Source organism: Rhinopithecus roxellana, chromosome 11 (assembly GCF_007565055.1).
Source record: "Rhinopithecus roxellana isolate Shanxi Qingling chromosome 11, ASM756505v1, whole genome shotgun sequence".
NCBI lineage: Eukaryota > Metazoa > Chordata > Mammalia > Primates > Cercopithecidae > Rhinopithecus > Rhinopithecus roxellana.
The window spans coordinates 33,132,785-33,204,873 of NC_044559.1; the positions used below are offsets into that span (position 1 = coordinate 33,132,785).

General features: G+C 41.0%; 1 protein-coding gene across 4 annotated transcripts; it reads right to left on the reverse strand.

Moving 5' to 3' along the window:
• Nucleotides 1-17,084: 17,084 nt before the first annotated feature.
• GPAM (glycerol-3-phosphate acyltransferase, mitochondrial) lies at nt 17,085-50,829 on the reverse strand. Of its 4 annotated transcripts, none has more exons than XM_010365916.1 (22): nt 50,743-50,829; nt 49,852-49,949; nt 48,732-48,862; nt 47,532-47,654; nt 45,096-45,169; nt 42,741-42,854; nt 40,829-40,975; nt 40,104-40,200; nt 39,320-39,456; nt 35,990-36,089; nt 35,451-35,663; nt 33,530-33,643; nt 31,657-31,742; nt 30,857-30,972; nt 28,849-28,919; nt 27,790-28,054; nt 27,091-27,233; nt 25,529-25,606; nt 24,451-24,591; nt 23,056-23,245; nt 21,827-21,885; nt 17,085-20,875 (listed from the first exon to the last, which is right to left on the reverse strand). In XM_010365916.1, exons 3-22 carry the CDS (start codon nt 48,831-48,833, stop codon nt 20,759-20,761), a joined length of 2,487 nt encoding a protein of 828 aa, XP_010364218.1. In that variant the 5' UTR covers nt 48,834-48,862; nt 49,852-49,949; nt 50,743-50,829; the 3' UTR covers nt 17,085-20,758. The 4 variants fall into 4 exon arrangements, with proteins under 4 accessions (XP_010364218.1, XP_030796754.1, XP_010364219.1 ...); XM_030940894.1 differs by having other exon boundaries at nt 50,667-50,796; XM_010365917.2 differs by having other exon boundaries at nt 50,680-50,771.
• Nucleotides 50,830-72,089: the final 21,260 nt, after the last annotated feature.

Sequence of the window (72,089 nt, forward strand, 5' to 3'; positions counted from 1 at the left end):
TCCTGTCCCTCCTGCAGAACAGTGAGCCAATTAAACCTCTTTTCTCTATCAATTCCTCAGTTTCAGGTGTTCCTTTACAGTCATGCAACAGGACTAATGCAGCACTCCAATCTCTGCCTGTCATTGTGTGTCGTTTCCTCATCTTATAAGAACATTCATCATTGGATTTAAAGCCCACCCTCATTCAGGATAACTTCAACTTACTTACAACTACAAGGACTCTTATTTCCAAATAAGGTCCCATTCTGATGTTCTGGGAAGACACGAACTTGTGGGGGCGGGGAATCGCTATTCAACCTACTATAAGATTTTAGGTCTCTACTAAAAAAAAATACAAAAAACTAGCCGGGCGAGGTGGAGGGCGCCTGTAGTCCCAGCTACTCGGGAGGCTGAGACAGGAGAATGGTGTAAACCCGGGAGGCGGAGCTTGCAGTGAGCTGAGATCCGGCCACTGCACCCCAGCCTGGGCGACGACAGAGTGAGATTCTGTCTCAAAAAAGAAAAAAAAAAAAGATTTTAGGCAGGGTGGGTATAATGAGATTAATATTTCAAAAACAGAGTTCTGGTTGGACAGTGAGGAATGGATTCGAGTGAGGAAGAGAGGAAGCAGGATGAGCCAGGACACTTGGGGGATGATGAGGGCCAGGCTGGGCTGGGGGAGGTGGAGAGAAGGGATAGACTTGAAATCTGTTTTGGAGGTCGAGGGGACATGATAGGCCCCAGATGGATGTGAAGGGTAAAGGAGAGGGGTAAAGATCGCCACCCAGTTGCCTGGACACCATACATACTTTGAGAGCATGAGACAAGCCCCTTCTTCCCCCAGCACAGACAAGGTGCTCACTAAGCACCTGCACAGTGATGGATGGCTCAGGGCAAACATCTCCGGTGCCAAAGCAGGTATCTGAGTAGTTGGGCACACGGCCTCTTTCTCCACTTTGCAGCCAACACCTCCAGGCTCAGTCTCTGACTTGGACAGGAGCTTCCACCCAGCCAGAGAGGCAGAAGCTGACCTGTCCTCCCAGGTCCTCCCCCAGATCTCCTTCCTCTGTTTTCAGAGCACCCCTAGGAATCTCTGGCTGGCAGGTGGGTGAACTGTGGTTGTTGCCATTTCCGTGGCAGCCTGCCCCCCAAGACCACAGGACCTTCGAGGTAGAAGCCCAAGTTTATGTCTAACTTCACTGGAGCAGAGCTGATATGTACTAAGTTATTCATAAACGGGCTGAACAACAGAAGGGAGAGGGAGGAGAATGCTGAATCCTCAGACCTGTTAAGGATCCTGACAGGAAAGGCCCCACAGTCAAAATATGGGCAACAAAAGGAGGCAGCAGCAGGAAATTGAAGTGTAGACATTAAAAGAAAATCTGTCCATGCTGAAGTCTTCTTTGAAGCTTTGACAAGGAGAAACACTTGCTCTTTGCTCCTTGCCTGCTCTTTGACAAGTAGCCTTGAAGCAGTTTTGTAACCTTAAGAGGAGCCTGTGACCACCAGAGAGTGGAAAGCAGTGGTTTCTGAGAAGTGGCCCAGGGAGAAGAGAAAAGCCTAAAGGCACATACACATGTGTGCACACACACAGGCACACTGGCGCGCGCACACACACACACACACACACACACACACACACAGAGCTCAGCAGGCTGCCTGTGATCTGTGCTTCAAGACACTGGCACTACAAAAACTCAAACCTGAATCTGCTTAAGCCTCCTGATTCAAGTTCTAGGTTATAGGAAATACGGGGGACAGAGGAACATGCTAAACAGGGCCCTGGGGATACAAACAGCAAATGTGAGGTATAGAAACCATAGAAGAGATGACCAGATTGTGTAAACAATTACATTGTAAGGAAAGAAAGAGGGAGAGAAACTACAGCTCAAATGAAACTGCATGCAATGTGTGGATTTTATTTGGATCCTGAGTTGAACAAACCATCTGGTAAAAAAAAAAAAAAAAATTGAGGCAATTGATGATTGAACACTGACTGGAATTACTGTTGATGTGTTTAGGTGTGATAATGGGATTGTGATTGTGTTTTTTTTTTTAAGGCGTCATTATCCTTTAGAGCTGCCTGCTGAAATACTTATGGATGAAATGAGATGATGTCAGAGATTTACTATGAAATAATCCAGTGGTGGGGTAGTGGAGAGGGTATGGACAGAATGAAATTGGCCCTAAGTTGAAGATGGATGTTGGGATCATGGTACTTTGTTGTTCTCTTCACTTGTATACGTGTTTGGAATTTTCCGTGATGAACAGAAATTAAAAACAAAACAAAACAAAACAAAAAAACAAAAACAAAACTCTACCCAACAGACTCCCAGCTCCACTACTGAGCGGCTGGGGCCCTCCCAACAATTCCTGGCTTCCCTGAGCCTCAGTGTCCCCAGGGGTAGGGGCTCCTGCCTTGCAGGGAGTAGTGTCTAGCAAGAACTCCATCCCTGTTCATTATTTCTGCTATTTGTTGATTAGTGTTTACTCTCGTTTCTCTTGGGACAGTCTCAAAGGAGCATCAAATTAATGGATTATCTGCCAACAGGGCGCAGGTATTTTTTGCTATCTCCAAGAAGCCTGCTTGATACTTGACTCGGCTGAAGTGGGCATCTCCCCGGGATCATCCTGACACTCTGCAGGGGCATCCCCCATTAGACTGAGTTGTCCTTGGCACCTAGCATGCCGTAAGCACTCAGTAAGTTCTAGTTGACCAACCAAATGAATAAACTTTGCATCTCTGGCTTTTCAGGGTCCCACTTTGCTGAAGGAACTCCCAAAGATACGATGCAGAAATCTGCCTTCTCAGCATTACTCTGCCTCTGCTTCGCTGTGTGGCCCTGAGCAAGAATCTCAACCTCTCTGAGCCTCTCAAGTCACACTTCCTGACGGTCATGCTGTGATAGGGAATGGATGGAAATCTGACCGTTGCCCATTGCCTCCCAGTTTCAGGTGAACCTGTCTTTGTAACACAACATTGCTTAGGGTGTGGCCTGTACTGAAGCGAACTGCCCAAATGCCCAGCCCAAAGCAGCTCCCATGGCCTCGATTTGAAAGGTGATGCCACATCCAACCCACCCACCTCCCCTCTCTGCTAGATTCCCTTGTGGTCCACAAAGACTTTGCACGAAGTCCCTGGGCTCTCAACAACTTTCATCAATGAGGCTCTCAGTGTGATAAAAATCATCCACCGATGACATTTAAGAACAAATAGGTGAACATTTTAGATAAGCCCATGACAAACGAACCCAATGAGGGATCCTTTTCAGACAGGGGAATTGGCTGCTGGAAACCACCAAGTAAGCAACGTCCTCTGGCTGCCAGAATTGCAGCTTTACCGGCTGGGAGAAGAAAACACAGCCTGGCAATGTGATTTTACCAATAGTCCAGCATGTCTATAACCCATGTCAGTAGGGCTGAAAACCCACAAAAGAACTTTGGGCAGCTCCATACCCAGGTGGGCAATATTCAGAGATGCTGGCGGGGACAATCACACGAACTGCAACCTATGCAGAATATGAGACCTGCACCTGCGGCTGCACACAGGCCCCAGCAGCTCTGGGTCCTCGGCCCAGGGCGCAGAAGAAAGGCCCAGCCAGAGGCTGTGGCTGAACAGTGTCTGGACAGAAGGGCACAGATGTTGGGGGGATTTGATGGCCGGTCCCTCTGGATCCTCCAGAGAGCTTGGCAGGCGATACCACAGCTAAAGGCCAGAGTGGAATAAGGAAAACATTTCCCCTCCCTTCCCTGGCCCAGAACAGCCTAGAGGAAAGGGCTTTGGGGGCCAGGAACAGAGCCAGCTTCCTGGGTTGGTTTCCTAGTTCTAGAACACTGGCAGCCCAGGTGGCTGCCAGCCCTTGTTTAATGTGGCTCTTCTGTGCCTGTCTGAATCCTTCCCCAAGCTTCCAGGACCAGCTCACTACCCTCTCCTTCCTCTTCCTCTCCTTCCTCCACACCCAGCATCTCCAGCCTCCCAGCCCTGCTCTGATCCCATTTTGCACACCAGCTGAGCCTTCTCACCCACTCACTGTTCCCGGGGCTCTACTCCCACTCTGCGTAGCAGCTGCCAGGCCCAATGCCCAGCACGCACACAGGTGCAGTGGATTTGGGGAGTACCGACTCAGTGCACGGTCCAGTGAGGCCCTAAGGAAATAGGGAATAAATGAAATATGCAAAGACAAGCTCTCTTTCCCCAGCAAACTCTCCCTCCAGGGAGGAGGCCATAGGAACCGGAGGGTCCTGAGCAAGCAGACCCAGCTGCACATACCAGCTCAGGGGTCCCTCTGGTGCTCATCACAGCTGCCTGAAGTTCCCAGGTCTAGCTGGAGGTCCCACAACCCAGGACTCATGCTGGCAAACCTGGGGCCAGAGTTGGGTTGGGAGATACCAAAGGAAATGCAGCCCCATTGGAACAGAAGAGGGGAGCAGAGAGCTCAGGGGATGCGAGGCAGGAGATTCCAGGTACACGGTGCTTGAGGTCCTGAGATGCCCCAAACCTCTTCCATTCTCAGCAGTCTTTCCAGCCAGGTCTCAAAACTCCAGGCTGGATTGCAGGGTGCTGGTGCCCTCTACTGGATGAAATGGCAGGTGGCCTCACCTTGCTCCACCTGGAGCCCCCGGCTCCTCTACTGAGGAAGGATTCAAGTTCCCAGGCAGGCGCCAGCCCAGGAGAAGACTGCGCAGAGCAGGACACTTCCTTCCAGCCCCAGCGTCCCTCCCCTCATCCCTTCTCAACATTCCCCCTCTTCCCACAGATCTCAGACATGAAGCCACACATTCTCCCTCCCACTCTCCCCCAGTTTGCTTTGCCAATCTGTCTACCAACGTGTGAAATTTACACTGTAAATGAATAATAAGGGATAATATGGTGGTCTTTTTAGGTGCAGCTGGCACAGTCTCTGTTAGGAATGAAGTTCCAATATGGTGATTTGGGCATGAAAGAGGTGTTTCTAGGCAGAATGGGAGGCACCGCTTTCCCCTTCTGAGAGGAAGTCGGCCTCTATACTACATGACTTGAAATCAGGAGCATTCCACTTTTCAAAGGCCATAGTGTAACCAGTGGACTCTAAAGGGGAGTGAGGGGGATCCTGAGCTCACTGCCTAAGCAACATCCAGGAGGACCAAGTGGGCTTGGAGTCCCCTAGGCATAGCAATGGAGAACGGAGGAGAAAAGCAATGACCGGCCCTCACCCTCACTCTGCAGCCACTGGAGGCATCCCTAGGTGCTTCCAAGTATGCGGCAAGAGAAGCCCAGCCAGACCCAATGGCATCCATTTCTCCAACAGTATCAAATCCCTATGCTTGTCAGAGAGGTCACTTCCCCATATCCCAGGAAATGCTTTTTTAGAGACACAACAGTGAATCAAGCACAGTTCCTGCCGTCGAGGAGTTGGGAGGCCATTCATCGAATGTCAGATCCAACTGCCCATCTCACACTGCCCCTCCGGTGCTGTGCTGCCTGACAGCTGTCAAACACATCACACTTTACCTCCCAGACAGCACACGGCCTCAGAACCCCTCCCTCACTGTGCTCTGGAGGCAGCCATCCTCCACCAACCCCACCCCCAGCCACTGGAGTTTACCTCGACAGTGCACCCTATCCCTGTATGGTGGAGAAGGCCTGCTCAACTGGTCTCCAGAATGCCCAAATTCACCCACTTCTCTGCATCCCCACCCAAGCTACCAGCAGCTCTTTCTGAACTATGGTTTCCTTTCCTCTCCTTACGCTCAGGACACTACATACAGATCAGTGAAGGAAAAAAAAATGCTCTTTAAAAAGCTTGAGTCGTCATTACTTCCCTTCAATAGCTTCCCTACCTGGCCCTCTGGCACCCCTCTCAGCTCAGATGCTGCCTTCAGCCTTGATATGGTTTGGCTGTGTCCCCACCCAAATCTCATCGTGAATTACAGCTCCCATAATTCCCACCTGTTGTGGGAGGGACCCAGTAGAAAATAACTGAATCATGGGGGCGGTTCCCCCATACTGTTCTCATGGTAGTGAATAAGTCGCACGAAATCTGATGGTTTTATAAGGAGTTTCCTCTATCGCTTGGCTCTCTCTCATCTGTCGCCATTTAAGATGTGCCTTTTGCCTTGATTGTGAGGCCTTCCCAGCCACGTGGAACTGTGAGTTCATGAAACCTCTTTTTCTTTAGAAGTTACCCAGTCTCAGGTGTGTCTTGATCAGAGGCATGAAAACGGACTAATACAAGCCTTCTCTGAGCTTCTCCACCAGCCCAGTCTCTTCCCACCTTAGGGTCCTATGCATGCCATCCCCTCTGCCAGGGCAGCCCACTCCCACCCCAGTAGCTCCTTGCCAACCTGGCTCTTTCTCAGTCTTGAGGCTTGGCTGAAACACCACCTTGCTCAGATAAGCCTCCCCAGCTGGCACCCCACAACACACTACCACAGCACCCATGGGTTCCCTAAACTGCCCTCGTGGCAGACTGTGATTGTTTTCCTTATACTGTTTACTTTTAGGCCCATCTCGCCAGATCAAGGAGAGCTGAGATGTTGACTTCATTCACCATCATATCCCTGACATCTTGCCGCACATAGTAGGTGTTCAGCAAACATTAGAATGAAGGAATAAATGAAAGGGCGCAGCACCATAGAAGCGATGCAATGAGGGCTCAGAGGAGGAAGCAATCACTCCGGGGTTGGGGTGGAGAATAAGATTTGAACATGCAGAAGTGAGGAATAAGAAACTGCAGAAGCAAAGGTACGGGATGGGGTGTGCCTGAGGAAGCACGAAGTGCAGTGAACAGGGAGGGCCAAGGAAAAGCAGGTGGTCTTGGAGGACTCTGACAGTGATGGATGGAGGAACAGAAAGGCTCAGGGAAGATAGGCTGCAAGGCAGAGGTGGGCAGAGAAACTGGAGAGAAGGAAATAAAATCAGCAGAGACAATTTGACAGAGAGTGACCAGAGCCTGGACCAGCACAGGGGACGGGCGGATGTGAAACCCAGGCAGAGGTGACAGGGCCTGTCTCTTGGCAGGGGATGGGCTGCCTCGGGTCCCCATCAATCCACATCCCTGTGCCTCTAGGCTGCAGACAGGAAACAGAGGCTAGATGGAGACCTTGGGCTCCCTGAGCCATGCCCATTGCTGCCATTTTTACCCCACTTCCCACCCCATCTGCATTTCTCTCTCTCCTTTCCTTTCCTCCACTTGAAGGATCCATCCTGAGGTCTCATTTCTCGCAGTCAGTGATAAGCTGCAGTTGCTAAGAAGCACCCCAGGAGGCGTCCACCTGGTCCCAGGGTCTGGGCGGAGGCCACACCTTTTTTCCAGTCCTGGGCCTGGTACCCCTTGATGAAATCCGACCGCCATCTAGTGGACAGAGTTGGAATGCGCAGTGTGGCCACACCCTGCGTCCTGGTCCAGGTGGGGCCTGATGCAAGCAAATTAGCATCGGAAAATTCACGACCAACAGGAAGGTTGAGGAGGCTGGTGAACCCCAAACCACTAGTCCTGCACACGGATGCCCCTGTTTAAGTCCAGGTGAGGCTTAAAGCAAGCAAATTAGCATCTGAAAATTCATGACCATTAGAAAGGCTCACAAGGGTGGTGAACCCCAAAGCACTACCCCTGCACACGGAGGCCCCTGTTTACGCGGTGGTTTCAATACGCTGGCCAAAGGAGCCAGTGGGCAAGTAGGGGTAGAAAAGCAGTGGCTTCTGTAGAAAGTGTGCAGACTCGTCTCGAAAAGGGTAGGCCTCTTAGCAGAGCTAATGTGTATAAAGCGTTTACCGTGTGCCATGCTGGTGCTAAATGCTTCATGTATGTTCATTACTTCATTTGATCTCCTATCAGCGGAAGTGACTAAGCAAAATGCAGGCACAAGGTTCAAGTGGCTCGTAAGTGCAGAGCAGGGATTTGAACCCAGGCACCCTTAGCCAGATTCTGAATCATAAAGCTACGAGCCCCTGGACAGCAGTAACATGCGAAGGCAGTTAAGCCAGAAGGCATTTAGGTAGGAAGCTGCCCCTAGACCATGCACCAGACTCTAGCTGCTCGAAACTCTCGTCTGTTGGTAGTTCAGAGCTCTGTACTGGAAGAAGGCTGTGAAAATGGACTTGCCCATGACCTTCCGGGTTGTGACTTTCTATTATCCTGAGGCCCCTGACATGAGATTGGCCCACCCATCACATTCAACAGCAGTGTGTGCCTCCCTACTTCAAATAGTTATAGCCCCTTTATGCTGGAACGGGTGGGTTTAATTCCTAAGGCAGATACATGGGTCCTGGGAAGTGGGCTTTACTTTTTTCTGGTAAAGTCCCACATTCTAGTGCATTACCTTCCTTCTCCTTCCCCTCATCTCGAAACCCATAACCAAATGTATTGGTGGGGGCGGGAGGGATACTTAGTACACCCATATCATGAAATCCAGACATCCAGGAAGGAAATCAAGGTCAAGGAAACTTGAGATTCAGTGGAAAAAGCTGGAGTCTGAGTGCCCACTGACCAAGCTTCCCCTAAGAGCCTGAGGAGTTTCCCAAGACCCATTCTGCTTCTTTATCTGTAAAATGGGAAGTGGCTAGTCTTGCCTGTAAAGCTATTAGCCCAATGACTGGCAATTCGTTCTTGCTCAATATGTATTACTTTACCTTTACCTTGAAAAAAAACAAATTGTCCATCTGCTTTCTTTTTTTCCATTTTAAATAAAGATAGGCATTTGGAGACACTGCTTTCTATTTTGTAAAAGAAAACAGTGTACGTCCAATAATTAACAACCCCTGACCTTTGGCCTGAGAACCAGGGGACAATTCAGTAGGGGGAGTGTGGCACATGAAAAGACACATGCCCCATCCAAATGCTCTCTGTTCACTAGCAACCCCTTACTCCACACCAGGGCACAGACACAGGGCTGCTAGGTCTTCTTACAGATTTAACAACAGCTAGAATTTTACAGAAAACTTTTCTGACATCTGAAGCATTGACCTCATTTCTTTGAAAATTTAAAGTTATCAAGGTACCTTTAAATAACTAAAGCTACTTTAATTATTTACAGTAGTTTTAGGGATGTGATGTGATGGGTGGGCCATCTGTCTGGAGCCCACAGGTCACCACTATGTGTGGCCATGCACAGTCCTCGCATATTATCACTTAAGAATTTTGTTAAATTTCACTGTTGGGGCCATGCACAATGGCTCATGCTTGTAATCCTAGCACTTTGGGAACTGAGGCAGTCAGATCACTTGAGGTCAGGAGTTCGAGACCAGCCTGGACAACATGAGGAAACCCCATCTCTACTAAAAATAGAAAAATTGGTCAGGCATGGTGGCGCTCACCTGTAATCCCAGCTACTCGGGAGGCTGAGGCAGGAGAATCGCTTGAACCCAGTAGGCAGAAGTTGCAGTGAGATGAGATCATACCATGGCACTCCAGCCTGAGCGACAGAGTGAGATTCTGTCTCAAAGAAACAAAAAGCAAAAAACAAAATCATCTGGTGAACTGTTAAAGGGATTCCTGTCCCCACTCTCTGGTTCTTGCCCTTCCTTCAAGTCTCAATTAAAAACTCACTCTGATGTGAGACCTCCCTCAATCACCATTCAAATCTCCAACTACAATATTGTTAGGTAATTTTCTTGGGTAAAGTCTTGTGTCCCCTGAGAGCCTGAGAGCCAGAGGGCTGCCCCAGGTAGGCTGGCCCCTTGTATCTTCTGCATTCTCTAGGCTCTGTGAATGAGGGTTGATGATGGTAATAACCCTCCCTGAATACTTCCCACCCTGAATCCTACTCTCTCTAACCACAGAAGTTGATCATCTTTCTTCCTGGCAACCAGCAAAGGAACCAGGGCAGTATGTCCAGATCATTCCTCATCACCAACTTCTGGCAGGGACCTCAAACCCAGAACTAGAAACGTCAGCTTCCCTCTCTCTCCCTTTAATTGTTCCACAACCTGGAGGGACACTGCATTGGTTAGTGCAACCTAACAGTCTTTGGAAACACTAGCTGTTGACGTGGCTTTGGGGCTAGGCATCTTTTTCTGTTTTTGTTTTGGTTTTTGTTTTTTTTTTTGAGATTAAGTCTCTGTTGCCCAGGCTGGAGTGCAGTGGCGCGATCTCGGCTCACTACAGCCTCCGCCTACTGTGCTCAAGCGATTCTTCTGCCTCAGCTTCATGAGTAGCTTAAATTACAGGCATGCGCCACCACTCCTGGCTAATTCTCATATGTTTATAGTGGAAATGGGGTTTCTCCATGTTGGCCAGGCTGGTCTTGAACTCCTGAACTCAAGTGATCCACCTGCCTCAGCCTCCCAAAGTGCTGGAATTAAAGGCGTGAGCCACTGCGCCCAGCCGGTTCAGCATCTGGTCTGATGAATAGTCATGAGGCCTGTCTTAGCTTGCATCTCCCTAAAAGCTGCTAGAAAGACAAGAGTTTGCCTGCAAGTCATTTATGTGCAAGCTGATGCCAGGAAGGCCCAGTTAGGGACTGGGACAGGGAGACACAGGGGGAAAAGCCAAGAAAGGGGTGCTCATGAGTAGGTCACCGATGAGGGCAACTGGAGCACCATCCCACCCACAGGGGCCCTCCAAAGCACGCCCCTGAGAGACAGAAACGGCGGGCTGTTTATCCCACAGCTCTCTGGGGTGTTGGCTCCCAAGCACCAGAGGCAGAAAGCAAGAACACCCACCACAGAAAGACCCAGGAAGAGAGTGGGTACGGGAACATCCGTGGCTGTCCTCCAGGGTGGCTGAGGGGAAAGAGGTAGGGCCTACAGAATCTACTGCAAACCTCTGCCTTGAGAAAGTCCAGTTCGGCTGGGCACGGTGGCTCAAACCTGTAATCCCAGCACTTTGGGAGGCCGAGGCGGGCAGATCATGAGGTCAGGAGATCGAGACCATCCTGGCTAACACGGTGAAACCCCGTCTCTAATAAAAATTCAAAAAACATAGCCAGGCGTGGTGGCAGGCACCTGTAGTCCCAGTTACTTGGGAGGCTGAGGCAAGAGAATGGGGTGAACCCGGGAGGTGGCGCTTGCAGCGAGCAGAGATCACACCACTGCACTCCAGCCCGGGCAACAGAGCAAGACTCCATCTCAAAAAAAGAAGAAAGTCCAATTCCGTGACCGAAGCCCATCTTTACACCTAAATTACAGTGCAAAGCACCTCACACTGGCTCAGCAGGTTTTGCTAGACATGAGGTCAGTCATTATTATTAGCCCTAATTAACAAAAGGGAGAGATCAAGTGTGTGCCCGAAGTCACAGAACCAATTACTAACTCTACTTTGCAGACTCAGTGACCTTCATATCACCAAAGACCTTGCCAGGGGGGCTACTTTAAATAGCAAAGCATTTAATCCTTTAAAATCAGGTTGTAATTTTTAAACTTGATTTCCTTGGAGCTTTTTGGGAATTCACCTGGTGTTGGGTATCTCCTGTCTCTGTGTGCCTGGCCTGGCTACAGTAACTCCATATTCAGTATCTACCAAGTCCTAGCCCCTCACAGTGCCATGAGACCCAAATGCCTGACAGTTATTCTTTCAATCTCTATATTTCACCATTATGTAAAATGATTTTCTGGGCCCTGACAAGATTTTATCTTTAATAAAACTGAATTAAAACAGCAAGCACAGGCACACCATTTCAGCTGACCCTCCTGGTTCAAGAGATTAGAATAAAGAAGTGCAATGAATTGTCACGAAAAGAAAGAACTAAATGCAAGGTTGTCACCAACAAAACCTAGGTTTCATACTGACCAGAAACAATGATTGTGTTCCATTGCCCATTTTAGATATACTCTCCAAATTTAATTTCCTGCTTTGTGTCTGCAGTGAGAGGGAACTTCTATGGGGGAATGTTAAGGAGGCTAGAAGGCTCCTACAAAACAGATTGTACAAAAATTCCTGGCTGGGTGTGGTGGCTCACGCCTGTAATCCCAGCACTTTGGGAGGCCAGGGCGGCTGGATCACGAGGTCAAGAGATCGAGACCATCCTGGCCAAAATGGTGAAACCCCGTCTCTACTAAAAATACAAAAATTAGCCGGGCGTGGTGGCGGGCGCCTGTAAGCCCAACTACTCGGGAGGCTGAGGCAGGAGAATCGCTTGAACTCAGAAGGAGGAGGTTGCAGTGAGCCAAGATTGGGCCACTGCACTCCAGCCTGGCAACAGAGCAAGACTCCGTCTCAAAAATAACAACAAAAAAATCCTGACCCGGAGGCAGAAAGACATTTTGTCTAAAAACAAACAAACAAACACATGAAAAAGCAGCTTAGAGTTTAGAGCCGTAAAGCATTATGTAGCTTTGGCCCTGTTAATATCATTACTGTCCCAGGACTGCAGGTTTGGAAGTGATCCATTCGGAGTCTTGGAGGGGAGAGGTCTCTCCTGACTGCAGAGGGAGGGGGCCAGGACCATAGCCTGCACAGTGAGGGCGGACAGGGTGGAACCTGTTCCCTCAGCCACAACAGACAAGTGAGTTTTCCAACCCAGTGAACACAGTGGGAGACTTCAAAGTGAACCTGACTAAAGCTCGCTTTGTGCTCAAAACACTTCCCAAATAAGTGCCATCTCCAGATTCTGTTTCAAAGTTAGTTGTTTTCTCTTCCAGACATGGACCAACCAGGGATGCTAAGTGATTCCACTGAGCATTTGTAAAACACAGTGTTGAAGATCAAGTTGGAAAACCAGCCAACCACTTGCCAACACGATGACCCTGAGAAATTGCTCACATTTAGGTTACTATTAGGGTTGTTTAGGACCATGATCAGCATGGTTTCTCTAGCATACAATAAAAATACTACCCTAGGCTAAGTTGCTGAGTGTGGCTCTGTGCCAAACAGCTTTGTAATAAGCAGTAGCGTATTCTGGCTATTTTCAACCTCAAAGACTCTCCTCCTGCTCAACTCTGTGGAAGAACAGTCTAAGAGAGCTTCTGCAAAGCCCTTTGCTCACTTTCTCTTCCCCCATCCTAAGGATGTTTTCCCAAGTACTGCTTTTCCTGTGCTTTTGTCAACTGCTCCTAGATGAAGGTTCCTTGGGTTTGCAAACTCCAGAAAGAAGCATGTCACAATGATCGAGAGAAATGTGAACTCCATCTGACCAGTCTTCAGCAAACTACTTCACCCGAGTTTCAGTTTCATCGCTGGTAGGATGGGGCTAACAGTACCCACCCCAGAGGACTGAGATGGTACATACAAAGTGCTCAGCCCAGTGCCTAACAATAGAAGCACAAGTCAGTCCTAGATATGTTTGCCACACTGTTTTGCTGGAGCCAATTAACTTCCGTCCAGTCCACATCATTATGCCATTTGCCAAGCTTCACATCAAACACATGCCTGGTTCGACTTTGCTGCAGGAAAACTGGGTCATTTTACTGACTTGTCCGTGTTCCATTTGGCTGGTGTTGACTGGATTGTGTCAAACAATGTTGCTTCTGGTCTAGATTCTATCAACTTACTGTGTGAGCACTGGTAATTTTCTCTTCTGTAAAACTTGGAGGCACAATATCCTTAATTTCCCTCTGAAGGACCCATAAGCTTCCTCAGAGCTAAACTTTCTGTCCTATGATTCTTTGACATCCTAAAAAGACTGTCTTTCTGGGGAGAGACTGCCCCTCCTGGCTCTAGCCAATTCTTAGAGACAGCAAAGGACTCAGCCAGGAGCCTACTTTGATACACACGCTAATTAATCCAGAGTCATGCCTTCTCAATCTGGCCCATATACCCTGGTAAGCAGTACTCCTCTACCTAACACATCCCAGGGACTGATACCAGCAAACTAGGAACCACTCCTATAGTTTAGAGCCTAATGAAATTATCCAGACTATTCAATTGTCAATCCTAAACAGTTCACCCTGCCCTGCCCTGCCTTTCCCTCAGAAGCATCAATAAAGGCTCTGACCTAAGCCCCGCCCCTCACTCCTGTCTTCTGCCTCCTGACCACCCCTGTGTCTTTCCCATGTGGCCCTGTGTGGTGTGTCCCATGCCTCCTGCCTCTACAACCTGTGACTGTAATAAATTGTGTCTCTTCTGTGGCCACACCTGACTGGCCATCACGTGAAAGCATACAAAACACACACAGTGGTTTCACACTTGCCAGCCTACAAAACACTTCCGCCTTCATTAAGCCTAATTTCACCTTCAAACATCCACTGTGCATTTGCCCCTGTGCCATATGGAGAACAACCACGTCCACAGAAGTGATGTGACCAGCTCAGAGCCTGCACGCGCACAAGCAAGCCAGCTCTCAGTCCTAGGTTTACTGACCAAGGGATCAGCTTAAAGGACTGTGTAAAGCTCACACACAGAATTCAATTCCGGCAAGCCTCCTTTTCATAGACTGAGGGCTGAGAAGCACCTCGATGCCAAACTTTGTGGTATAAGTCACCCAACTGCACAGGAGCTATGCCAGCATCTACAGAGATGGCCAGGCAGTGACAAGGTTCGAGGCAGCCATTTCCCATTGTAGAAACATCTCCAGGTACATAGAGGATTTAAGCACGGTTACCTGAAAGCCCAGTTCTGTCCCGTTTACTAGATCACTTTAATACGTCCTGGAGAAAAAGCCATTTTAGAAGGGCGTTTATCACCCATGCACGCTTCCTCATTTTTACTTCCGGAGTATACTGTGTAGAACTGTGAAATGCCAGATTTTGCCAAGGTAAAGCATCTAGAGCAAGGGTGCTCAAACTTCATGTGTATCACAATCACCTGAGGACTTGTTAAAATACATTTTGCTGGTCTCTGGGTTGGGGCTCAAAGTAGTTGCAGTTCCAACAAATTGCCCAGGTGATACTGATGCTGCTTGTCTGGTAACCACACTTGACAATCACTAGTCTAGACAGAGTCACCGTATTCCATGGCTCCTTAAAATCCTCACTGTGGGCCCCACACTGTTCTACTTTTCCCTCGTAAGGTGAAGGGAGTCAGCACTCTCTTCGCCACCACGCACACCTAGCATCGTGTAATAGAAGCAGGATGTTTGCCCACCATTTCAACAATGGGGAAATAATAAAGCAGGCAAATTGGGCCTCAAACCCTCCAAAAGTAGGAGAAGAAATGGGCTTTGTGGGATTCTGTCTCCAAGAGAGATTACTTGGGGACAATCGGGCTATTTCTGAGCTCTCCCCAACAAGTGCCAAGATTGGTTCAAGAAGCAGAAGTTAGACGTTTTATAGTGCATAAACATTTCCTTACAAGTAAACTCAAAGACTGTTAAAATTCTCAGGTGATAAAAACCTGAATATATATTCTTAAGGTAGCCTCTTTCTCAATTCCAGTGGGATTCTTTGTCACTAGCAGCTGCATAGCCCAGGGATACACAACAATATAGTCTATTATGCACACCTAGACTCTTCTAAGAGTCAAAGAGGGCATTAATAATTACAAAGAAAAAGGAGGGTATGGACATAGGATTAGCCCACCAGTAAGGAAGTAAGGAACAAGGTGAAAAGCACACTCAGGCATGCTACCTCTGCTCTTGTCTGAGGGAGTCACCTCACTTCTACTAAGTCCTATGTGATGTTATCTCGGCCACGTAGGTTGGGAACTTTCAGCAGGTAGTTGAGGGTGTGTCCACTTGTGTTCTTTCCTTTCTGATTGTCCACCAACCTGCAAGACAAAAGAGGCAAGACGTTTTCCCAGAAGGCTAGAAATTGTGTTTGTCCAAAATCACCTGTCATAGGTAGCCCATTGCCAGCAGCAAATGCTAGCTTGTTTTGATATACACTTTCTTTGACATGGGCACAGGAGTGAGTCAGATGTCAAAGGCTGACCCAGATGTTCTCATTGCCTAGTTAAACATCACCAGTCTTCATCAGATACTTGCCTAAAGCTCTAGTCCTGCCTAAGTCAGGTGACCAAGGTTAGCTTTCTCTCCCCTGGGGACTGCCTACTAGCTCCTCCTGGAAGGGGCACCTAGAAACTCATCCTTTCATGCTTCTTTTTCCTAGGCCAAAAGATACGAACTGACAGTTGCCAAGACAGAAATGACCTGGAAATGCAATTTACTTGATCCATACATGTTGTTGGACCATCGTGTAAAAATTAGATGCTTTCACATAAAAATAGCAAATTCCAGATTATATTGAAAAAAATTTTTTTTCAAATCAGAGGACCAGGCAACACCACCAGGACCATCTGGTAAGGGATGGGAGGCAAGGAGTTGGAGAAGAACGGAGTCGTGATGGTAGACAGGAGACAATAGCGCCATGGAAACTGAAGGGGCAAGAGAAGCCAGGTGGGCGTGTCAACACCACAAGTGCCCTTGCACATGTCAAGGAGGTATGTTGGAATTTTACTAGCTAGGTGTGTTGAAGACAGCAAGGGCTTAAAAAGGAAAATAATAGGACTACAATTAGAGAGTAAACAAGAGATGAGACTTCAAAATTAACATCCACTTACCTAGTGGCTGTAAAAGTTAGAATTTAGCTACAATAAAAGGAAGGTAACCTTTGGCAGCAGCAAGAGAGTTGCTAATGCAAAGAATGAATGTGCCAGAGTAAGGGCACAGTCACGGCAATATCACAGAGGAAATCAGAAGGGTTCAAGTAGAAAGTTCAGGGAGAGAGGCTGGCTGGAGAATGGATGGGATGGTCTTGGGTGTCAGTCAGTTTGACAGCCACATCATGCATCCAAACGACATGGACGTCATCAGCAGGCACACGTTTACCACTGTTCCCAGAAGGAACACTCTGGATATCAGGCTGTATTTGAGAACTTTCAAAGAATCCACAAAATCTGTGCTCTGATAAAAGAAATAATTTTCTTGTCAAAAAAGTAAACTAATATTGTTTGAGCAACTGTTATAAACTAGTGGAGAAAACACTTTTTATAAACTTAAATATGTAAAAATATAACAAAAAGCACCAAGCTTAAAGAAATATTTACAAAAACCCAAAGAATCTCTCTAGAATATGAATATTTACTAAATAAAAGGAGAGCAACAGCTAAGAAGCAGACCTACATCTCCAAATGCTTGATCAAATTTGGAAAGCTGTGGGTCAATAATAAAAGCATGTACTGTAGGTTCATACATTTATGTAAGACATCGTTAAGCATTTTAATAAGTTGCTATATAAAGTCAGAAAAGACTAATTGTTCGTATAGTGAATTATGTAGGAAACTGTCTTAAATACAAATCCAACACATCAAGAATATGTTCATTTTTTGGTTTATTAAAACAAAACTACATTTTCTGTGTTTCTTGCAATACATTAACAAGCATAAAAATCAATTCAGTATTTCCAAGTATGTTTCGCTCACAAAATCACAGTCATTTCACAGTACCTTACAGTAATTCTTTTCACAACAGTCTTAACATTTCTTTATACAACAGGCAAATAGTTTAATACCTTCCATCAAGACATTTCAGAGCTTTAGATGTTCAGAAATAAGGTCAAGAATCTCTTTCAAATGCAATCATTAGTTTGTATTAAACTAAAATGCCAGATGACAAGTCTCAGGTTTCTAAAAAGAGTTTTAAAAAATAGGTTTACAGCCCATAGGAAGTCTTATAAACCTCAACGATAGGTCCTGTCACATCTAAACACTACAACTGTCTGTGGATAAAAATCTGCATTCAATTGTACAGTACTTTCTTCTACATCTGAATGAAAACCTTATTAACCCCAATTCATCCATGTATTCTGATACGTTCAGTGAAAAAGCCAGGATCATTGGGGCTGTTCTTTCTATCAAAGGAAAGAGCGCCGATCACCTACAATATAATTTTCTGTGCTTATTTTCTTTAGGGGAGGAAATACACATCTATTCAACGCCACACTGGATGTTACAAAATGCATGTGAATTCTGCCCCAGTGCCATGTGTTCATTACCGTTTTGTCTCCTTAAAGAACTATCTAACAGTGTTTCCCAAAATGTTCTCCAGAGGACATTAGTGAGAGGTTCACAGGTATCCCAAAGGAGAAAAAGGTCCTGATGTCAAATAGTTTGGGCAATGCTGGCTTGAACAGTTTTTCACTGCCAGATGCCAAGCCCTTACTGCGCTAAAGTGCATTGTAAGTTTCCATGTGCAAACTTAGTTCCCAGCAACACCATTTCTATAAAACACTGATGAACATCTCACAGAGCACTCATATTACATGGATTACTATGGGAAATGCTTTTCCCGGTCCAGGTTACTGGAAATTCCACAATCTGGGTTTACATTCATTGTAATCCCAGAAATATTTTCTCCATATACCCTCATGACTTTGTGAGATTTAACAGATTTCAGAAGGAAGACTCAATGCCGTCTCAGTTAACAGTTCTACACACTTCACACTAGTTTTTGTCTTGTTTTTCACGCAATTTTAAGATTACATAAATTCCTTCCTCTCTTCTGAATCACTTAGGACATTCTCATTTTTAAAAACAGAGAGCAGTTGCATATTGCTTAATTTTTTTTTTTTTTTTTAACTTGACTCACAGTCTTCCCCTGAAGGGCATGCATTTCATGTTATAGAAATGCAATAGAGTAAACTGTAATAAAATTATTTACAAGCACCTAGTTTGTTTAACCTTACATGGAAGCCATCACCGTTGGAAAACAATGAGAACGTATCTTTTAGCGAAACGGTGCTATCTGGAAGCTTTATTGTGAAGACAGTTTTTTTGTTTTTTGTTTTTCGGTCATGAGGCACTGAAGAATGAGTTGTGCTGAAATTAACTCAAAGGTCAGCTTGTCTGGATGAGCATAACTTTGGTTGAGATTTTTCTCCCTTAAAAAAGATTTTCAAAGCACCAGTTAATTACAAAATGCATGCATATTTATCCTCACAGTGACTTAAGTGGTAAGAGAGCTAGCAAAATCATACATTGCATTCCTCAAAGCATCTGATCGAACTTCTAGAAAACAAACCAACCAAAAGGGAAAATAATGCAAGAGAAGCCATATTTTCTCTGCTTAGGCTGGCGAAGCAGCAGCTCTTTGCAGCAGTGACAGGCAGGGCAGAGTATCCACTGGGAAGTGAGTCCCCACCTTGAATAATGGTGAGCTTGAGTAATCCTTAATCTACAATTTAAAGGATGAAAAAAAGAGACTAGTGAAATGTTTGATTCCCCAGACAAGGAACACCCAAGACTCCCTGGGTATCCTCTAAATGTAGCCAAGAAAAGTGTTCTTCTACCCTAGTCAGTAAAATGGAATGCTAAAACGTGATTATCTCATTCAACATCAGAGCTACTACAACTGACAATGACTTAACAGTACCTCAATTTCTATAAAGAAAAAATATATTTTAAATGCAGAACTTGAGAGGGATCACAACAGCATAGCATTATTGCTACGAGTTTCAAACATGATACTTCATACAATGTGAAATATCAATCAGCATCCCTCTCTCTCCCAAAACACACGTTACTCATGAGATACTATTAGTGTTTAAAATCCAAGCTTATAGAAGTACAAACTTAATTCTCAGTATTTTTATACTAAATTCAAAGAAACTATGTAACACTCATCTGGAAAAATTCTTAATTCCATAATATCTTAGAGATAAGCAACAGTAAACTGTTAGAAAATATTTTAACATTACATGATATTTAAGAAATCACCTTAATTACCATAATAAACTAATAATTACGCTGCCTGTTCACAAAAGGCACCTACCAATTATGAACAGGCCATTTTTCATAATTATTTACCACTATGTGGCATAAGGGTTTAGGCATATAACCCATAAAAATTTGTTAAAAGTCATGGTTTTTCCTCAAAGCTAAAAATTCATAAATGCCTCTAACCATTACCAGTCAGTAGAGCCACCACATGCATATACTGGACAGGTTGTGCACGGCACAATTCAAGTGGGCACCAGTCACCTGGACTGGGGTGCAGTACACAGTCTGTGTGCAGTACAGAAAGCCCTCATCAGTTGTGGCCAGAGCACTGTATTCTAAGAGTCTGTCAGCTCAAGCTAATCAAGTTAGGAAAGTTGCTATTTGGTTGGAGGATTTCCAAGAAACAGCTGTACCCGTGAGAAGCAGGTATTACCTGAGGGGTAGACAGGGTACAGACATAAAACAGGAAGGGTTCTAAATATTTGCTGGTCATTTAAAACTCAATGGCACTTTTTTATATGAGCAAAAGCCTTCAACACCAGTTTTCTGGCCAAGTTTCCCTAGAATTTTGCCAGCCAAATTAACTTCCTGATGTTAATTATTTGATTACAATAGCTCAGTTCCTGCCCTAAACTAATACTGTCTGTTTTCACATACCTCTTAAAACCATTTTCTATATCTGACTGCAAAGGACAGCACAGTGATACCTGGGTGTGATATATATCAGTCCATTCATTTATAAAGCACTTGGGATAAAAGGTGCTCCCATTAAGAATGTAGCTACTATTGACAAAGATAAAACTGAAAAAGAGTGAATGGATGACTCAATTATTTTTAAAGGAAGCATTAACCATTAACCAGATAATATACCAACAAATTACCCAATAGCACTAAGTATACAAGATTCAGTTCTAGAACACAGCTACATTTCTGTGTCCATCACAGTAATTAGTCCTTAAAAGCTGTACTTAAAATGTCAATCTTTAATAAACTCCAAAATAATGTATTGAGATTTCATCTTGTAGTCTACGGATTGTGAGTTGCGAATAGAGGCTGAGGTCCCCCCAAGTGTTATCTGCAGGCTGCTGTGTGGATGCAGAGCTCAGAAGATCACAGATCCATGGAGGGAGAAGGCACTTGTCTTCCAGGAGATCACTGCGGGACAGGGCAGGCCTGACCTTGCGACGGCACCTTCAACTCTCGAGCCAGAAGCTGGTACCTACAAGGGACTCATCTCATGACTTTCATTTGCCAGCGGTGCCACACGTTACCTACAGCACCACAAAACTCAGAATATATTCTAGAAGTTTTTGCCGGTTGCATTGAGGTAGAAAAGTGCTGCTCAGTTCTAAAACAGACACTCTCTTTTGTTTGGTCTCCTTGAAAACCTAAAGAAAAAGTTTAGATTAAATTAAAGGCAAAAAATAAAAAATAAAAAAAAATTTCTATCACCAACCTGACCTGTGGTTTTCTAGACCTCAGAAGGCAGTAAAGGCACACAAAACCATATCCTGGCTTTAAGTAAATGTATGCATGTGTGTGTGTATGAGGTGGGAGTTTCCAATGCAAGCAAGGTTTTCTTTTCTTTTCTTTTTTTTTTGATGGAGTTCAACCAACATAACTATATTCTAAAATTTCAACCAATGTAACTGTACTCTAAAATGACTTAGAATAAAGTCACAAATAGTCCCTCACAAAAGGCCACTAGTATCTCTATGGAACTCACATTCTCCATCAATCATGAAGGTAAAGGACACCTGAGGATACTTCTAGAAATACTTGCAAAAATACAAGAAAGTAACTAAAAATCATATGGAATAATTAAGAGCCAAGATTGTGGTCCTAATCCCAAATTCAAAAATCTGAAGTACTCCAAAATCTGAAACATTTTGAACGCCAGCATGACGCTCAAAAGACATGCTCATTAGAGCATTTTGGGTTCCGGATTAGAGATGCTCAACCTGTACGTCTAAGGCACGTATTCCAAAATCCAAAAAAATCTGAAATCCAAAACATTTCTGGTCCCAACATTTTAGATAAGGGATACTCAACCTGTAACACCTTGAAACATATTGATACCAGTTACATATAGCAGTTTGGGAATAAATGTGAAACCAGTAAAATTCCAGAACATTCAAATAAATCTACACTGATGGGTTTCACCTTCAACATAGCCCAACCCATCCTACATGGTCCATTCCCAAAAACGCCTGTATCATTAAGCTAGCAGAAACTGCTTCTCTCGGGGTCCACCCCACCACAAAGGTAGCTCAAACAGACTCGATCTAAAGAGAACAGAAGTTAAGATAGCTTTTATACCATAAATGGTGGACACCTACCCCAATATCCTTAAACATTTTCACAGCATTCTTCACAAGACAGTATGTGGCACTCTCAGCTGAAGAGAGAGAATAAAACCCTGTCAAATGGTTAGGCCCAACAAATCATGACAATTCCAATAGCCACAGTAAGAAAGTATGGGGAGCTAGGAAGAGAATAAGGGCAAGTCAGCAGACAGGGGTGGGGCCCCACGTCCACCACTGGCAACCTGTGAGTTCTCAGCTGACTTGCTGTTACACCTACTTTGTGTAAACCTACTTTGTCCTATATTGAGGTAAACAAGAACGGGAGGGGGAAAGAAAAGAGGGTGTAGAGAGAGAAATAGGGAGAATGGAGGGAAATAGAAATACCTAAAACATCCATTGTCCAGGATTGTTGTGAGAATCAAATGAGACAGCGTATAAACATTCTTTAAGCTACCTAGTGGTACACAGATGACTGTACATCAGTGGAACCAGAGAAAACACAGGCCTCGAGGCTAGGAAACAAGATTTCTGATCCCAAGATCACCCATTAACTAGCAGTGTGACCTTGGGTATTTTCCTCAACTATAAAACGAGGTGATTAGATTAGATTCCTTCTGGCTCTGAAAAGTGATTCAAAGTAGTTTCAGCTCCAAACTACAACTGTATGAAATACTACTCCCACCCCAATCATATCTCCTAAAACAAACAAGACGGAGCGCTGGCCAAGATGTGCAGCAAGTTAAACACACACTGTTGTGGGAGTACAAGCAGGTACTGGAAACTGTTTGGTGGTATCTACTAAAGCCGAATGTATCTAGAGCCTACAACCAGGCAATTCTGTTCCCATATATATGCTGTATATAGGGGCACAGATGTTCACCAAAAGACATATTCAAACATGCTCACAGCAACACTGTTCAAAGCAGTTGTGAACTGAAAACAACCCAAATATCCTTCAACAGCAGAATGAATAAAATGTGGTAAATATTTATACAATGGAACACTACACAACAAGAACAAAGGAACAAACTATATGCAACATGTATGAATCTCAAAAATAATGTTACATGAAAAAAGCCAGACGTAAGAGTGTAGAACTGTATCATTCAACTTATATAACATACCAAAGAAGATAATAGTAATACTCTACAGTGTTAGAGGTCAGGATAAGTTTGCATTTTTCCAATTTTCTACAATTAGCAAATTTCTGTAATCCAAAAAAAAAAAAAGATTTTAAAAGAACAGATAGTGACTCAACATACCATATACTGCAACATTTCTTTCTGTTCTGGTTACTAGGTATTTGTGCAACTTTTGCACATATTCAGGTTCTGGAACAGGACCGCTGAAGTTGTGAACAAAGATGGCAGCAGAGCTGTAGGCCTCCAGCAAAGGCCCAAGGAGTCTCTGTAAGAAGGTGATAAACTGCTGGTGCTCCTTGGACTGGCTCACCTGAGTGTGCAAAAGCAGGAGATGAAGTCATGAGGAAGGGACAAGAGACACAAGGCAAGAGGACAGAGGACTTTCTCTGGAGAGCCAGTAACGTGAGAAGATGGCCACTCACATCAGCACTACATGAAAGCAGCCCCCTGCCCCTTATGCAGAGAATCTCTGCAGGAAACAACTGCTGGCTTTCAAACACATTCTTTATGGTAATCATTCACTTTTTTATAGTATTTGAGGTTTGTGTTCATTGAACAGCCACCTAGAAGAAATTTTCATAACTGAATGCTGTAATTATGGTATGCTATCATCACTGAAAATAGCTGCTCCTAAGACTAGGCCTTCCACAGTTTGAAGTCTGGGCTCAACAGTCACTCAAATCTGCAAAACAATCAATGGGAGACCAATAAGATCATCTCATTCCTTCTTCAGCACCTATTCCCTGCCTCCCCTAAATGGCCTTTGCCCACAGTCCAGCAATGTGGGGAATGATGGCCACCATGACGGTGGTGCTTTATGGCCGAGAGCCTCTCACTGTACCTACCCAAAACACGCTGGTTTGGTGAAGCCCCTCTGCAGTGTGAAAGCAAGATCACTGCCCAATCTTAAAACTACACTAATACCACCCAAGTGAAAAAGAAGACAATTTCTAAATGTCAAAAAAGAGTAATCCACTTAGAGTATTCAGAAAAGATGGGTCATTATTACTAAGTTCTAAAATTATAAATTAGACAAAACTGACTTTTCTAAATCAGGGACTTTTTCTTAATCTAAATTTTCTCCTATAATGTTATTTGTTTTAACTGACAGCAAAGAGCTGAATACATGAAATTTTGGGAAGGACAGCAAGAGTGACTCAAAAAGAGCAACAAGGCCCATGGCAGCTCAATAGCAAAACTGCTGCCTCATGAGGGGGTGCAGGTGCAGATAAACAGGTATACACCTGTGTATTTCATAAAAGATGGTGAAAGTCTCACCTATAACATTCATCTTCCTGACTTTTCAGACTCTCCTTTCCTTTTCTACTTAAACCGAATAATTTAAGGTATTAATTCAACTCAAACATTTTGAGTGTCTTTACCACACAGAAGGCACCAGAGTTATTTGGGGAGTTCTTTAGATACGAAGACATCACCAGGGCTCCAGCTGATCTCATTGCAACATAAACCTCAACATATCCCTGTAATAGCCACCAGAATTCTTCACCAAAGTACCTTCAGATAGCAATCTCGCTGTTCCTCCCCAAAGTCACTGTCTTCATCTTCTTCATCACTTCTCCAAGACAAAGGTTCAGGGAGCTTCTTGTCCCACTGCTGCTCAGCAAGACTAGGACTGATATCTTCCTGGTCATCGTGCTAGGCCAAGGAGATGACGGATAGTAAATAAATATGCACTGGCACACAAACAACTGCCCAGTGGAGCCGACAAGGCAGTTCTCTTCTCTGACCCTTCCTGGCTCTTCTCTGTTTAGCCATTCATAATGTCAATCCACTTCCCTTTCAAACTCAAACTCAGTCGGGAGACAGCAGGGGACAAAAGAAAGGGCGGGTGGGAGGGGAGAGCTACCAGAAAGATCAAATAAAAGTACCCCCACATATTCTAAATTGGTATCTGCTTTTCCAGGCCATCCCCTCTACACTAAATCTACCAAAATTAAAATAGAATCTCAAAAATGAAAACTGCAGATGTGCAAGCTACAAGCATACTGATAGGTGTAATATCTCAACTTAGCATACAAACTTCTTGGTGTCACCGAATCAAGTCAGGATATGTTTTAGATAACACAACTTACAAATAGGAACCAAAATATTAAATAATCCAAAGGACACTTATTCTCCCCATTCTTATTTTTCTCTTCTCTACATCTGAACATGACTGTATACCAAATGTAATTATTGATTTGTTTATTTATTTATTTATTTATGAGACTGAATCTCACTCTGTCGCCCAGGCTGGAGTGCAGTGACACGATCTTGGCTCACTGAAACCTCCACCTCTCCGATTCAAGCAATTCTCATGTCTCAGCCTCCCAAGTAGCTGGGATTACAGGCGCGTGCCACCATGCCCAGCTAATTTTTGTATTTTTAGGAAAGACAGGGTTTTGCCATGTTGGCCAGGCTGGTCTCGAACTCCTGACCTCAGGTGATCCACCCACCTTCGCCTCCCAAAGTGCTGGGATTACAGGAGCATGCCACTGCGCCCGGCCAATTATTGGTTTAAATAAGTGGTAGAAAAGGGAATGAAGAGCAAGTAACTTCATACAGACAAATAAAGGAAAGCGCTTCCTCTTACCTCTGCCACTGTAAGAATGCCATACTGGATAAACTTTCCTACTGTTTCATGGCACACTTGGTAAAATGTCTGGCAGGGCTGAAAAGAAAAGTCATTTAGATGTAAATGCCACCATTTTATACTCCTTTTTTTAAAGGCAGAAAACATGGTACAAGGTAGCTGCCAAAGCCTTGCATTCTGTTACCTCCGTCACCCCACTGAGCAAGTCCTGTGATTCCCAATGCCCATGTTCTTGATACACACACGGTCATGGACAAAGCCCAAGAAGAGACCTCTGTCACTTAACTGGCAGAGCACCCAACACTGCACCACCTGCAAGGGGTACTCCTGAGCTCAATTCTCTCCCCACACCCACAACGTGGCAAGCCCCCTGAAGACTGCTTATCAGCCCCCCACCACCTATTTCTTTTACTTTATAAGACAATTTTTCTGCAATAGTTATAATAAATACCATATACAAATGTGGTGATTGAGGAAACACAACACTGGAATAAGTAAATAAAAACCAGAGAAAAGACAAAGTCAATCTTCGAGTCTTATCGGCCCTCGTCCCTCCCATCCCACCACCCACGGTTCATGCAAAACAGATTCTCCAACAGGACCACCAGGACACCTCACCCAAAGCACGGCGTGGAGGGGCGGTACTCCTAACACATGCCCTTATCTCATCAACATCTCAAGACACATTCATACAAAAGAAAATATCGGAATTCAATTAAAATATGAATTCTACATGTTGACGACTTTGAGAAGAAGGAAATCTGCTAAATACATACGTCTCATGATAAATGCCTAAGTGTTTGGGTATATAATATAAATGCTCATTAGTACTGTTGGGCTTTGTTTTCCTCATTTGTAAACTGAGAGGGGTTGAGCAGATTGTTTTTTTTTTTGAGATGGAGTCTCGCTCTGTCACTTAGGCTGGAGAACAGTGGCGCAATCTCGGCTTACTGCAACCTCCACCTCCCAGGTTCAAGCAATCCTCCTGCCTCAGCCTCCAAAGTAGCTGGGACTACACACGCGTGCTACTACACCCAGCTAATTTTTTTTGTATTTTTAGTAGAGTCAGGGTTTCTCCATGTTAGCCAGGATGGTCGCGATCTCCTGACCTCATGATCTGCCCGCCTCAGCCTCCCTAAGTGCTGGGATCACAGGCATGAGTCACATCACCTGGCTGAGCAGATGATTTTTAAGGCTGCTTCTGACTCTTACCATCTGTGGTTCCATCATCTACAGGTGGGTGCATTAATTATTTACAAACCACTGACTCAGTGGCTCACACACAATGCGTGCTCACTAGCTTTGGATGCGACTGCCTGAGAACACTGAGCAATCTGTCCTATCATGGCTCATACTGCAGGATAGATTCAGTGGAGCAGTGACCCAGAGAGCAAACCAAGATAGTAAATGACATATTGGTTTGGTGGTCACTGAAATCCAGGAGTGGAATATAAAGTATCAAAAATGGGCCAAACATTCTCTAACAGAAAAACACAGAGGTTATGTTTTCACGAAAACGCTCAAGAAAAGAGACCAGGCAACACTGAAGAGTCTTCACTCACCAGTGAGATGGTGCCCTCATTGGAGAGAAGGTAGCACAGGCTGGCCGCCTTCCGCACCAGCTGCTCCTGGCTGATCAGGTTAGGTGGGGTGCCAGTGGGCCCCCCCAATCCCCTCTTGTTCAGAACTGCATAAAGGCTGCAAGCTAAGAAAAGAAAAGCAACAATGAAGTTGCCAGCTCAAAGTCTGCAAGAAAAACTTCAACTGGCTCAAATAACCTTAAGAGATTATTAATACATCAAAAATAATGGCCTGTATTTCGAGAAATTTAAGTAAATCCCACAAGATTAAATGCTTATGGTTCCATATGATCCCAACTGCATCAAAAACCTTCTCCAAACACATGAGCCCCCTCTTCTCTCCTTCCTCTCTTTTCTCTTAATCACAAATGAGGCCCTCCACTCACTTTGCTGCCCTGTATATGTCTCATCTCAGTTAGATTTTCAGCTCCTGGACTGCAAGACACTCTACCTCTCCTGAGAAATAAGGGTAATATTATACAAATGGCAATTCAGTAATTACTCATTGTAGTTACAAACAGTGATATAACAGGAGATTACATTTTCATTTGAAAACTAAAATTATAGCCACATTCCCTCAAGCAAGGGGCTATCACCCAAATTAAAGCAGATACCACTATGTGTTTTAGGCTTTTTTATTTTCCATGAAAATTACTGAAAATATTTCAAGGACTGACATACCTATGATGGCCTCCATGATAAAGACATGAAGTACCCCATTACTGTAGAAGTTGAGTTCGAAGACTGCTGGGACAGTTGTGCTGGGGGTGATAAAAAACTCATCGTTCCTGCTAGTGTGGGTGATTGTGACGCAATTTCCCAGCAGCTGTATGGCATGCATTACTACATCTTCTGAATTTCCTGAGAACCCCAGGTCAAAATCACGAGCCAGGACTTCCTCTTTCATCACAAAGAAGTCTTCGACCAATGTGGAGAGATCAATTCCCTAAAGAGACAGAAATGGTATCATGACAGTGGAAAACCTACTTTCCAAAAAGTTGGGAGGTCAACACTCCAAGACTTTCTTCTTGCCTTGGCTTTCCTGCAGCTCACTGCTAGCACAGAGAGAAGTAGGGCCAGAACACCAATGCAGAGCAAGTCAGAAAACTGCTTAAAAAGCTGGTCCTCCAGGAATGTCACGGTATTACACATGCTAGTGAACACTCTAGCCATGACACATGATATGCACACATAAGATCACAAGGGAGAGAAAAAAAGCCAACTGCAAGTAAGGAGTGCTTATTTTTTAGCAAGATTTCCTTCATTTTAAATATTTATCTGACAACTATTTACTTGGTGCCTATATATATTGGCACTGTGTTTGGTGTTGAGAACATGACTGAACAAGACTGGTGTGGTCTCTTCCATCATAAAGTTTAGACAAATGTATTTTGGGAGGATAAACGGTAGGTTCTAAAATGTCAATCAATTCGTTTGGAAAGCATTTGCTATCAGAATACATACCACATGTTAATGAAATAGATCTTATTTACATTAACAGTATTAAGCAATAGCTTTGTACTACATATATTAAGCAGTCTGTTTTGTTTTGTTTTTAAATGTAGCTTCTTCCTCCACCAAGTTGATTAGCTCCTTTGGGCAGGGTCCTCAGCTTATTTTACTGTTTACCTCATAGTACTAGCCAGGAGTGGGCCAAATTTGCCCCTAAATATGTATCTGAGCAGCTAACAAAACATTCTAATGCTTCCTACTTAACTGCAGGTGACATTGCAGACATACCTGCCTGTGTCTGTAGAGGAGTAGGCAAGCCACAATGTGTGTGGACATAATGGCACAGGACTTGCTAGCAGCTGGAAGGCAAACACAAAGCTTTTTTTAGTTGCACTTTTTACAAATATAGCTGAACTTTTTTGAAATACCTAAATTTTAAACAGGAGTATTTAAAACTGTAAAAGTCGTCTATCACATTTCCCATAAGTGTGATTTGCCAAAAGGAAGTTATAATATTACAGTGTTCTGGTATAATGGAACGTCATTAGAGATCACAGTTCATCACACAACAGGCTAAGACAGGTCCACCTCCAATCCAGGCCAATGGAATTTAGTTACTGAACGACAAAGAGACACTTTTATTGAAATATCAAGACCCAAAGTACAAGCCTGTTTGAGTTCTACAAGATCTCCCATTTCCATATTCCTTGACTTGCTCCCACCTAGTCTATTATAACTACAACTCCACTTCACTCTTCTTGCTGGTATTCACCATATTAAAATGAAGGTGTAGTAAAAGGATAATAGCTGACTTGAAGTCAGAAAAATCTGGGCTCAAATCCTAATTAACTCACTAACTAACTTCATGACTTGGGGCAAATTACTTGAATTCCTGGCCTCACTTTCCTCACTGGTAAAATGAAAATACTACCTAGCTCATTAGACTATGTGAGAAAAAAATGATTGGCCCGGAGTAATGGGTGCTCAATATATTTGTATTTCCTCTTTCAACCTGACCCAGACGTAAGAAGGAAGGGCACAGAAACACATTTGAGAATGACTACAGTGCATACCCCTACAGTGAATTTGCATAAAGTTATAATTATATAAATCAAATCTGAGAACACCCATGGAATGAAAATCTGAAATCACAACATTTATGAGTTTTCTAAAATGACAATACATTTATGAACACTTCCTTCACTACTTGTAATTGAAGTTGTCTCCAGTGTTTAAAAAAAAGTACTCGGTACTATATGTATAGCTATTAAAATATTTATAAAGAATTTTTAAATATGAATATATGTGTTATAAATGGAAAGCTGCACAATACAAAACTAAAAAATATTTTTAGAGACTACACAGCAACACCAATGGTTATTTGGGTAGTGGGTTTTTGCTATCTATTTCATCTTTATTTTCCAACTTTTCGACAATAAGGTATTATTTTTCGTATCCAGATTTTAAGCAGGAGAGAGACACAATCAAACGTGCTTGAGAAAGAATCCTCTGACCCAAAGTCAAGCAGGAATAGGAGCCTCCAGAATGGGAGGAACCAGGTGAGGGAGGGAGGCCTCCCCAGTAGCATTGGCAGAAGGCAGTGAGAGTATCATCAGGGTCCTGGCCCAGAGAGCAGCAAGAAAGAAATCACCACTGGGCTGGGCAGCAAAGAACCATCGTGCTGCCTTGGGATTTTAAAGCAGCCTCCACAACAGTACACAATTGTACAACTTGGAACTTAAAGAAGACTGATCCTGCAGTGAACTCACACTCCTCTCCAGGTTCACTTTAATTATTTGTGTATAACTATCCCACTGACGAGAACATAAGCTCGTTGAGTTCAGAACCATTAATTATTCATTTTGTATTCTCCACGGCTAAGGCAAAGCTTTATACAAGGCCACTCATATTTGCTGCATTATAAAAACTCACGGGGTCAAAGAAGAAATGGACATGCAACCATAAATCTAGACGTTGTACCACAAATTAGTTCAAGTAGTTCAAATAAAACACATTAATGAGCAACAGAGGCAACAAATCATTTTAATAATAACTATCTTTAAAAAGCACAACAACTACCACATGAACACCTACAATTACCAGACACTGTATAAGATGTTTAACTCCAATTACCTCAAATCCCCATGGTATCACCTTCTTTCTAATAACTTACCTATCACCACCTGTGAATTAATAGACGTGGAAACTAACCTCAGCAGATTCCAAAACCTTATAGTTTGTACCACACCATGATGAATCTAAATTGTAGAATTAAAGAGTCTGGTATTCTACTTACTGAATAGAATATGCTCAGCCAGATTTGCAATCAACCTCCTTCGTAGGAATTCATCTGTTGCATTTCTGGACTCATTAATGGATGTGTCTCTACCTTCATCAGCAGCATCATTGGGTCTAAAAAGTGTTTCGAAAATCAACCCACAACCACACTCTTTTACAAGGCAAACTATGTGGAACTGATCTTTAAATGAATTAGATACTTTAAATTACTATATACTTTAAATTTAAACCACACATAGACTCCATAATAGACTATATTATGGCCTGGCCAAAAATTGTTATTTAGTTACGACTAAATACTCTGTTGATACATCACTTCCAAAACCACTGGCAGAAAGAATACATAAAGCAAGATGCCAGATTCTAAAACATTTCTGAAAATTCAACACTTCCACATATGAAAGGAAAGGCTTCATATTCAATTTATCTAAGTTAAAATTCAATTTGAATTCTGAAAAATTCAAACAGCAAAATCCTTTTCTATGGTTCACTTACATACAATATGCATAATCTACTACCACAAAAACTCAGTTCAAGCATTCAAAAAGCATAAATCAAATAAGAACTCCTATATAATTCACAAAATCAAAAAGCTTTTATAAGCAAATAATTAAAAACTTCCAAACTAATATGAAAACATGTCATCTCAATATTCCTTATTGGACCAAGAGAAAAGTTACTTGAGTAAAGAAGTGAAAATAAGAATGTGCACATTTTTAATAAGGTTAATCTATGCAATACAAGAAATAACAGATGTTTGATAGCTTGATTAGCATTAAAAAATTCTACAAATTTTACCTTGAAGGAAGTATAGCTGGTAACAACGCTTGCTCCAGAGAAAGTGGAGCAGACACCGGTTTCTGACTTTGGCTTTCTAAATATTCCTGGAGGAAAAAAATACAACATGATCATTTACCCTCACTTTCACATCAACATATAAAATGTAATTTCATCTTCCAAAGGTTAAAAGGCAGTTGTGTATGAAATAAGCCATACTATAGAGCATGGGAAATACTTTCTATGTCCTAGACTGTCTTCAGAAGTCCAGAATGATTCACAGATTGTTGCTAAGCATGAAGCTGAACTTAAGAACTGAAGACACAAAGAATAGGATGCTTAAATAAAATCATTTTAAAATTAAAAGAAATTTTTAACTTTTCTCACACATCATCATAAAATTGACATTCTTAATATCATTAATAGTGATGATAGACATAATCATACTTTAAAAAATCTGGCAACCCAAGAATCACATTATTTTCAAAAGAACCTCAATCTAAAAGCAAATCATAACAAGACAGAGGAGCTATGTGACCATTTAAAAAATAAAGAAAAAGAAAAGAAATGATGAGGTTCTAAAAGATCAAAGCATTTAAGTCCAGCAAGCATCTACCACAGCAGCTGGAATCTCTTAAAGTTAAGCCAGAAAGTAGAATAAAAGGAGAGGCGGGACCGGACCTTCTGCTCCTTATCCCTGGGCTCCCTACTTTGGTACCCATTCTTCTCCTTCTCCTTTACAATTTGAATATCTTAAGAATTTAAAACAGCAAGGGCCTCAGGGACCTGCCAGTCCCAGACGTTCAATGTGAATGGCACTATCTCTTAGGATGTGTGGTACTGGATTCTACACAATAGGACATAGCATCATCCTGTCAAATTTGCCCAGCTTTGGCTGCACGAAGTGGCTCACACCTGTAATCCCAGCACTTTGGGAGGCTGAGGTGGGAGGATCACCTGACATCAGAAGTTTGAGACCAGCCTGGCCAACATGATGAAACCCCGTCTCTACTAAAAATACAAAAATTAGGCAGGTGTGGTAGCGGGCACCTGTAATCCCAGCTACTTAGGAGGCTTAGGCAGGAGAATTGCTTGAACCTAATGGGCAGAGGTTGCAGTGAGCTGAGATTGTGCCACTGCACTCCAGCCTAGGTGACAAGAGCATGAAACTCCATCGCAAAAAAAAAAAAAAAGTTACCCAGCTTTTAGGGGAGGTGTTTGGAAAAATTTCCCCTAAAGGCAATTTTAAAACATAAGATATAAGTACATATTATAAAGGCACATGCAAGATTCACATGAATTTTTATTTTTTTACAATTATTTATTCGTTTCTTCATTCATCCATCTCAAAATTTTTTTTGGCTCTTGGGGTTTTTTAATTGATATATAATAGTTGTACATATTTTGGGGTATATGTGATATTTTGATACCTATATACAATGTGTAATGATAAAATCAGGGTAATTGGGATAACCATCACCTTAAACACTTACCTTTTTTGCGTGTGTTGGGAATATTACAATTCTTCTCTCTTTCATTTTGAAATATATGACGAATTACTATTAACTAAAATTTCCCTACTCTACTATCAAATACTAGAACTTATTCCTTCTACGTGTTTTTTGTTCCCCTTAGATGGTCATGAATTTTTAAAAAATAATAATAGCAATAAATATTGAGCCTTGATATCTCCCAAAAACAGATACTCACTCTTCTTTGTCAATAGGCAAATTTTGTGGAAAAATTTAGGCAACACCACCTTTCTCATATTCCTCATTTTACAGGAGAGCAAACCAGCCCCAAGTCACACAGAGAGGTGCTGTTAGAGTCAGCACTGGAGCCTCCTGACTCCAGGTCGATGCTTCAACCTGGTTTCATTTCAACAGACACTCACCTTTAAGGAAAACGGCTGTGCAAAATCCACTCGGACACAACCATAGTTTTTTCGTAACATTCTAATAACACCTCTTGCTATACTCCACAGGCTCTCATTCTTCTTAGGCTTGCCCTAAATTCCAATAGCGATAATCACATGGTGAGAAATAAAGCCAACACATACACAACATTCTATTATCCACAGAATAACTTGTTTTATGGAAACTGTAAGTTCATCTTGAAAAAGAACAATGAATGAAGAAGGAAAGGAAGCAGTCATTAACTGCGGCCTGTCAGAAAATGTTTAGTATTCAAAGATGCTCAAAGATGTAATCATGTCATTGGCAGATGGAATTCAGTCAATGAAAAACAAAACATTTAATACTATTTCATTTAGTATCACATTCGCACAATTCACAAAAATACAATTGCATACTAATGAAGGAAAAATATGACATAGCCTGGAAAACTGCTCTGTAGTTCTTAAATAAGAATAAAACATCGAAGAGGTCATGTATCTGAGGTCTGATGATCACCAGTGTCTAAATGTCTAATATTAGGCAAGTAATTGCAAATCCAGCCTCACAGTGGCCTTTGAACTGAGTATTCACTCAGTAAACACCTAGTATCTATTACATATAAGGCACAATGGCAGGACATGTAATGGACACAGACTCAGATATGAACTCGTGAGACACAGTCAGGATGAGTAGGGTATACATCAAGGACAGATTCATAGAACACAAGGAGAAGAGTGTCATACAGATCACATCACTTATTTTGTAAGCCTATCACTTAATTTCTAAAGCCTCTGATTGTCAGATGTCCTTGAATTTCTGACATGTCTGGAGCCGTAAGCTTGAAATAAGTACCTCACCCAAAATTTCCACAATAAATAAAAACAAAACTAAATTCCTCTTGAACTCTAACGGCTGACTGGAGTGGTAAGCTGGTAAAACCATTCTGATAAAGTGGTTGGCAGTACCTACTAAAGCTGAAAATACATATTTTTTAAGACCCATCAGTTCTTCTCCTAGGTGCGTATCCAACAAAATGAATGTATATGGTCATCGAGAAAAAATATACAAGAATAATTACAGCCAAACATTGTATTAACAGTAGAATAAATTATGGTATACTCATACACTGGAATACTACACAGCTATGAAAAGGAATAGACTACATGCAACAATGTGGATGAATCTCACAAACACCTGCTTAAGCAAAGGAAACCAGATGCGTACAGACCACATATTATCCAATTTACATAAGTGCAAAAATATGCAAAACTAACCCAGTCTGTACGAAATGAAATTAATGATTAACCTTGAGGGGATGATGACAGGAGAACCACGAGGAGGGTTTCAAAGGTCCTGGTAATATTGTTCCTTGATCTGGGTGCTAGTTGCATAGATGTATTCACTTTGTGATAATTCAAGCTACATGGTTATGATTTATATACTCTTTTGTAACTATTACACTTCAATAAAAAGGTGTACTGAAAAAGTCATTGCTACTTCTCAATCTGTAAGTGTTTTTGCCACCATGACCTCACAAGTTCTTCAAGCCCAATTTAAAATATGCACATACTCATTAAGCCCTGGGGAGAACAAACCACAGATAACCTTCCACAGCAGAGATTGCAACATGGTGGCAAGTCTTCTCCCACTTTCCAATCCCATGACCAAGGTCGTCACTGATAAATCTAACCAGGTCACTTCTGCCAAGCTCAGGAAAACACCATATAAGCACTACCAATCAAGTTAAAGATAGGGCATGAAAGTTACTCACCGTGCCCATCCAATCACATTTCATACAGTGCTTTAAACACAGGGAGTACCAAAAAAAAATTCTTAGTTAATTCTAAAAGCAAATCTAAATGCTAAAAGTGAAGTCTAAAAGACTTGATAAGCAAACGACTTTCGTGTAGGTATCCTTACCAGTTGTTCGCCATTGTAGTGACCTTCGATAATACGATCATAGGAGATTCCAACAGGTATTATCAAGATGTCTGGGATGACATTGGTAGATAGAGTATCTACCACAACTGACAAAAGTCCCGCCCGAGCACAGGAGGTTTTTCCACTCCTAGAACGTGTGCCTTCCAGGAAGATTTCCAAGAACTGCTGCTGTCGAAGTAATTCAACTATATGCTGGGATATAAGAAGAAAGTAAAACATGAATTCAAGACCACTTGACTTAGAATGAGCTCAGAAAAATTAAATCTTTAAAAGCAAAACAGAAAAAACTACAACTTGACTACTGACAAAGTATCTTATTCACACTCATAAAGCAGCTCCTCCAATTCTATATTTTGGTAATAAAAACAACAACAACAAAAAATTAACAAACTCAAGCAATAATCACTCAAATTTCTCAAAGAGTAGTGTTTAAAAAATCTCAACTCAAAAAAGTCCTTTTTCCTTCCACCGTGATAACCAACACAACGGCCCTAAGGATAATTAGAGATCACACATACCCCATGGAGCAAAGCTCTATAGAGAACATCTTTCCGTCCATCTGGTGTTTCATCGAGCCTTCGTCGTATGAAGAAGCCCCCAAGCTTATGGATCAAAGTACTATAAATTCAGAATGCATGAATTATTTACAAAGAAAAATGTAAAAAGAATACTCACATTCCAAGTTGATTCAAAACATTTGCCAAATGGATACAAGCCATTATGTGCTGCTTGAGCAGCTGACAGTAAAAATGCAGGCATTTTTTTCATTTTCCACATTATTGACATGTTTCAGTCATTTACATTGTTCATCAGTCTTTGGGATATCACTGTGTATAATGAGCCTCTATTACATCTGTTCCAAGCCAAAAGGAGTTTGCATGACATATTACCCGTAAAAATGATAGTACAGATTTTAAGAGGATTACAGAACACTTCTAAATTTTAAAATCCTGCCCAGGGTCTCAAGACACTGACTCTTAGACATTCTGAAATTTGCCCATGACACCTTTACTACAAAATGAATATGATGTTTATTACGAAAGCTCCTTGGGGAAAATTTTCCCAAATAATTATTGCTTACAGAGGGTCCTTGTGAGACAAAAATAATTTTATCCAACTGAAACCACACATAACCATCTTTCCAAAACATGCAACAAAAATGTGCTTCCTTTGCACACACACAGGCATAAAACAATTCTTTTCCCAACCCCATGTCTCTTTCAACAACACTAATTCTGATATGAAGTTGAAACTAAGTCAATCTTTCCAAACTCACAGCCTCTTATTCTTTTCAAGTGGAGTGATACTAATATAAACATTAATATATATTTTTGGTATCCTCTACAGCAGGAGTCCCCAACCCCAGGGCCACGGACCAATACCAGTCCCTGGCCTGTTAGGAACCAGGCCACAGAGCAGGAGATAAGTGGCAGGCAAGCAAGCAAAGCTTCATCTATATTTACAGCCATTCCCCATCACTTGCATTACCCTCTGAGCTCCGTCTCCTGTCAGATCAGCAGCAACATTAGGTTCTCATAGGATAGGAGTGCAAATCCTACTGTGAACTGCACATCTGCCCATGAGGGATCTAGGTTGTGCATTCCTTATGAGAATCTAATGCCTGATGATCTATCACTGTCTCCCATCACCCCTAGTTGGGACCGTCGAGTGATTCTATATTATGATGAGTTGTATAATTATTTATTTATATATTACATTGAAATAATAGAAATAAAGTGCATAATAAATGTAACATGCTTGAATCATCTCAAAACCATTCTCCCCACTCCCATGGTCCGTGGAAATTGTCTTCCACGAAACTGGTCCCTGGTGCCAAAAAGGTTGGGGACCACTGCTCTATAGTAAACATAAGGAGACCACAGTAAGGTGTTGCCAAAGCTTAGCATCACTCTTTGAGAGTAAAACTCTGCAGAATAAAATGAATGAGATGAGCTATCCACAAAAATAAAACATGACAAGTGGTTTGTGAATGGGTAGACTGTCATGTAACAAAAGAAAGCTGCACAAAAACAGACTGGGTTATCTACAGCCTGCTGTGTCTGAAGGACAGGTGAGCTACACAATCGCTGGCAGAATCCATGAAAGGGAAGTTGGATTACAAAAAAATTATCAGTGTTTATTAAGTAGTTCCAAGAAATCCTAGTTGAGAACCAAATGTGAAGGAAAAAGGTACAGCAAATATTCTAATTACAAGAGAAGCAAGGCTTCTCTAGAGCCCCATTGGAATAGTCATTCTTCCCTCTAAGTCTGTGCCCACCAGAAACTTCCTGATGACTTTCTAATTCAGTTTCCCAGGTTCCTTGGCTCTGGGAAGAGGTCCCCTGGAGAGCAAACACAGATATTCTAATTCCTGGAAAAGTACATCTACCCTGTAGGATCATATCACACTGTATTACAGCTAGCTGTCTGTCTACATTATCCATTAAGCTATGTGAAGGCAAGGACTATATATTTTGTTCTCTCTTGTCTAAAGCACAGCTGGATAAATATCACTGACTGCATGAAAGCATGGCTTCTCTTCAGTTGGTCACAGGAGTCTGGTTAGCTACAGAACTCCGAAAGCCTATAGAACTCTGAGCCAAGGGATTAAGAAGGAGTTCCTTAGACTGTGATACTGAGGACATGGCACACAAAGGTGACGAATGCCATCTTGTGAAGCTCCACCTGCAAAACCTGCCAGCCCACTTTCCTTCTAGTCTCTTTCTAAATTCATGCTCCTCTTATCTACTCTCTACCTACAGAGCTGACCTTAGAGATGCTTTGTGCTTTCACGTTTGAAACTTTAATTTCCCAAACCAGCTCAACCAGTTCCTCACCAATTCCTTGTTGGTGATCAGACCTACCATCTACCCAGTTTCCTAGCTGGCAAACACCTGGGAATCTTGCTCCTTCCTCTCCCCCTCTATTGAGACCCCATATGGACTAGCATTGGGTCTTATAAATTCAAGCTACTAAATACTTTTTAAATCTATGCCCTCCTGTCCAAAAACAATACTATACTTTTAATTTAAACCTTCACTATCTTCTGCCTGAGCTATCCTAATGGAAGCAGAATTGATTTCATTCTTCCGAATCCAGAATGACCTTTCAAAATACAAATCTGAACGTGTCATTTCTCAAGTACAGGGCAAACTCTAATCTCCCGGCTTAGAAATTGTTTTGATCTGGCTCTACCTACACAGCTACCACCTCCAATCTCTGATCCTTCCTAATGCATCCCATATTCCCACCTTACCCAATTGTCCACCACTTCCCAACCACATCATGCTCCTATATCTCTCCACCTTTGCACATACCATTTCCCCTAAATGGAACACATTGAGGAAAACCTCTAAAACACCTTTCAAAAGGTGAAAACCTCTAAAAGACACCTTTCCCATGATATTGTACTTTTTAAGTGGTTCTAGCTCTACTAAATTATGAGGTCAAAGTAACAGGTATGGTTATCTTTTTATCACTAACCCTTCTCCCACTTCACTGCTCCCTCCCCCCCCCCCCACCACAACTCCCTACTGCTGAGCCTGGTCTGGTAATTCGCTATCTTGCCCTTCTAACTACCTTTTATCTATTTGATAGATAACGCCCATAAAGTTTAGGTAGCCACAGTTCACCAAGTATCCCATATAAAATATATAAATAATGATGATAGTCTTAATGCATTTTTGCACTCTCCAAATTTTACACAATAAATATGTATCATTTTTATAATAAAAGAAAAAAGGCTAATGTCATCTTTACAATAACATATCGAAAGGAATAATTTAAAAAACAAAAATTCAAAACATAGCCTTTTTAATTCCTTAAATTCCAAAATAAGCTCATCTTACCTGAAGATTGGGATATGGAGATTATTGCCTGAAGCAATGTATGGTGCTTTGATGTTATGGCAGAAGAGAATGAAAGTGAGCAGCAGATAGTCAATATGGGATCTATGAACTGGTAGAAACAGAAGCGGCAAATTCGTCTAGCAAAGGGAAAAATGCCAAATTTAAAATTCAAATGTAAAATTCAATCACACTTTGCAACTGCATACTTGGCTAGAGTCACTCAAACACTGGCTAATCAGTGACTCACTCTTTAAAAACATTTTCCAATAATAGGAACTTCCTTCAATGTAATACTTTTTGAGTTAAAAATAAAAGCAACTACAACAACAGAAATAAGTTGGGGGAAGAAGAGCAATCAAGAGTTCCAGTTGACTTATATCCTTTCTGAGAAGCAGCTCTACTGATATAAAAAGAGCACAGGTTTTGGAGTCAGGCTTGGTTTGTTTGAAATCCAGGACAAGTCACTTATTATCTGCCACTTGAGACAACCTATTTATCTATCTGTGTCTCTACTGCTTCATCTACAAAATAGGGATTGTTCTACCAGATTTTCAGGGTTCTTGCAAGGTAACTTACAAAAGGAATCCTGCATATTGCTGGTAAGTACTGCTGTATCCCATTCCTCCTCCCCAAATACACAGCTGATGAAGTTATCACAAAAGAGGGAAATCTTCCAAATGGGTTGAAATATATAACAGTACACAAGAGAATATTTCCACAAGAACTCTAAAATCACTCTACAAATGAGGGGAAAATGGGGTAATAGATTCACAGAAATTCTTGCCTCAGTTGCAGCTTTAACCATTTCAAGTTGACCTTTGTGAATTTGAATGTTCCAAAAGAAGCTGTTGAACAGTTTTAGCAGCACCCACCCAGTCAGTCTGAAACAAAGTACAAACAAAAAAAAAGCATAAATGAACACACATATATTTTTACATACAAGCATATACAGTTGACTTCTGTCTAAATTTATGGACCTACAACCTAAAATTTCTTGTAAATGACTTTGTGTGTGTGTGCACACGCATGCATATATATCTGAATTGCCGAACTAGAGCTAACTTTATATATATATACTACTTACAAAAGTATCCATTTATTATAGACTACAAATATATTTCACTCTAAAAATATTTTATACTGCAGAAGCAAATGACCAAGGTGAATGAATATTTAGTGAGCAGAATAATCCCTCTGATGTACACAAACCACTCCTTTTATGACTCGGATATGTGAAAGTTGATTCACAACTAGTCTAGATGAGCAGATGTTAGTAGTAATACATTGGCTGCTATCAATTAACAGAGATGAAGGCACCTTCAAGCCTACCACAGTGCTACTTTGCATGAAAGTTGAAGAAGAATACAAGAAGAGTTTAATTTAATATCAGGATTCATTGAAACATCTTTTGGACAAAGAGAACTGTGCTAGGAAAGTTCAATAATTCAGTCTCATTTGCTCAAATCAGCATGGCTGTGATTGAAAGCTTTTTGTGTGGCCTTTTAATACCTGATCATTGCCGGTGAGACAGTGGCAACCATTTCTTGAAGAATCCTTTTAGCTTTCTTTTTCACTTTGTTAACGGCTTTTGATTGCTGCTGGGCAGAACCATCAGGGTTTAATTCAGCAGCCACTTCTGCAATTGCCTCTTGTACTCTGGTGTGAAAACGGAACAAGAGACAATGTAACTGGTTCTATACTACATTCTGTATTCAGTATTTTCTAAACTGCAGCTGTAAATCACAAAACAAAATATATGTTCTCTTTAAAATGTGGCAACATGAAAGAATAAGCTCAAGCTAGAAGTGCTCTTTCTGGCTATCTACTAAATATTAAGAGTATTATATTCCTAAATCAAAGAATCTCTGAGGAATCTGGAAAGTGGACTTAAGAATTTAATTCAAATTTACTGGGTGACAACTATGTGCATTTGAATGTTCCCACTGAAGCGTGAGGGACACGAAATTGTACTCTAGCAGAAGACAGAAAAAGAAAGGTTATCCCTTTAGGCATATAATTCAGAGGTATCCAAAAGTCTACAACCAAATTAATGTGTGATTTTTCTTTTGAAGACTTAATTTACTTTTAATTTGTATTCTGACTCCATTAGTAAAAATATATGTAAAACTCTGGGAGGGACCAAAAAGGGACATAAATATTTATAAAATTTTTCAACTCAAACCAGTAATTTTTAAAAGGCACAGCTCAAGATCAAAAGAGCACAGCATGGAATCATAAGCAGTGAGATAAAAGGAAACATTTAATCCAGTTTTATAAATCTTCCAGCTGACTTAAGGGAGAAAGCATGAGGTTCAACCTCCTTAAACCACTTCTAACATCCCACTTACTAGTCAAAACATCTGTATGAAACAAACATACTTAAAGGTTTTAACAATAAAACAGAATATACAATAACCTAAGAGTTTCAAATAATTGTGTTTTTTCCCACTGGTGTTGATTTTAGACTAGTGAAATACAGCAAAATTCCACAGAGCCCCATAATTCACTAATACAAAAAGACCAATACCACAGGACACTGAAGCCCCCCAAGTCTATTCCCTAAAAAGCATTCATTGCATTCTGGCCAGGAATGTTTCTACAAGTCATTACCATGACTGATGCACCTCCATTATCAACTACTCACTCATCCATTCGAAAAGTATCTCTTGAGTACATACTATGTGCCAGCATTGTTCAGGCCTTAACAAACATAACGTAGAGTCTACAAATGACACTTGTGAATTCAAAGCAGCCTTTTAATTCACCCTCATCTCCTGCTCCCCAAATCCAGGTAGATCTCTAAAACTGGCCACACCAATAAGGCCAGTACTGTAGAGTCAATATGCTAGAGTATGGAAGTTTGGAACACCTTCACCCAAACTCCCATACTCTAGAATATTTATTTCCCCATTCCACCTGAGTTCCAATCAGTCTTTCCTATTGTAAGCAAGCTCCTGTGAGAGCAAAGGCAGTATCTCATTCTGTTAAGATTTCTAGCAATGACTTTATAGCATAAGAATTTGTACCTAGGTACTCAGTAACTGGCAAAAATATAAAATTCACTTCTCTTTTGGCTATAAAATAGGAAATCAATGTCTCCAACATTTATATTACAGAAAACAGAGACTTCTGGAAATACGTGCATCTCTGAACTTCTATTTGCCTTTCATGTTTTAGAAACCCATTTGATTATTAATCCGAAAAACAACACTGCTATTCCCACATGGCACTGTCACTAAAGCATCTATTGCCTGCCTTTTAGTTTCCTTTGGAGCTTAACATTTAATGTTTGGAAATGTGAACACTTCTTGAGACACAGTCCCAGAGAAACTAAAGGTTACTAAGGAGAATTACTTCCCCCTCCCACTCCTACCGCCCATCCCTGCCATTTCCCACCTTTACACCTGTGTCCCGCCCTTACCTACTGCTGCTCAGCACATTTTCAGTCACATTGGTGGCAAACATGCCCTTATGCACATCTCGCTCTTGAATAAAAAGAACATAAGAAAGGCGTCTTGCAAGCCATCCCCGGTGTCTGTGAAAATGATTTAGCAGAGTATTAGAAGTAAACCTAAAACAAGTTGCTTAAATCATAAACTAATTTTCCACCCATAAAAACAAAGCCTAATGTCATCCATTTCTGAGATTTAGGGTTCTCCTACAGCAAATTCTCCTTCGTAGTTCAGAATGTTGTGCAGCCAATTTTATTCATGTACTCTCAGCTAAAATTGAAACTTGGAATTTGTGTACTAACGTTTGAATAGTGTTACTGTACTGAATAACCCTAATATGAAAACAAAAGAAATAAGAACATCTGGTTTTATTAATACCATTAAAAAGGCAAAAATGTTTAATGCTATATATAAGCTATATCTATTCTAATAAACCATACACTTTATAATTATAGCTATGGGCTATAAAAGATAAATTTAGAAGTCTTTTCCTATGATGAAAGGCTAATTTTTTGTTATTGTTACAGTTTTTGTTTTTTCCTAAGATAATTGCTGACTACTTGAATTGACAGGGCTGATCAGCTGAAAGAAGTCAAGCATGATCTAAATATTTCTACTCTGGGCTAACAAAGCCAGAATTTTTCACTTTTTTTCCCCTTCACATTTTAAATATACCTGAGGGATAGAACATATTCCTGTCAGTTACAAATTACTATGAGGTATTTAGATGGGAGGATGGAGAGACGAGTTTCAGAATAAGAATGCTACAAGCTTTCATTATGTAATAATTTGAAACCATTTGTAATGATTACATGATATCACATTATCAATTCATTAACTCTGAAAAGACCCAGAATGCCCTCGATTGAGAAAAAGTAACTTGAGAGAGAACTGTTTATGAATCACTTATTTCTTCACCTCTCCTTCCTGCCATTCTCTTTTTCTTCCTCCTTTGTCTAAATCTTCCAAAAATTTGGCCCAATATATTAAACATTAATCCTAAACTCTTCCTTCAGCCAACATTTTCAGAAATATTATTGGAATGTACAAAGTCCAAGCTCTCTATGTAATCCCTTTGCAACTGACTGAAAGAATTGTGTGTATGCACATGTGCATGAGTGTGACAGTGACCGAGTGTGTGACTCTGTACGTGAATGTGTAAAAATGTTTTAGGCTTTGCTTCATTTAATACACAGAAGAACTAAATAGCTAAACATGCAGCTATTTCACTGAATAGTTCCATACTGCTTAGTTATCATGGCAAATGCAATTTTCCTTAACTGTCTCTAATTGAGGGCAAGAAACAAACCTCTTGGCTTTATATATAAAATATCTACTTAGATAAGGAAGACTCTATGAGATCCCTTTTCTTAGGATCTTATCATCTTATCAAAAAAATTCAATGGACCAAAGTCTCTCCCCTCTTTTTTAAATTTAAATTTAAATGTAAATTTAAAAGAGGGAGAGAGACCAGCAGCCTGGGAATGATCTGCTCGTCTCAGACTTCAGTTCTATTTTTTAAAGTTTACTATATATGCGAGTATTATCATTCTCATATTTGATCTAATCATCAAATTATGAGAAGTAATATAAGGGCTTCAAGTAGTTGATTTCTTGCACTAATTTTCATAGAATTTCAAGTATTTCTCATCATCTGAGCCTATCTGCCTGCCTACTCCAGGTATCTATTTTTAGAATTACAAGGACTGCTAGCATTTGGCTACTGATTCTCTTGCCTCACAGACACTCACACAACCTTTCCACCCTCCTTCCTTGTCCCCTGGCCTAGATACAGATAAAACAAGACCCTTTTCTCTCACCCTGGTGCTTACAAGCCTATCCCCATATGCCTAGAAATTTTAAGAATTCTAAGTCAAGTCTTGGGTAAATAATAACTCAAACAACATTTGCTCAATATAGAAAATGTCTTCTAACACCCTACAGATTGGGCAGATTTCAGTAATTTATACTTTTTTTAAAGTATTAAATAGTCATAATAAATCATAAGAGATTCAAACCTACCAGTCTCCTCAGACAAATGTTTCCCACATTTTGGCATATTTCATATGCAAAATCAATATAAGTCAAAGAAGTGACATCTACACTCCCCTGAAAATATTTGTAAGTACACAAGTGCTAACAGTAATAGTTCTCTCTGTGGCTATACTGCTTCCAATTTTCAGATAATGTCTGTCTCTTGTGTCAGAAACTCATATTCTATTAACTCTCAATAACGCAAAGCAACTCAGCTTAAAGTGTATTAACTGGTTATTATGAAGTTTTTCTTTTGAGATGTATTAAAAACACAAGAAATTTATTTTTACCTTGTGTGAGTTTCATTGATATAAATAACATTCCGCAAACCCAAAGACGGGATACTGGGGTTGAAAAATTTGTCCTATATAAAACAAAGTAAATGTAGACATAAATAAACAACTAGATTGATGAAGAGCTCTCATTACAAGTTCTTGATGACTTTAATATCAAGCATAAAAACAGACATTGCCTCAAAAGTTTTATTGAAAAGTACTTTTCAGCCTTCAAAGGAAGTCATAAACTCAAAATTGATCTTTAAAATCTTAAAACCAGCCCAGTGCAGTGGCTCACATCTGTAATTCCAGCACTTTGGGAGGCCAAGACAGGCAGATCACCTAAGGTCAGCAGTTTGAGACCAACCTGGCCAACATGGTGAAATTCCATCTCTACTAAAAATATAAAAATTAGCTAGGCATGGTGGTGGGCACCTGTAATGCCAGCTACTTGGGAGGCTGAGGCAGGATAATTGCTCGAACCTAGGAGACAGAGGTTGCAGTGAGCCAACACAATGCCATTGTACTCCAGCCTGGGTGACAAAGCAAGACTCCGTCTCAAAACAAACAAAAAACCGAAAAACAAAAAAAAAAAAAACACCTTAAAACCAAAGGAAATAGTACCCCTTCCTGCTTGACTCCTCATCTCTATCCTGAAAGAAGTGAAGCTACAAGAATGTCAGAGATTTCAGGTTTCCCAAAGTACAGAGACCATGCTAAGGACCATGCAGTTATTGTTGCTTACTAAATCTCCCAAAAATCCTGACACATAAGAGTTATCACCATTTTCTAGGTGAGAAACTAAGGCTGGCAGAGGTTTAGGATTCAATCTCATGTCTTGATCTAAAGAGTATGGTCTTTCTATTACACCCAAATAACTGTCCACTTAATGAGAAATCGCATGTCTACTGGTCACCATCTTTACATGTGAAATTGAAAGATAATCCAGAGATAGCTTTGCTGAAAAGACAGTCTATAGCTTTATCAATCCGGGCAAAAAGGTAACCGTTCCACACTCAAATGCTGAAAAAGCACAGTGTTCCCTCAACAAAAAATATAAAAATACTTAAGTGTAATCTCTTTAAAGGAAAGGAAAATAGGATTTCAGAGAAAAGATAGCAAATATCATAAAGTTACAAGAAAAAAAATTTTAAGCAAATTATTTTAAATGATCCTGTCATGGAAGTAATTCAAGATCAAGTTCAACTCCATCACGTACTATAGTAGGGCAAAAATCAATTGTCTATTATGCCACCTACCTTTACTCCAAACCATCACCACCACCAAATATAGTCTCTGACTTAAGAACACATTGCAGTTATTGTTTTAAGCATTCAAAATTAGAATTAGACTAGATGTCAGATCTAAAAAGAAAATGACATTCTGTTTAAATCTTGATTTCAAGTGGCCTATTAATCTGAACTAGCCTTACTCCTAGGCCAGAAATTTCTGTGATCCTTGAATTCTACCAAATTCTTGCAACAAGGCACTTATGGTTTAAAAGAAGCAATATTTATAACAAGACGTTCTCCAGCAGACCTGAACATTTAACATAAACTGCTTGGGTTCCATACAAATCTCTCCCATGTTAGTAAACCCCTTTAGACCAGACTCAGAATTCTACTTTCTGCCAAGCCAACCTTAAGCAGAAAATTCACACAGCACAATTACCTAGCCACACAAGTGCAACCTCTATAAACGGCAGGCACTTAAATGGCAGAATTTCTACATCCTAGTAACTGGATCCCAGAGAGAGCTTAACATCAAGAAATGACTTTTAAAAGGCAATTCTACTGCCTTCGAACACAACCACATGAAATTCTATGTTCCTGTGCTAACTTGTTCTTCTCTTCAACTACCATTGAAAACATAACTCTCACTCACTCAACTCTTCTCAAAGACTACACCGTAATGCAAAAGATATTGCATGGCTTGTGTTTTTTCACCAAAATACAATCAACAAACCCATATACACTCTCTTAAATCTTCATTCTAACATTTTAGTGACAATCCTTCACTATCAGAAAGTCAACAGACACCTTCCATTAGCAAAGGCTCAGAGCAAAGTCACAGCTTTAACTTTTTACTCTGTCCCATTATCTCTTTCTTATCTTGCTAGGATTTTAATGTTAAGTGCTAAAGTTCAACAACTAAAAGTTCATGAAGGTTCCCACTAACTCCTTTGAAGACTTACCTGAAAGTAAGATCTACTCTCCCCCTTAAAATCCCACTAAAACCTCAAAAGAACTAGAATGTTACCTGGTATCAATTAAGGGACCATAATTGAATAAATGAATGAAAACAAAAAGTGTGTCAACATCTTTACTTGAAATATTTAGTTCATAAACATGGGTCTCTGTTCTGAAAGTGAATTGAGTCCAATAAGACTCACAAAGCTGGAAATCATATTTTATGCTGAGTATTAAGGTCCATAAGCAGTAAGGTTCTTACCCAGCTCTGGGGAGTGCAGGAGTAACAACATCTTCCAACAAATGGCCTTTTCCGACTCATTAGGCTTTCTTTCCATTTTAAAGTTGCAGATCTGAAGACAGTAGGTCTAAAACCACACTCACCCTGACAAATATTAAGATTAAAAAAAGTTTATAAATGGCAAGAGAATACTTGTCTACTTGATCTCAAAAACTATTTTGGACAGAAGAAAAACTTCTGGCATATTCAGAGTGATTTTCATTTAAGTACTCCCTCCATGATCAACACTTGGATAAAAGCTTACCACATAAGCAAAAGTTGAGCACCCAAGCATAGTAACAGCTACACACTGAAAGCAGTATTCAAAAATTTAAAAACTAAATTGTAGAAGGTCAAACAGACTTCTGACAGCAAGATAAATAAATTCCGACTCCTGGATCTCTAGTCTAACAATTAACCTTACCCCATTTTAAATCACACAGTCCCATTACAGAACATGAAGGCCTTACACAGTGAGCAAGTTTTTATAATTTAAATTTAAAAAAAAGGTAAACTTATGTAACATTCCTTTATCTTATCAAGGGAACTTAAAGACCAGAATTTAAATTATAGCTATGCTGTTCAATTAGGGTCAAACCTTGCCCTTCTATTCTAAAAATGCTTAACTTTGAGCTCAGTTGCTCAAATCTCTGTTATACAGATATAACATTCTCAAAATTGAGCAAGAAAATAAACCCCACTATTTTTTATATAAAGACAATTGAGATAATATTTAAAATACGTCATGTTATACTGAAATAGGAAAAACAATCCAAGAAAATGTATGCCTTTTGGATTGAATTCATACTATACATTCCTTTTTTTAATTTTTTAAAGTTTACTTCTATTATAAAATTCATGCTTTTTAAGTATAACTCATAGAAAGTACACACCAAGAGAAAGAAAAAAAAATTTCTTACCCAACCCAAAACTACTACGTTTTTTCCTATGCAAAATGATTGTTTCATTTTCTAACATCATCAGTGTACATTAATTTCCTAACCATTTTTTCTTCCCAATATAATGCCATAAAAATTTTTATTAGGCTTCATAAACTTACCAGTTTCTATAGCTATTAATCTCGACGTGATATTATGTTGCTGCCAGTATGTGCAACTTCACAAACATCACTGAAGTGAACATTTTTAGCCTGTATGCTTTTAACGCTTATCTTAAACTTACCCATTCCTCACTTGTGTGCTTACATCGACCAACACTGTATTCTGACGAATTCGGCAGATAAGAAACATCTATTGTACCAAGGGTCAGTGCAGATTCATCCATGTCACAAAGTGTAATTCCCAAATCATGTGCTATAAAAAATATGTACCACTTAAATTAACAAAGAATCAAAAGAGTAAATACCAGAACTCAAAATTCTGATTTCTACATTACTTTGCTCCATAATGGGATAGCAAATGAACTGATAGACTTCTACCATGTTGAGTCACAAGGTAAAAACTGACTTTGATGTGTTTATATGAACACAGGCGGCCCTGACTAGAAAAAAAAAAAAAAAATCAACATTTGCATTCTAAGACTTCCGGAATATATAAGGATACAACATTGTATCCTTTGTATACACACAGAACAGCTATGAATAGTATCCAAACAAAATATAGTATCCAAACAAAATAGTTTCCAAACAAAATAGCCATGAATTGTATCCAAACAAAATAGCTATGAACAGTCATTTGCAAGTGAAAATAAGAGCTTATTTTTATTTCCTTTTTGTTAATAATTGAATAGTTCCTGGCAGAATGAAGGCATGTTTATTTAATTAAGGCAATTAGAGCACCCCTTAAGTTCCCCTACTTAAATTGAATTAAGATTTTAATTTTCTTGTGATGTTCTAAAAGAAACATTTTCACTTTTAATACAAAGGTAATACAAAGCTACAAAGCTCTGAAAGAAAAGCACACTATTTTGAAATATCTGATGTATAAGTTTTCATCCTTTTCGATAAGCTTTTTTCCACCCTAAGGAAAAAGGTTCACTAAGAGTAAACTCCTAAAATAGATATTAACCCCAAACATAAAAACTTTCAAACATAGTCTCTAGCCTTAAATTATTTTTGATTTTGAGTGTTTCTCACCTGGCCTAAAATTATTCCTTTAACATCCTGAAAGGTCATGTCTAGATTAATAGTGTTCCTTTGGAAGGCATATTCCAATCTCTTTACAATCCCCACATGGGTTTGCTCCAGTCACTGCTATTCTCGGCATAACCACCTATGTCCTTAACAATTTAACATAAGTACAATCTAACATAACAGGCTAGGGGAGAGAATAAACCAATGCACCTGGGATGAAAGTTCTTCTGTTTCATAACATAAAACTTCAGGACTCAGCTATCAGTTTCAGGTGCAGAATGTCCATACAACAGGGGAGCCGCTGCTGCCTGAGAAAACGAAGTGAAGAGGGAACGAGGAGAGGACAAAGAGGCTCGCTTGTGCCAATAGCAGGTCCACGTTTTGCACTTCCTCCCTCCCCACAGTTCGCTCAAGGTCAAGGAGTAATAAAGAAGCAATATCCCAGAGGCACCAGCCAGCATGCGCTGAGGGAAGCTGACTGGAGGATCTGAAAAGGACAGAGGCTGGAAGACCAGCTCTGAGGTTTAAATCTTCCACTGCTTACCATCTGTGTGACTGTTTTATTACCATAAGCTGGTTAACTTCTATGCCTTGGTTTTCCCATCTGGAAAATGGGCAGAATGATAGTTCTTACCTCCTGGGTTGCTGAGAGGACTGAATAATATAAACAAAGGGTCTAAAATGGTGTGTAACACACAGTGAGCGCTCAGTCCAATCAATGGTGACGCTGTCATTATCTCCAGCATACCGGCTGCTTTCAGAGCACCCCTTGCTGCCTCAGTGTCCCCCAGGGACGCAGGCGGGCTGGCTGGCGACGCCTCCGCGCGTTCAGATGCTTAGGGGACTGAGTCCATAAGGACTCCTTCCAACCCAGGGGAACCCATGCCCCAGTCTGGTCCCCCTAGGAGAGATGAATCCTGCCCCCAACCCTGCACCAGCCCGACCCATTTCTCAGGGAGAAGCCCGGAGCTCGGGGGTCGGGGAAAAGGGGACACGACTGCCCCAGCAACTTGCAGGAGTCGCACCAGCTCCACGCACTTGTCCCGGCGCTCCCGGCCAGAGCAGCCTCCCGCAGCCCACACCTGCCCTCGCAGTTCGCACCCTAGGAGCTCCAGCTTCGGCTGCTGCAGCAGCCCGCACTTCTAGTCCCGGCCAATGCCTGCTGCAATGGCGCACCATGATGACGCAACCGGCGCGTGGAATTGACGCAGGCCACCGGCGAGCCAGCGCCGGGGGCGGGGCCCGGCCTGCGGGTCTCGGGGAGCGTGCGTGGATCCGAGGGTGAAATATGTGTACTCGACTGTGCGTGCCTGTATGTGGCTAAAGATAGTGTGTGAGCGCCTGGACAGATGGTTACACTGCCTAGGCCATGCGTGTGTGAGCGTGTGTGGGTACCTCATTCTGCTTTGTGTGAATTCAGCTTATCTGGGAGCTTGCCCCTCTTCCAGGCTCTGTTGGGAATGTGCGCGTGGGCTATCAGGTTATGTGTGTGGTCTGAATTTTTATGAGATCTGTAAGACTATGTAGGATTTATTACGAATGGGAGAGGCAGGGATTGCAAATGGCCATGCTGTGTAATTTCTACAAAAGTGGCTGAGTGCCTTTTCCTTTAAGGAGAATGAGATACGTAAAGAAGCAAATAAGGTTTGTAGGATAAAAAGCCTGAGTTAGGAGAAATAAGGACTTTTTTTCCCCTTTGGACTATATGTTGTACACCATGGTGAATATAGTAAATAATGTATTATACAATTCAAAATCGCTAAGAGTACATTTCAAAAGTTCTCACCACGAAAACAGGAGTATCTGAGGTGGATATGTCAATTAGCTTGATTCAGTTACTCCACATTGTATTCTTAAGTCATAACATTGATTTGTACCCCCTAAATATATGCAACTATTTAGTTAATTTAAAATATAATTTTTAAAAAATGACTTGAAGGAGTCTGAGTTGAAGTTGGCCTACCTTTAGCCCTTGGAACAAAATAACACCATGAAGTTCTTTCACAATACTTGTCATGCCATTGACAAGGCCAATGATTATCAAGAGCATTAACAATTTAGAAGGAAAAATAACCTTTTTTATCCCGGGGGGGGGGGAGGGTGGCACACACCTATAGTCCCAGCTGCTCAAGAGGCTGAGGTGGGAGGATTGCTGGAGACTGGTAGGCAGGGGGTTGCAGTGAGCCAAAATTACACCACTGCACTCCAGCCTGGGCAACAACGAGACCCTGTCTCGAAATATAATTATAATAAATAAACTTGTACATGCACTCAAGCAACAAACATTAAGTATGAACTAGGATCTGGGAATACAAAGATGATTAAGGCATATGCCCTTCCTTCAAGCCTCTGCTGCCAGTCCTTGTCCCTCCTGCACTCACTAATCCTAATCCCCTATTCAATACACATCTTCGTGCATATCCACCTGGAAAAAAATCATCTACAGCCCCCCATAGGACAAATGCCTGAGCCTGGAACATAATAAGGCCTCCACAGAGAGGCCTCTGCTATTCCCTCTTCTCCAGCAGAAGCCTTTTACTTCCTCTCTGGTTGTTCTTAGACAAGCCATGGGCACTCATCCTCTTAATTCTGCTTATACAGTTCTCCCTGAAACTCCACAGTTCCTTCCTGAACTAGTTCTTCAAGCCTTCCCTAATCTCTCCAGCCCTCAATAACCACACTCTCCTGTGACATCTCAAATATGTACTACAATACCACACCTTGGATCTTTCTCAATTTCTGTCAAGTCTTCTGGAAGATTACAAACACATTATGTCAGTGACTTGCCTCAGTCTCTTAACACCAAAGTCTCTTGTTGTATTAGTAAGCACTCAGTACTTATTGGGGCTAAGGAACAATTAAAAAAAAAATCCTTCTCTTGAATTTTTCGTGCCTCTGTGTATAAATCTTGAACTTTCTTATGCCTCTGTGTATAAATCCACCCCAAAATGCAAATGTTCTCCTCTTTTGAAACAATCAAAAACAATAGGAGTTTATATTCATATTTTTTAAAAGATTTTGAGCTTCTTGAGGTCAAAGACCGTCTTTATTCAACCCACACACATAATCTTAGCAATAAGCACACACTTAAATACTCAAGCACTTTATGCTAACTAGAGAAAGATGAATTTTAATCCCAAAACATTATGAAATTTTGTATACAGGTTACTGGCCAATGACAAGGAAAATAAGGGGAGAAAATAGGGGAAAGTATTGGGGTTTGAAGTAACTACTAAAGAGAAAGTAACAACAAATTCACTAGAGAGAATACCACAGGAGTTTTAAAATGTAAGCCAAAAGGAAAAATGGATCATCTTACATAAAATTCATTTATAGGCAACTCTTCGGTGATGCCTGTTTGTTGCACAGTTGTTACTGAGGAGCTGAGGTACATTGCAATGTCAGGTGTTTCATGTTACTTAACAGTTGTTTTGGAAACAGGTGACACCCTTGGCAATCTGTTTTATAAAGAGAGCCACAGTAACTTATAGCAATCCAGTCTAGCCAGCTAAGATGGAGCAACAGGACTGAATTTACTCTCCTGCCTAAAACAACTAAAAACAAAAACAAGCAGGCATTTATAAGACAATGACTTTTAAACATTGTGCTGGACAGTGGTCCTTGAGGAGGGAAAACAAATGAGGTGGCCCTATGATTGCCTTGATTTACTAACTAGAGGGAGCAGTAAAAAAGAGCTAGGCAGACTCCCTGAGTTGAGGTGATAGAACTGGGAGAGCAGGGAAGCCAAAGCAGCTGGAACTGGGAGTTGTACATCAGCAAGGAGAAAGCTACACAGAGAAAGAAGGAGCTGTGGAGATCTACAACAGATCTCTCTCCAGTCTTCTGCTTATTAGAGCATGTGTGTGAGGAAGCTACCTAAGGGCAGGAAATAATCACGTTTGAACAAAAGAGAGAGCAAGTACTAAAGCTTGCACAGGGTAGGAAATTAATTCTGCTCCCACAAGGCAGAGTAGAAAGGTACCCAGCTGAACCTACAGGACCAGAAATAGTGCCTGATCCTGGCACCCAGACTGGAAAACCTCATAATTCACAATTCAAATAGTTTTGCTTCAGTAGTGGGGCAAAAGTAGCCCTAATGTAAAAGCTACTCTGACTCTATCTAAGAAATCTTAAAAGCCAGCCACCAAAGGATTAAGCTGTTTTTAAGAACAAAGTGTCCGAGAGCAAAGCACAAGAATATTTACAGGAAATTAAAAATAACCAACACCTAACAAGGTAAAATTTGCAACATCTGGAATCCAATCAGAATTATCAGGCATGCAGAAAGAAGCAGGAAAGTAATTAGAAAAAAAAATCAATTAATTGAAAGCATCCCAGAAATGACAGATAAAATAAGAGAACAAGGACATTAAGAAAGTAATTATGACTGTACTCAGTGTGTTCAACAAATAGAAAAAATAAACTCAGCATGGGAAGTAGAGATGTGAAAAATCTTAAAAAAAAAAAAAGACACAAACATCTAGGAGATAATAAAACCACTATCTGAGATTTTTAACACACTAATACACACACACACACACACACACACACGGGATTAATAGGTTAGACATTACTAAAAAAGAAACAGTAAAAAACTTGACAGGAGGCTAAGGCAGGAGAATGGCGTGAACCCGGGAGGTGGAGCTTGCTGTGAGCTGAGGTCCTGCCACTGCACTCCAGCCTGGGAGACAGAGCAAAACACCGTCTCAAAAAAAATAAATTAAATAAATAAATAAATAAACAAACTTGAAAACATTGTGATAGAAACTATCCAAAATGAAACACTGAAGGAAGAAAAATACTGAAAGTAAAAGAGTATCAGTGAGCCTAGTATACATGCAATTGTAGTCCCTGAAGAAAATGAGAAATATGAGGTAAGAATAGATTAGGGAGGACAGAAAAAAGTATTTGAAGGAATAATTGATGAAACCTTTCCAAATTTGACCAAAACTATAAACTCATAAACCCAAAAAGCTCAACAAACTCAGTAGAAACATGAAGAAAACCACACCAAGAAACATCACGATCAAAATGCCTAAGACCACTGATAAAGAGAAAATCTTAAAAGCTATCAGAGATAAAAAAAAAAATAGACATTACTGTACAGAGGAACAAAGATAAGAATGACAGCAGATTTCACATCAGAAAAATGCAAACCAGAAGGTGGTGGAGCAGCATCTGAAGTACTGAATGAAGAACCTATCAATCAAGAGTTCTTTTATATTAATATATAATATGTACATTTTATATGCTTTATATATATATCAAAATAAAACAAAATAAAAACATATTTTGACATCAAATTGCCAAAAGAATTCATCACCAGCAGGCTAGTTCTGTAAGCAATGTTACAGAAAGTCTTTCAGGCAAAAAAAAAAAAAAATGCTATCAGATGGAATTCTGAATCTATGCAAAGGAATTAAGAGCTTAAGAAACCATAAATATGTAGGTAAATGATTTTTCTTATTTTTAAAACCCTTTTATTTTAATTTATTTTATTTTATTTTTGAGATGGAATCTCACTCTGTCACCCAGGCTGGAGTGCAGTGGTACAGTGGCGTGATCTCGGCTCGCTGAAACCTCCTCACAGGTTCAAGCAATTCTCATACCTTAGCCTCCTGAGTAGCTGGGATTACAGGCATCCACCACAATGCACGGCTAATTTTTTTCTGTATGTTTAGTAGAGTTGGGGTTTCACCATGTTGCCCAGGCCGGTCTTGATCTCCTGACCTCAAGTGATCCGCCGGCCTCGACCTCCCAAAGTGCTGGGATTATACGAGTGAGCCACCATGTCAGTCATTAAAACCCTTTTAAAACATAATTGCTTAATGCACAAACAAAAACAATATTTTGTGGGGTTTATAACATATGTAGAAATAAAATGTGTGATGACAAAAGCACAAAGTCCAGGAAGGGAGAAGTATTCTGTTGTAAGATTCTTATCTTATGCACAAAGTGGTATAATATACCTGAAGGTAAACTGTAATAAGTTAAACATATACACTTTAACTCCTAAAGCAACTACTATGAAAGCAAAACTAAGAGTTATTGTTAACACACCAACGAAGAAGCTTAAGTTGAATTTTTAAAATGTTTAATGAATTCAGAAGAAGGCAGTAAATGATAGGAGAGAAAAGAAAGAATAGATAGAATAAAGAGAAAATACATGGCAAGATGACAGATTTAAGCTCATATAAGTATTTGCCCTAATGAAAAGGCAGATATTGTCAGATTGGAAAGAAAATGAAGATCCAATGATATGCCAACTATTTAAAAACTCACTTTAAATATTAAGACAAATAAAAGTAAAAGGTTAGAAAACAGCATGCTATACTAATGCTAATCAAAAGACATATAGGTGGTTATATTAATAACATATAATTTCAATACAAAGAATATTATCAGAAATATAGAGGATCATTTTATAATGATAAAAGGGTCAATTCATAATGAGGACAAACTGATTCTACATATTTATTCCTCTAATACAGCACTTCAAAACACATAAATCAAAAGCTAATCGAATTGCAAGAAAAAATTTTAAAAATCTACGATTGTAGTCAGCCATTTCAATATCCCTCCCCCAACAACTAATAGAACTGTGGGTAAAAAATTAATAAAGATGTAAAAGGCTTATGCAATACTATAAACCCAACTTGGTCTAATTGACATTTATAGAACACTCCACCCAATAACAGGAGAATAAACATTCAAGTGTGCACAGAACATCCACCAAGATAGATCATATTCTGGGCCATAAAACAAGTTTCAATGCACATATAAGGATCCAAATCATATAAAACATATACTCTGAGCACAGGAGAAATTAGAAACCACTAACTTAAAGGTATTTGGAAAATCCTTAACTATTTGGAAACTCATATACTTTTAAAAAATCATGATGTAAAAAAGAAATAAAAATGAAAATTAGTAAGTACCTTGAACCAAATGATAATGAAAACACAATATATCATACTGTGAGGAATGCAGCTAAAACAGTACTCAGAAATGTATGGTACTGAAGCACCTATACTAGAAAAAAAGAAAGAACTCAAATTATTGATATGAGATTCAGCCTTAAGAAAAAAGTATAAATTAAACCCAAAGTAAGCAAAACAAAAACAGAAAATAATAAAGGGCAGATATCAATGAAAACTGAAAAATGTTTAAGTAGGAAAATAAAAAGCAATTGAAACTGAAAGCTAATTCTTTGAGAAAATCAGTAGAGTTAATGAACCTCTAGCCAGATTCATAAGGAAAAAAGAGGAGGACACACATTATTGATACTAGGAACAAGAAGAGTGACAGCACTACAAATTCTATATACACAGTAATACAGTCTTTCATTACCCAAGCTGGTTGCCTTTTATTTTCAGGGTGGTGTTACCAGATGTTAGATTTCCTGTCTTCATAAGGAGAGACTGATTAGATCCTATAAAAATCTGGTCCCACCCATTGTAGCAACAGAGAAGCTATTCACTCTCTGTTTCCCTCTCTATGATTTTGTTCAGGACAATCTCCTGGCCAACTCTGAAAAAATAATGAATCATAATACTTAAACCAATTATGAAAATGGGGCACACCCTGCATTTGTGATAGTAATGCACATGTACCTCTGTGTACACTGCATTTTGTTTTGTTTTGCCATTTTCCAGATTTTCAATGTATTTTAAAATCTTTGTTCTGCCATCCTACATATTGACCAGTATACCTGCTACATTTTAACATGGCTCATTCTCATGATGAAGCTGCAAGATATGATCCTTAATTTACAGATAAGAAAAACGGACTCAGAGTAATGAAATAAATTGCCCAAATCAACCAGACAGAAAGCAGCACAGAAGGGATTTGAACCTAGGCCTTTCTCATACTAAACTTCATATTCTTGACAATAATTCATGCTGCCTTCCTAATAGTCCCTGTTCAGAGGCTCCCCGTCAGACTGATCCAGATTCATTGACCAAACTTCCCTGGGTGCATTTGTTCAAGTAGCTGCAGGTCTACCTATGTATAATAGCATTGCTCTACAAGAAGATTGTAAGGACATTGTCAACTGACTTGCCAGAATCCAATGATAAAGTATCTATTAAAGTCCCTTATATAAAATATAATGATTGTTCTATCAAGAATTTTTAAAGGAAGTAGCTTGGCATGAATTATTCCTGCTGGATCCATGCTCTTCTCATTATGGCCTACTTTTCTTTGGGCTGCTTTTGTTTATTTATTTATTCAGTATATATTTATAGAACATCTACTTCATGCCACCCAAGCTATTGCAGATACAGCATTGAACAAGACAGCACCATACCTCCTCCCTTCAAGCTTATAGTCTAGAATATTTACACTACTCCTATTTAATCATTATTTCAAAAAGTTTCAAAAATCAGCATCAAGTTCATTGACTTGTGGCTTCCAGAATTCACTTCCCTAGTTCCAGCTGATTTGGAGCAGTCACTGAGACCTACCTGTTCAAGACGTATTTCCACCCTCTGATTATATTCAGGGTGATCTCTTGTGTAGCGCTGAGAAAAGAATGAATCAGGGTATCTAAGCCAATTATGATAATCTTGTTCCCTAATACTGCAACTATCCTTCTAGCCAAGATGGTCACATGACCCAGTTCTGGGCAATGTGAACTGAGAGCAAGGCAAACTGAGGGTTCCTGAAGAAGTTTTTATTTCCTAGTAAAAGAGGACGCAGCTGGCACTACTTCCTTTTTCATTTTTCTCCCATTTGCTACATAATTCAATGTCCAAACCCAAGACACACACCTCTGGATTTTGCCAAATCTCTACCTGTGTAAGCCATTACAATGTTGTCTTCTGTTACTCTCGGGTAAATACTTTCCTGATTGTCACCACGCATGTTCATTTTAATGAAATGGGCAGCTTAGATCCCTATTGTAACACATCCCAAGCCCAGTTTATTTAAACAATTAATCAAAAACTTTTTTACTGCCTACCTATACTCTGTGAGGAGGATACACTCTAGTCCCTGTTTTTAGAAATTCAAGATCTCATTGGATAAAATAAAGTATGCACAATTAAATAGCTGCAAATAAATACATGCATTTCCTATCATATTTGAGCCTGGATCTTATTGCTAGAATGACTCAAACATTCTTTAAAAGTAATAAAAGAGAGAGAGAATGTCTAGAAATAGTACCTACCAGTGTATCACATGCTGAGGGGTGGCAGTGAAGATGACCTTAGATTCTGCCTTTAAGTCTTTCACAAGGTCTAGAGATCGAGAGCATCCCAGTCAACATGGTGAAACCCCCTCTCTACTAAAAATACAAAAAATTAGCTGGGCGTGGTGGCACAGGTCTGTAATCCCAGCAACTGAGGAGGCTGAGGCAAGAGAATCCCTTGAACCCAGGAGCCAGAGGTGGCAGTGAGCCAAGATCGTGCCACTGAACTCTAGCCTGGGCAACAGAGTGAGACTCCATATCAAAAAAAAAAAAAAGAAGAAGAAGAAAGAGTCTTAGGCCAGAAGAAAAGGAAACCCCTCTGACTTACTTTTACCACATTTATGGCATAAGAAGGACTTCATTCTGACTGAAACCTGCCTCATCAGGAAACCAATCGATAGACTAAACTTCAAATAAGAGACGTTAAAGGATGGCTGGAATAGCATAGTGCTGGCTGGAATTGTCTGTAACGGCACCCCACACTTGGACTGTTAATTGCATTACCCATCACATATATATTGGTTTGTGAAATCATAATTCAGAACTGAATAATTCAGAGAAGCAAATAATGAATATTCTTCTTTCTTTTAGAGAAGGCAGAATCTTTCAAAATGCTGCACCAAGAAAAGTGGGCCCACACTACAGACACAGACAACTATTTCTTTAGTCCCAAACGATTGCTCCCAAGCTAAAATATTTGTGATATTTCTTCTTACATATACACTTGCTTCTAAGTCTTAAAGAAGATGGAACTGTGGCCAAACATCATGGCTTATAATAATGTAAACTTCCTGGGCTCAAGCATAAGGTATCCTGGGACCTCATTCTAGGAGGGAGAGTGAGGAGGGCAGAGCCAAACAGAAGGAAAAACAAGCACATTTTCCTGGACATTGAAGTTAGTTATAACAAGACATAGTGTTCAAAGAATGCACCAAGCCCAGGTCCAACTCAGACAGCTTAGAATGGAAAGGGTCTTTGTGACGAGGCAGGTTAGAGCAGCAGTCTCTCAAGATGGTCGTCAAATACACTGGAGCCAGGCAGTAAGCAACCAGGCTTCTGGGAGATCTCTCTGGTCATGTCCCACCAGATAGGGTACATGACAAGGTTCAACTCCCCAGGAAGAAAGCACGGTGGGAACTAGGTAGTATTCCATGCCTCCAGCCACTAGCTGTGCCACTGGACAGGGCACCAATTCTAGAGGGAAACGGGGACCCTGCATGGGATAAGTAGCAGAGGAGAGTAGTTAAGAAATTAGCTTGGATGTCTCTTAATTTTTAACTACTGTTTGCTCATTTTTAAGGAATGAAAGGTATTTTCCCTTCTCCCAGGAGCATAGCCAGGCTCTGTGGTTTAAATCCTGAGGTTTCCTAAGCCCTGGAAGGAGGCTAAGTAATTGCAATTAACTGCCTTTTTGTGATCAAAAGCAAAAAAAAAAATGAGAAGCTGCTCGAGGGGTTGGTATCCAAGAAGACAAATTCTAAATGGGCCTTTATTTTCTCATGGACTCAAGCTGGATTGTGGGAGGAGAGAATGTCCAAGAAAAGCATGGAAGCCAGAATGGCTCAGGCATTGAGAAGGGACAGGACTCAGGGGTCTGGTGGTAGCTCAGCTCTGAGATCCTTCAGATGCAGAGGCTTGGAGGTGGCAGGGCTTCAAAAAAGGGTGAAGATGGGGGGACTGTGAAGAATGAGAGTATAGCACCTTAGAAACCTCAGCGAAGGTCCCAGTGGCTGAGTATATTATGAAGGGAATGGAACTTTGAGTGCCACGCAGAGCCCAGGCAAGGTGCAATGGGGCCGGGGACCAGCCTGAGCCGACCCAGGGCCTCTGCTTGGCTTCCACACAACACAAGCAACAGGGTAAGGAGTAGGGGTAGAATACCCCAAATTATCACTATTGGCCTGCAAGAGAACTTTGACATCAGCTGTTTAAAGACAGAGTAATAACAGTATTCACTCGTTCATCCATTCATTCATAACACACTGACTGAGAGCCTTCTTTTGTGGCAGGCATCCTGCTAAGTGCTGAAGACACACAGATGAAGAAGTCACACACAGATCCTACCCTTGTGGAATTCATGATCTAATGGCCTATGGTATGTAGGGATGGAGACAGTAAGAAGAAAGATAAACAAACTTAAAATCACGATGAAATTTTTTTAAGTGCAATAAAGAATCCAAACAGCATCCATTCCTGAGAAGAACAGAAGCAGTCAATATTGGATAAGGTGGTCAGGGAGGACTTCTAAAAGGGGAGAGCAGCTACACTGAGGCCAGGGTGTGAGCAGGGCTGGGCCAAGACAGGAGCCCAGAGCAGACGTTTCCAAGAAGAGGGAAGAGTACATGCCAAAGCCCAGAGGGAGGGCAGAGCTTGGCAGAGAGTGAGAACTGAACCAAGGCCAGTGTGGCTGGAGTGGATAAGTGAGAAAATGGCAGAGGGAGGAATTGGAAACACAGGCAGACCAGGTCTTTGTAAGCCATAGTAAAAAGTTTGGAAATTTCAAAATAAAATTCTGACATGTGTCATAAATGTCATGGAGGTATGTGAATACCCTTTACCTTGTAAGACTAGAGAAGGGTGAATCAAAATAGAAGCCCATGTCTACGGACTTGGTCAACCAGGGAGAGAAGAAGTGGGCAATGATTCAGGAGCTATGTTGTATTCAGGGGCCTGCCTGCCTGGGTTAAATTGGCAGCAGAGCATCTAGGTAAGGAAGAAAGTAAGTATGTTTTGTTAGCTACCTTTTATTGAGCAATTTCTATGTGCCAAGCACTATTCTAAGTACTTTAGAGGCATTTTCTCAAATAATCACCTGTGCCAGTCATGGTGCCGTCAGGAAAAAAGAACCCCTTCCAGACAGCTCACTAGTGAGACGTTAATACAGAAAACTACTTAGAAAGGTCTTGGAAGAGCAGAGAGGACAAAAGGAGAAGGGCGAGGCCCAGAGATCAGCAGCAACACAAGATCATTACCCTCCCTCAGGCTGGAGTGGCAAAGACAGGTGTTGACAGAGCCACGAGCCATCACCTCATAGGCTACAATTGGGACCAAGGAGGGGGTCCTGCCCAGGAGGAGCCAAAACCATAGAGCCACCACTGCTGGAGGTACCACCTGAGAAAGAGGGAGACACCATGACTTTTATCCTCTCTCGGCCAATTGGGGCTGACCCAAGCTTCAAGAAAACCTGAGGAATAAGTTTGCAAGGGGGCATTGTCCTAAGATCTAGAGTAGAGCAGGGAAGGATGGAGAATAGATCTGAGGGCAAACAGGCAGATGATGGACCCGTCCTCTCAGCAGCCCCATGGGTTAGAAACTATTGTTACTCCCATTTTTCAAATGGGGAAACTGAGGCACCAGGAGAGATCAGAATCTGTAAAGTGGCAGAAACGCACTTTGAATTCAGCATCTACCTGATACTAAAGCCCAAACATACAAGGGCTATATTATTCAGCCAGCCTAGGCAAGAACACGGTAGTTAGAGCGGGACTAGCAGATCCCAGGTCTGAAAGCACTGTGATAATTGCTTTTAGGATTTGCTTTGGAAGTGGCTCTAGTTCTTCGGTGATCCTCATCTCAGGGCTAGGCTGCCAAAACCTTATGCTTGGAAAACATACTTCTTGCAGATACTTTGGGGACAAAAGAGAAAATGCTATTGTTTTGAGCTTGGATCCTAGCAAAATTTGTCCTAAAATTTTTGAAACTCATATGAACCTTTAAAGTTACTTTGTTCTAGGAAGAGTGACTCTCTATCAGTCAGAAATGGGCTAGGTTATAATACAGTAACAAAAGTCTTAGTCTTGAAACAACAGAGTTTATTTCTTGCCTATACTACATATCAACAGCAGGTTATTCTGGGACTCTGCTCATAATGGTCACTGAGGAACCCAGGCTGAAGAAGGTTCCATGTTGACAGATACCTTCATGTTTGCCAAGGCTGGAAAAGAGAGTGGAGTAAGTTGTACATTGGCTCCTAATCTGCTTTGCTGGGTAAAGAAGTGTAATCCTACCATATATCCCAGATAATTAAACATTTGTGAACAGCTCTAATGACAATCATACCACATCAATGACAGTTCTGGTTGGGCTGAGATAAACCAAAGTCCTAATGTAGAATGAAGAGACTTAGGAGCTTCTAACAAGCCAGGCTACACTATATAACATCATAAAAGCTTGTCTTTGCTGTGCTTAAAATTGCATCTCTGCAGACACTATGTCTTTCAGGAAAACCTTTTGTTCCTAAGTATTGCTTAAGACCATTTCCCTAAAAATCACCATTAGTTCTTAAAAGATGCTGTCCAAGATGGCTTGGGGAGCTGAGATGCTGGCTGGAATGATGTGAAAACAAAGCATCTTGCCTTCTGGAAAAGAGATCCTAATGTGGACTAGATTCTAATGTGGACAAGCCCAGACTCATTCCAAGCTTTCTACTGTTGTATAACCTGACGGCAGATTATTGGGTAGGGATGGCTTGCTGAGCAAGTCGTGGCTCTGGGTGTAAAGAGCCAGGCAGTCCCTCGGCTTTCACAACCCCATGCTCTCCTGCATTTCTTTCTACCCACCTAGATGTTTTCTCTTGGCATGTTTTGCTGGCTCAAGTCCTTCCTTCATTCTCACTTCATACCATCTCCTCAGCAGACGAAGAACCTAGAAGTTCTTGACTTCTTCCTACATCCAATAGAACACTAACTCTTAAACAATTTTACCTTTTAAATAGCTTTAAACTCATCATCCCCTTATCTCCCTCTCCACCTGCACTAACCTAATCCAAAATATCACCATCTTCACTGGGGGGCATAAAAACTCACTGCCTGGACACCCCAGATCTATTTCTGCACTGGCTACCCATTCAGACGTCCCATACGCATCAGTCAGACCAAGCATTTGAAAACGCAGCATGCCAAATGCACCATGCCAGATACCCCCATCTCTCTCCCTTGTCACCATTCCAACTGACTAAAATCCTTCCATATATTCCTTATAGATTTTAGAACCAAAACTAAAGCCTGTAACATGTGTCAAATACCTGGCTCAGTCCGCCCTTGCTAATCTCACCACCCCCATCTCCTTCCACATACAGTTTCTCTCTCTGACTCCAGTCACCCTGGCTTTCTTTCACTTCCCCATGAAAGCCAGGCTCTGCCCTTCCCTGGCATTTGCTCTGCCTGCAGTGGTCCCCACCACATCTCCTCTCCAACTCATGCTTCATAACACAGCTCGGGACTCATCACCTCATGAAAAACTTTGTGGACCCTTCAGACTAAGTCAGGCCCCTTTCTTAAGCTTCTTCCCCATAAGAATGACCACAGTTATAACTAAACATTTAATTGTAGAATTAATCATTTAATATCTGCCCCCCCCTCTCTCAAATGGCATTCTTGACTTTTCCCCTGCATTTTTAGTGCCTAACAGTACCTTGCATAAAGCAGATGCTCAGTATCTATTTGTTGAATGTCTAAGCACAAGACATGATTAGCTACTTATAAAAGGAGAGGGTGCATGGCTGTTATAACTATCAAGAGTCCTGAACAAGGATAGCCTTAGGAATAAAAACATCCAAGGAGGGATGTGTGAACCACAGTTTGGGGGCTTATGACTTTGTAACTCTTAGAGCAGGCATGCATCTAAGGTAGGCAGCAGAGTTCCCATCTTCTCTCCCTGACCCCACTCCTTGGGTCAGAGTAGAGGAAACATGTGACTACAAGGAAGACTAGGCGCCCTGATCTCCAGTGTAGGGGGTGGTCTACACAGAACAGAACGCCACGATCTAGAACAAGGCCAAGCAGAGGCTGGGAGGTAAACACGCACGTGTCCAATACTCTTGAAAGAAGGAACTTGAAAAGGCTTGAAAGGGAAAAACTAGGCATGGCTAGAAGACTTATTTTTATCATTCCTCCCTCAGAATCAGTCTTTCTCAAAAGGAAAGAATTTTTCTGAAGAGGAGAAGCTGAACGACTTTGCAATTGGATTATTCTTTTTCTAATGACTTCAAGGTAAGATAGAACCTCACTCATTAAGTCTAATTGAAAGGAAGATCAATCTAAGTTCAACTAAGGCTAATCTTTAGAATACTTCTAAAGACGTTTAGAATTTTTAGAGTACTTCTAAAGAAATCTGACATATAAAAGCTCAAATATATTCCTTTGGAAAATTTATTCTCTTGGGTGTTCTAAACATACTCTGTATAACTGTCTTTGGCTTTTAACTTACAGATTTCCCAAAAGAAAAGGCCTCCAAAGTAAAGAGTGTTATCAATCCAGTTTCCAATTACATAAATTACCTCATATAAAGCAAAACTTAAGTAAGCATAGCAGGATTTTTTGGCTATGGTTTTCACCACATCTTTTCTAACTAGCAGTCATCATCATCTTACTCCATACAATATTTGATGTTTATTACAAGGATGATCTCCAACGTGCAAGTGAGATATTAGAGAATAGGCTTTTCATAATCTAGGATCGCAAGGTGCAATTTCTTCTTCTAGCCCCATTTTTTTTACTACTGGTTGGATGGATCACAGAGACCACCACTTCCCTCACCCCATTCCTTTTGCACATCTGATTCTGCTTACGAGATAACAAAACACCTTCCCCCTTTATCAATCACATCATCGTTATTTCTCCAGAGGCTCTCACTTCTGGGCCAGTGTTCCTACTTCACCTCCATAAAGCACTGGACACACGTGTAAATTAAGCACACATACATAAATTGTAGAATTCCTAGTAACTACTGTAGGTAATCAATGGGTTAAATAAATCTTAATATGGGTTAAATAAATCTTAAAGTATCAACTCGCCATCCCTTGGATCTAGGTTGGGAGTCAGGAGCTGAACTTTGAGATGGTGGGAGAACAATGGACAAAGGAGGTAGTTTCAGTAGTGCTTGGCGATGCGTAAGCAACGGGTTCGTGTGAGCCGGAGTGTAGAGGACAGGCCTCCTCTCAGCGCTGTGTTGGGGGAGCGGGGTGAGGGGAGAGAGAAGCTGTGAAACACTCAGTCTCCTCTTCCTGTTTCATCTAGCTAAGATGGAAATTTAGAAACCCCCTTCTCTGGGGTAGCCCTAGGTATTTAGAAATATATTAGACAAAATATTCATTTCTCTCTTATCCTGAAGAAAGATTCCCTCTGAAAACAAGCCTCCAAAAAAGATTCCCTCTGCAAACAGCACACTGTTCTAAAAGCCTATTCTCCTTAACTTTTGCCTAACTTTCTAAACATGGACCATAAATAATAATAAAAACCAACACAATAATGTTGGTTTTTCTCTAGCTTATTTATAAGTGATGTTCTTAGAGAATAGTTCGTTTAAATTTCAAGGTCACCTGCTCATTAACTGCTGAATAAATATAATCCAGGTAAAGAATGAATTATATCTAAAGCTCCATCAATTGATCAAATCCTGAATGAATGAAATTTTAACCTCCCAGAGATAAAGTTTCATTGACTTTAAGCTCCACAAAGTTGTGGCATGCCTTAGGTAAACAGTCTGAATTTTTTTGATTGTGCTAATAGTTACAAAAATAAAATTGCCTACTTGGTTAGTAAACCTATTTTATAAGCCACAGTGACTCTTAGTCAAATTCTAATTAAGCAAATCAGTTAACTGGCTCTCCTCTGTATGTGACCTGGTACGGCATTCTTATTCACAAAAACAGAGGTGGCATGTATAGGAATCCTATTATTAATTTGGTATGTACTTCAAGATGACAACATGGCTGCCATTTACACATATCAAAATGATAATTATTCTGAACCATTAATTACAGCTGATCAAACTACACTGTCCACAATTGTGAAGGGTCTTGGAATGTTTAAAGTAAACTCAATTTATGGTTTTTATCTCACTGTACCTCATTTTCCTCATCCGTGAAATAAAGCTAATAATAGTACCTACTTCACAGTATTATAAGGATTAAGAGTTAAAATATGTAAGGCGGCCGGGCGCGGTGGCTCAAGCCTGTAATCCCAGCACGTTGGGAGGCCCGAGACGGGCGGATCACGAGGTTAGGAGATCGAGACCATCCTGGCTAACACGGTGAAACCCCGTCTCTACTAAAAAAAAAAAAAATACACACACACAAAAAAAAACTAGCCGGGCGAGGTGGCGGGCGCCTGTAGTCCCAGCTACTCCGGAGGCTGAGGCAGGAGAATGGCGTAAACCCGGGAGGCGGAGCTTGCAGTGAGCTGAGATCCGGCCACTGCACTCCAGCCTGGGCGACAGAGCGAGACTCCGTCTCAAAAAAAAAAAAAAAAAAAAAAAAGTAAGGCACTGAGACAGTGCCTGGCACAGAGTGGGTACTATGTAATGTTTGCAGTTCCTAGGAAAATGTCCAGTCCCCTGAAAGACCGAAGATTCCACTGGATCCAGATATCAGTCCCACCTGCTTTCACAGATCACAGCCGGTAATAGGTGTATTTCAGAATCACAGGCTTCTCTGGATTCAACTTCAGCACGTTTTTCTTTTCCGGGTGTAAACTTACATAGTTTTCCTTCAAGGACTATATACTGATTGAGGCAGCAAAGTCTTTAAAGCAGTAAGTCCTCATTTTTTGGCATCTGGGAACACTTCGATAATCTGAAACTCCAGGCTCTTTCCCAGAAAAAAATGCACATGTAAAAATTTATATTCCATTTCAGCAGTTTCATAACCTCCCTCCAAGGTCATTCATGGACCCCAGATTAAGAATCAGTGTTTGTAGTAGAACTATTATGGAAAACAGTATGGGGGTTCCTCAAAAAATTTAAAATAGAGCTACCCAGAAGTGGGCTTACTGAATATAGTTTACTATATATATAGTAAGTTATACTATACTATATACACTACACTATCCTATATATACTATATAATATATATAGTACACTATACTATATATGTACTATATTATATATAGTAAGTATATATGTATCTAGTAAGTAACTATACTATATATAGTAAACATACTATACTACATATGTAAGTAAACTATACTTAATACTTAATTTCTGCAAACCCAAGGACTGAAATACATGTATATACTATATATACTATATATTACATATAGTATATGTATATACTATATATACTATATATTACATATAGTATATGTAATATATGTAATATATACTATACTATACATATATGTAATATATGTAATATATACTATATATATATTACATATATATGTAATATATACTATATATAGTATATATATACTATATATATAGAGAGAGAGAGAATAGTTTTCCTTCAACAACTATACTATTAATTGTTTTTGAGACAGGGTCTCACTGTTGCCCAGACCGGAGTGCAGTGGCACGATCTTGGCTCACTGAAGCCTCGACTTCCCCATCTCAAGCTATCCTCCCACCTCAGCCTCTCGAGTAGCTGGGACCACAGGTGCATGCCACCAGGCTCAGCTAAGTTTTGTTTTTATTTTTTGTAGAGACAGGGTCTTACTATATTGCCCAGGCTGGTCTCAAACTCCTGGGCTCAAGGGATGCTCCTGCCTTGGCCTCCCAAAGTGCTGGGATTACAGGCGTGAACAACCATGCCTGGCTTTGTAAGGGAAATATTAATTACTATTAGTGAGCTAAATACTTCCAATAAAAAGTTTTGCTGATGATGAAGAAGATGAAGAAGGAGAATAAAGAGGAAAACAAGCAGAGGAGGAGAAGGAGTCATTCGAAATGGATAAAGGTAAGCAAACTGAAGGGATACTTTTACCTCTAAGTGAGCCACAAGTATGCAATAGTGTTTTGCTACTGTGGAATACTGTGTAGCTATTATTAGCAACTCTGGAGGCAGTTTGAGGAACTGATTATATCTAAGGCCTTCTTTTAAACCTTAAACAGGTAAAATATTGTTATGGAGTTCTCCACACCTGTTCAATGATTCAGACATAAAAGAAATGCTAATTATGAGAACTGAGCTGTGAATTCTGAGTGACCCTAGGGATAAAATGCTTATCTGGTGGTCTTATGTTGCTGGACATTTATTAGAGTTTTGAGATTACGTTAACTGATTTTCACCTTAAGTGCTCTACCTCAAGAAGCATTAAAAGCTTCTGAAAAGGAATTATTTTAAAGAGGTAGAGACATTGGCCAGAAGATCTGTCTGCTGAATCGGGGGCACTGTGAGGAGAAGAACCCAAGTAGGGTGTGAGGGGTTTGCCACAGCCAAAAGCTGCCACTTTGACCAGGACTCACGAGGACCCTACTCATTCCTCTGTTCAACAGTGGCCAGTGCCTGAGACCAGAGAGGATGGATGATGATACTTAGAACAAAGATCATAGAATAAGGTCAAGGTCCCATTTACATTTCTGCCCTTTCATGGTCTCAGCTTGCATCCCTGCCTCTGAGCCTATTATTTTTTCAGGAATTACAAGCTCTGACATGGTTTTGCCCCTGCCTACCTCTTGCCTCTGGTCCTCTATCACTCTCCCTTGCCTTACTCAACCCTCGTCCCCAAGGTCATCTCTCTGTTCCTGGACCATCCCCAGCTCATGACTGGCTCAGAGACTGTGTGTTTATGGTCCCTTCTCCCAGGAACATTCCTTCTTCAGACATTTGCATGGCTGATTCATTATTATTTTTAGATCTTAACTTGGTGAACAACTTTCTGTCCCTTGCCTTGTCACTTTCTTCTATATCATCCTATTTATTTTATTTATAGCACTTATCCCTCTCTGAAAATAACCTGTTGATTTTTTTTCTTGACCATTGTCTATCTTCCTCATTAGAATGTGAGCTCCATAAGAGCAGGAACTTTCTACATTTTAGTAACTGTGTAGCCCCCAGACCTATCATAGAAAAAGCACCAAATATACATTTGCTGGATAAAAGAATGAAAGATCATCAGCATAGCTACCATTTATTGAGCATTTACTCTGTGCCAGGCACAAGGCTGTAGGTTTTTCAATTAACTCGCACAGCAGCCCTCCAAGATAAGTATTGATCATCCCCATGGTACAGATTAGGTTTTGCAGAGAGGTTATGCAACTTTCCCAGTGTCACAGCTAGCAAGGAACCAAGACTTGATTTGAACCCAGATGTATCTGACTCTGACACTCATTCTCTAGGTCAAAATCAGCACTTTTTAAAAAATCAATGGCCAGATAGTAAAATTTTAGGCTTTGTGGGCTATGTGGTCCTGGCCACAACCACTCAATCCTTTTGTAGCGTGAAAGCAGCCTTAGACAGTATATAAGAAAACTGATGTGACTGTGTGCCAATAAAACTTTATTCATCAAACAGATTTGATGAATAAGCAGTATTTGTCTCAGGAGCCGTACTTACCAATCTTTCCATTAAGTCATTGTTCTATATATGCTATTCTAGAAAGGGGTTTAAAAATGAGGGGGTGAGGAAAAGAATAACATTCAAATGTGTACTATGTTCATGGTGAGTCCTCTTTTAATAAGTAAGACAGCAGGTAGATGACTGTTACGTTTAAAAAGGCAAAATAGGAAATAGAGTTCTAATAGGAATTATGACTCCACTGATTCAACCTTTTGACTGAATTATAACCATCATTTAAGACTACAGTAGAGTTTAATTCAAATAATTTATGACATTTTAAGCAAGGTTCCATTCGCATTATAGTCATGCATAATTTTACATGCTGACACCATAAAAAACCTACATAAATTTTCATCTCAAGCATGTCCAAAACAGTACCAAGCCACTCTGTTAAAAATTCTTCTTCTTTCAACCATGGAGCCTGAACAGCTCAGTCTTTCCTTCTCAAGCAAACTTATGAGTCACTGGCCAAGGGTAAAAGGCAAGATATGAGGTCTGAGCCAGCCCAGAGAAATCTAAAATCTCATTTGGAAAGGTAGACATTATTTGTGCTCAGTTGTTTAGTAATTCAGAGTGGTTCTTAAGACCGAATATCAGCATTGAAGCAAAATATCAACTCGCCATCCCTTGGGTCTAGGTTGGGAGTCAGGAGCTGAACTTTGAGAAGGTGGGAGAACAATGGACAGAGGAGGTAGTTTCAGTAGTGCTTGGCAATGCGTAAGCAATGGGTTAGTGTGAGCTGGAGAGTAGAGGACAGGCCTCCTCTCAGCGCTGTGGTACGGTGAGCAGGGTTGGGGGAGAGAGAAGCTGTGAAATACTCAGTCTCCTCTTCCTGTTTCATCTAGCTAAGACGGAAGTTTAGAAACCCCCTGCTCTGGGGTAGCCCTAGGTATTTAGGAACATATTAGACAAAATATTCATTTCTCTCTTATCCTGAAGAAAGAGTCCCTCTAAAAACAAGCCTCCAAAAAAGTGTGCAAACAGCACACTGTTCTAAAACCTTACTTCCTTAATTCTTGTGTAAATTGTGTAATTTGCTAAACATGGGCCATAAAGGTTTGAGCAGGAAAGCAGCCCCAGCATGGGAGAACCAGCATCTGAAGGGGACTCTGGAGAGGGGGAATCTGTCCCAGCTCTGCCAACAGCCAGCACCGAGGTCCTAGTTACTAAGGCTTTCCCACTCTGCCCCTTTCTAAGCCTGTTTTCTTGTCAGTAACAGAATGAGTCAACCTCATATTTTTCATCCACCCAAACTTCTGCTTTTTGTTGTCTTTTTAACATGTTATATTCATTAGTGTTGAGTTATCATTTAAGATGATACATATTATTAACAATAATGGATTTCTGGTGAGCACTTAGTATTTACCAGAACTATGCCACGCGCTCTCCATACACTCTGTTATTTAATTCTCATAACTATCCAACTCGAGAAAGACCCTTATGATTACAGACTTCTCAGATATGATTCTGAGGTTCAGGAAAAAGAACTAAGTTTCCCAAGGTCACACAGGGAGTAGGTGGCAAAGCTGGGATTTGAGGCAGAGTCTGTTTTTTAAAGAACTACACTGTCTTTATGCTCCTTGGAGCCCCTAGTCAGTTTCTCACTGAGAGGAGGGTGCAGCTTCAAACTCCCTCACCCCGAAATCCTTCTCACTGTGACATGAGGACTCTCACTATGCCAGGCTACCAAACACCAAGGTGTTTTCCCTGGAGGAGATGGCACAGCAGCTGCTGTCGATATCCAAAGCATGGTCTTGAGACACTGAGAACCCATGCCTAATCAGTGCCTCCAGGAGGAGCACGCAGCTAATGCATGTGGGTAGAAGGTCCCTTGTCCTCAATTCCTATTGCCATTGTCCTGCTCAAGCACACAGATAGAACAAGGCTGTCTGCAAATCTCCGGTTATTAGAGATTTTTTTTTTTTTTTTTTTTTTTTTTTTTTTGATAGGAAGAGACAACCCTTTCAAGGATGGCCCAAGTTC

Coding starts and splice junctions, on each gene's coding strand:
- GPAM (XM_010365916.1), bottom strand. CDS start 48,833: ATGGATGAATCTGCACTGACCCTTGGTACAATAGATGTTTCTTATCTG. Junction 42,855..45,095: donor ATCAATGAAACTCACACAAG/GTAAAAATAAAT, acceptor TCATTTTCACAG/ACACCGGGGATGGCTTGCAA. Junction 33,644..35,450: donor ACTACAATGGCGAACAACTG/GTAAGGATACCT, acceptor ATTGGAATTTAG/GGCAAGCCTAAGAAGAATGA.